Source organism: Cannabis sativa, chromosome 9, assembly GCF_029168945.1.
Source record: "Cannabis sativa cultivar Pink pepper isolate KNU-18-1 chromosome 9, ASM2916894v1, whole genome shotgun sequence".
Classification (NCBI taxonomy): Eukaryota; Viridiplantae; Streptophyta; class Magnoliopsida; order Rosales; family Cannabaceae; genus Cannabis; species Cannabis sativa.
In genome coordinates, this window is record NC_083609.1 from 43,209,082 (window position 1) to 43,281,170 (window position 72,089).

Sequence of the window (72,089 nt, forward strand, 5' to 3'; positions counted from 1 at the left end):
TTATTTCATTGTTTTAGAATTCATATTAGGATGTTAATGAAACATACTTGGTAGTAAATCTAGATCCTGGTAAAATATTTCCAACAACTGGCACCAGAGCCATGGTAATGATTTACTTTCATGTAATATGAATTAAAATAATGTTTTGTATGTTTTGTGTTGATTTGGATGGTTTCATGTTGGTTTATGTGCTTATGTGATGAAAGTTTGTGTTGTACGAATTTTTTCCATGAAACATATTTTTTGATTTTTGAAAATAATTTATTTGGATTCCTTGTGAAAAATTAAGCAATTTTGTTTTTTACGGAACTTGATTCCGATAAAAATTGAGAAAGTTATGAATTTTGGAAAATTGGGATTCTTGGCCGTCGAAGCTAGGTGCACGCATGCACCAGGTGCTTTGGACACCCCGCCCCCCCATCCGCGCGCGTGACACACCCAGGGCACCCTGCATCCGCCAAGCTGGGACCATGCAGGCGCCGAGTTTTCTCGGAGCCTCTTCTCTGTCCGCGCGCGTAAGGCCCTGCATGCAGCCTATTTTGGGCTGCTCGTGCAGCTTTGCTGCCAGCAGTCCCAAAATTGCGATTTTTTTGGGTTTTTTCCCCCAAAATCCAATTTTTCATGGGATTATTTCCCAAAATTCAATTTTTTTCCAATTTGAAATATTTCCAAATTTGAAATATTTCCTTTCTTTAAATATTTCCAATTTTAAATATTTCCTATTATGGTCAGATTTAAAAATTTGTTAACTTCTTTAATATTTATATATTATTTAATTATAATATTAGAAATTTTGATATTTAACATATTTTAAATTAAAATATAACTTTGTCCTTTTATTTAAAATATTATATTAAAATTATCTTATATGACAAATTAAATAATTAATAAATTTAAAATTAACATAGATATTTTTATAAATACACTTACCATAGTATTTTCAAATTCAAAATTTGTTATTTTGTTAAATATTTAATTATTTATAAATTATAAGTTTAAAAATGATATTTTTCTACGTATTTCATTTTTTTCCTTATTGAAAATTTATAAATCATATCTTAAATATTTAAATAACTTAGATATTTTTGTAGAGATTTGAATATTGTTATTTTGACATATAATTATGGTAATTATTATTTATTTATTATTTTATTCCTAAAATAATAATTATCTAACCAAATCTATTTTAAAATTGGTTTATTTTATTAAATTATAAGATTTGAAAGTGATTTTGAAGATTCTTTCCTTTCAAATTATTGATCTTATTTGATATTTAATTTAATTCAAATAAACCTAGATATTTTAAAATTAGTTTCCTTTATTTTGAGATTTTGAGGTTTTTTTTAACAACCCTAAATTTTTAAAATTTATTTTGTTAGTTTAAGAATAATAATTTAATTATATTAATATGTTATTTCACATCTGTTACATGGACAATGTTTGTTTATTTATTTATATTGTTTATTCAATTTTTTTTTTAAACAAACCTATTATTTATTTGATCTAAATTGCTATGATTAACTTGTTGACAGATCCAATGATCTGATTTTAATCATAGTCCTATTGTCAATAGATCTTATAAATAATTTGTAACAGGTAAATTTTATGCTTCTTTCATCTGTGTAAACCTAGTAACATGATAGGGCCCATCCAAATCATTTGACCTGTGTGAGCCTATATGTTTGCTATTGGGCTTAGATGCATATAGGAAGCCCATTTAAGTTTTACTAAGTAAATGGACTAGGTTGCTAAAATAAAATTTGACATAAGTAATTTTATTTAGGCCTGGGCTTATTCAATGAATAACAATTGTTTATTTAAAGGTTAAATTGCTCTCTTTTGGGCCTTGTGTGAGAGTTGGGGGCCAATAGAAGTGGGTACGACATACTGAACCCAGCTCCCCCTCACATGAACTACCCCAATTGTGAAGGCCCATTTGCCTTATTTAAATAATTATATTAGGTTAATTATATTAGTCTAACCTAATTAAAATTGAATTAGCAACAAAATTAACTTTTAAAATATATGAAATTAAAATTAAAATTTATATCCATCTAAGTATAATTTATAAATATTAAATTAAAATACATTGAAGGTGTAATGGTAACTTAGTGCCTATTCAATGTAGATCATCTATTAGAGGGTCATTATTCAAATTAGGATTATAACAATGGATAACTAATGACGTGTCTATATCATGGAACATATAGAGCGTTCTATATGACTGAGAGTGCAATTCCAAGTTCTAAGTGTGGATTCAATAAGGAATTAATAAGTTAGGGAATTTACTTGGTAAATTCGGTTCGACTTATTGGAAGCTCGGTTATATAGACCCATGGTCCCCATACTAGTTGAGACCATACTGCTTGTAAGACTCAGTTAATTGATTTTGATTAATCAATTATAATTCTAAAGTTAAACTATGTCTACTTTATGAATTTTCACTAAGCAAGGGCGAAATTGTAAAGAAAAGAGATTCTAGGTTTATTTATTGATTAAGAGACTTTATATGTCTAAATTAATAAATATATTAAATGGCCATATTATTTAATAATTATTTTTAGCTATTAAATAATTAGATTTGGCATTTAAAAGGTTAAATTGGAAAATTGGCATCTTTGAGAAAATGGGAATGAGAAATAACAAAATAGGAAAGTTGCAAAGTGAGGCCCAATTTCCTTAAATGGCCGCCCACTATGCAAAGCCTTTTACCATTTTATTTTTCCATTATTTTAATGTCATACAATTCTAACCTAAACCTAGGCGGTATTTTATAAATAGAAAGTAATGGCTTCAAGAAACAACACACAATGGCATCTCATTCTTTTCAGAGAGAATTCCTGAGCCGCCACTTTCCTCTCTCTTTTCTTCTCTTCAAAATTTCGAAAATTCCTTGAGTGATAGAGTAGGGCCCACACACATCAAGTGGTACCTCAATCATAGTATGTAAGACTGTGGAAAATCAGCATCAAAGAAGGAGACAAAGAGATCCAGATTCAGATCTTGATAATGCTCTGCTACAGAAAGGAATCAAGGGCTAGATATCTGAATGGAAGGAGTCATTATATTCTGCTGCACCCAATGTAAGGTTTTCTTAAACTCTTATGTGTTTATTTCATTGTTTTAGAATTCATATTAGGATGTTAATGACACATACTTGGTAGTAAATCTAGATCCTGGTAAAATATTTCCAACAAAAAGGTGTAACCACCTATAAATCAATTTCTATATGGAGCTAATGTGGTCATTGGCCTTGAGATTACAGTTGCGAGCCGGGACCACTCCATGGGAGGTCTCCACCTGGAGATCATTTACTTTAATTAAGCTCCAGGTTCTTTCAGAATTGGGTATAACGGGGGATCCGCCAGGTCTCGAAGATGCTATTTGTGTTGCGAATGGCTCTTCTCATTAGATGTTCGTTCCCGGATTACCAAGATATCCTTGCGGGGAATTTTATAAGTTATCTCAATTAATCTTATCAACTAATACATCTCTTCCCCTAATCATGCCACGTATCTCTTGCTTGAAAATACGGATAACATGTTTTATTAATTAAAACTTGAATTGATTGGATACTTATTTGCTGTGTTAGCCCATATTGTTAGTGATCAATAGTCAATGGGCTTAGCATCCGTGTGTAAAGTCTAGTTGAAGTACTAAAAGTGTGGACTTTTCTTGTTAATTGAAGTATTTGATGAGCAGGCCTAGTCCAACTAGGGTTATTAGCTAAGCCCCTTCCCTAAAGCTATAAATACATGTTAATTCATCACAATTGTATACTTTTGATAATCAGATAAATAAAATTGTTTTTGATTTAGAGACCTTGGGAGGAAGACTTAGTTGATAGTATAACACTATCAAATTGAGGTAATTACGATGGATCAATAACGTACGTATATCTAATTATTATTGTGTTCTAGATTATATACAAATTTTGTATCTTGGGTTATTTTAATTTTCTAACATTTGTTTCTTCCATATAATTTTCTTTTAAGATTTAGAAACATATCAATTAAATATCATGGCATATCCATATTAGTTTTGTTAAATATTTTTTTATTTGAAAGTTATGTCAATTTTTTTTTTTAATTTTTTAAGAGTTATTTTGGGTGTTAGTATATATATTTTGTTGTATAATATATATATATATATATATATATTTTCTATCGTAAGATATATTATTATTCTTACATGACATTTATTTTTTATTTTATTATGTATAATGGTGGTATATATTTTGTTAGTATAATGTATATATTTTAATGTAGGTATATCATTTTATTGGCGTACTATGTATATTTTATTGTTATTTTTATATATTTTAATCATATGAGATATCATTTACTTTATATAATATTTAGTTTCTATTTTATTATATACATTTGTAATATTAATTTTGTTATTATGGTATATATATTTTAATTGTAATATATAATTTGGTTAATATGATGTGTGTGTATATATATTTAGTAATATATTTTTTATTATTATTGTTGATATATTTTTTTTGGTGAATGGTATATGCAATTTTTATTTGATGGTATATTAAGGTTTTAAGATAATATTTAGTTTTTACATTACAATATATTTTTGTTGGTGTGACATAATAATGTTATTAGCATGTTATATATATTTTAATTGTTGTTGTTATATATATATATATTTCCATTGTATGATGTATATTTTTTGTTGTACAGTATATAAAGTTTATTGTATATAATATATAATTTTTTTTAATAATATTGTTATATTTTTAATTATTTTAGGTATATATTTTTTTTATTGTATAGTATATATTTTTAATTATATACAGTATATCATTTATTTAAGATGATATTTAATTTTAACTTTAATATATCTAATGACTATAATTTTTTTTGGCATGGTATACATGTTATGGTGGTATATATAATTTAGCGAGTAAATTAATATTTAAGTTTAAATCTCGGTTACAAATATTTACTTAAGTTTAATTTTTGGTAGTAATAATACCTACATCATATATCCCTGATTGGTCTTGATCATTAATTTTTTTTTTTGAGTAATTTGCGGCATAAATACCTAAGTTTTATGCCGAGTAGCAGATAAATACTTAAGTCGTATTTTTGGCGGTAAAAATACCTTCCGTCACTAGTGTGGAACTTCCGTAAGTACCTGGCCGTTATGTGCCAGGTTAGTGTCCACGTGTCACTTTGTGATTAGTCCAGATCATTTAATTTTTAATTTTTTTTTGTAAATTAATTTAAAAATTAAAAATAAAACAAAAATAATTTAAAATTAAAATAAAATCATAAATATTTAATTTTTATATTTTAATTAAATTAAAATAAAATAAAATAAATAAATCATTAATTAAAACCCCAAAACTAAAACTGACAAAAGAAAATTGGAATTCATCCTCTTCATCGTCCTCTTCTTCTTCCTGCCATTTTCTTCTTCTTGCTGAAACTTTAATTCCAGTCTAATCTTGTCTACATCTCTATCCCATTTCTCTATCAAAAACCCTAATTTATTTTTCCCATTTTTCACAAAAATCAAACCAAGAAAAGAAATTTACTTCAATCATGGGTCAGTTTAACTCTTCGCCTGGACATCCTTCGTCGGAGGTTGATGGTTCTCCCTGCTCAGAGCCGGACGGAGCAACTCCGGCCGTCTATGGCTCCAACGGACTTCACCACCTTGAAAACCCTTAGATCTGTATCTCTCACGCTCTTTTCTCTCTCCCTGCGGTATCCTTCTCTCAGTTTCTCTCTATGGATGTTCTACGCGGTTGGGTACTCAAGCAATAAATTCTCTTCCAGAGACCTCTCGTAATAGAAGTGGCGAAGATGGGAGTTGGGACATGGAGGCTAGTGAAGTTAAACCTAAAAGTTTCTCCCATGAGAACAAGGTGGAGAAACTTTCAAAGCAGAAAACATATATATGGGCTTTTTAGTAATTTATGGACTGCCTATGGAGGTAAGGTTGCTAGCAATCACACCAAGAGATTAAAAGATGGAGAAGAATAAATGGAATATCCATCATCCACTGAAGCTTTAAATGAGGCGCAGGTACGATTCTACAGTGCATATAATTGTTATGTATAACATTTTGGGTGATGGCAAATTGATCCTCACAAATAAAACAAATATCATATAGAGAACATGATAGGGTGTAATGGAAATTCCCCCAATTCATTAGGATTTTTTAGGAATGTTTGTATTATTTTTTCTGGGTTTTTTTTTTATTATTATTATTCAAGTTTTTCTGGGTTTTCTTGGTGATATGATTTTTGTTGTCAATTTGATTTTACAGATAGATGTTGGTGAGTGATGAGGTTTTCGACCGCATGTGATGTTGCTACAGGTTGAAGTCGGATCTGAGTAAAAAAAAATAAGGGAAGATCAATAGATGAGTTTGAATTGGGATTAGAAATTTTCTGGGTTCGGAGCAATGCATGAATTTAAATGAATATATTAAATGTGTTTAATTTTATTTTAAGTATGTCATTTAATTTTTTTAATAAATTATGTTTAATTGTAATATAATTTTTACATTTTTTAATGATTTTTTTTAATTTTAAAATGTTTTTTAAATGTTTAAATTAATTTTTTAAATAAAATATATAAATTAAATGACGTGGACTAATCAAACAATAACACGTGGACACTAACCTGGCACATAACGCCCAGGTACCTACGGAAGTTCCACACTAGTGACGGAAGGTATTTTTACCGCCAAAAATAGGACTTAGGTATTTATCTGCTACTCGGCATAAAATATAGGTATTTATGCCGCAAATTACTCTTTTTTTTTTAAAAACATTAATTTAAATGTACCAATAAGAAAATGACACTTAGATAATAACTTGACATTTAATAACCAGGTACCTACGAAGGTTCCAAAAATATAACTTATATATTATTACCGTCAAATATTAAACTTAGGTATTTATTTGCAACTGAAAGTTAAACTTAAGTATTTATGCCGCAAATTACTCTTTTGTTAGCATATACTTTCTAAGCATTAATATACTAATTTTATTTTTGTTGGTATTTTTTTGTAGTATATAATTTATTACTACAATATATTTATTTTATATGCTATGATATATCAATTATTGTTATATATATATATGTTTAATACTATAATATATCTATTTGGTTGTAATTATAATAAATTAATAAGAAATAGTAACAAATTTATATAGCATAATTTATTATTACATATATTTTTTTTAAAAAAAAAATTAACTTGAAATAAAGTAATTTTATATTTACTTCACTTATGTAACATTGATGGTGTTAGAAATAATAGAGAGATTACAATGGAAGAATAAAATAAGATGAATAAAAGACTAAGACAATTACAACTCTAAACAAAAATATTACAAGGACTATATATTAAATAAAGAGTTACAATCTTAAAGCACAAAATACAAATAAAAGAAAAGAGTTACAACTCAAAACTCAAAGATACAAGTGAATGTAAACTATATAAAAGCATATATTTATAATAGTGTATATATATAATAGAGTATATATATATGATATAAAAAATATATATAATAGATGATATATAGTAGAGGAATAAAGAGTGTATATATAGTATGTATATATAATATATATAGTACTGTACAGTCAATATATAAATATATGATAGTATATATATATATATATATAGGAGTGTTTAGATGAGAAAAGAAAATAATATAAAACTTGAGAATAGAACAAAATAAGAAAGAAGAACAAACACTCAAAGTGGAGATGGGGATCACCAAAAGCTTGAACAAAGTTTCTACACCTTTGTCCAAGAAGATTATTTCCCCCTCTATGAAACACTTAGGGCTTTGTGGAAATACTTCTAGGAATTATCAAGTCTTAGAACTCTCTAGCTTTGTGTTTGAGAGATAGAAGTGAAGAGTGTGTCTCAAAGGGTGAACCAAGACCTCTATTTATAGTGTTTAGGATCACAAACTTTGAAATTCAAACATCACACACCCAATGGTTGTTACCATTTCTTAATGGGGTGTAAATGGGATTAAATGGGTGTTTTGGAGGTTATGGGAGTTGTTCAAAGCCATCCCAATAGCGAAAAACGTTATACTATTAATGCTGAAAAAAATAGTAACTAGTTACTAGTTACTAAAATTTTCAGCTTTTACAAATAACACTCCAACCTATTCCAAACCATTCCCACTTTATTTTATATCACTTATACACATTATAAATGATAAAATTCAATCCCCAACAACTATATTTGAATTATAGTTTTTGAATTTCAAAAATTAAGTTGTGTAACCACTCTTTATACACTTAATTAGTTATCATGTGGAAGTTACAAAATATTAACTCCACCTCTTATATGTTACAACTATATGTAACTCCCAATCACATAATATTGTGATTATTACATGCATATAATTTCCAATTATATTATATGTAATAATATATATAACATATCACAATTTTAATCGTAAACATTATATTATATAATAAATAATATAACATTCCCCCACTAGATTAAAATTTGTGATACCTCATTGTAACATTTTATTTAATCAATCAAATATCTCATATATCCCCCACTTTGATTGAATAAATCAACACTCTCTATAGAGTCCTTGCTTAAGTGCATAAAGTTAAGTGTTTTTCAACTTGAACCTAACCATAGTGTAATCATCACAAATTTTATTGAAAATTTGGTTGACAAAGCATTGAACCAACTTTTCTTTATAATAAAACGGTAATGACACACACACCTTTGCTAGGTTCACCCAAGACCTCATGTCTCGCTTTGCACTGTTAATGGCCTTGTGCACATTCCATTCATTGACCTTGTTGAGAAAATATACTCCCTATTTCTCATTTAGGGCGGCACCACCCTCAGATCAATATAGGTAGAATTCTTACAGTATTTGTTACCAAAATACTTGTTTTCCAAACTGAATTCTATTAAAGACTTTTAAAAGTCTAACCCTCAAAATGGTAACCCACTAAGTACTTCACAACTTTATAGGATGGCACATATAGTACTTATCACATTTGTTCACACATTGATTTGTTCTTACCTATTGAACCTAACACTAGTAAAGTTACTAGTATTAAGATAGGTTACCCTCAATTGTGAACCGCTTTAGGGAGTTTTAGTCCCATCCCTTTAGAAGTCTTTTCCACTAAATCTCTAGTTAGTGGCTTCGTAAACGGATCCGCCAAGTTTTCACTTGATCTCACATAGGATATTGAGATGACTCCTCTTTGAATCAACTCACTTACATCTCCATGTCTTAGACTAATATGTCTAGACTTCCCAATATATACTCCACTATATGCTCTAGCCAATGTTTCTTGGCTATCACAATGTATCGATATTGTGGATACATCCTCTTTAATAATTGGAATCTCAATTAAGAGATCTCTTAACCATTCGACCTCTTTCCCAGTGGCAGCTAGAGCTATAAACTCCGCTTCCATTGTGGAATGAGAAATGCAAGTTTGTTTCTTGGACCCCCAAGAAACCGCCCCTCCACCTAGGGTAAATACCCAACCAGTTGTGGACAAATTATCCCCAAGGTTGGCTATCCAACTTGCATCAGTATATCCTTCTAAAATTGAAGGAAATTTGGAGTAGTGAAGGCATAGGTTTTGGGTTTTCTTTAGATAACCAAAAACTCTCCCTATTGCCTTCCAATGATCCACACTTGGATTACTAGTAAACCTACTAAGTTTACTCACTGTAAATGATATATCGGGCCTTGTACATTGGGCAGCGTACATAAAGCTCCCTATAACACTTGCATACTCCAACTGAGCCACTGCCCTACCACTATTTTTAACTAGTGGTTTACTATGATCGAATGGTGTGTTGGCCTCTTTAGCCTTTAGATGGCTAAACTTATTCAACACTTTCTCAATATAGTGTGCTTGCCCTAAAGCAAAACCCCCACTATGCCTTGTAACTTTGATACCCAAAATAGTATCCACTTCTCCAAGGTCTTTCATTTTAAAGGTTGAAGAAAGAAACCTCTTAGTTTCTTCTATTCCTTTCATGTTATCACTAAGGATTAACATGTCATCCACATATAAGCAAACAATTATCACATAATTTTTACAAGTTTTTGAATACAAACACTTGTCTCCACTGTTATGCCTAAATCCATTTGAAAGAATAGCATCGTCAAACTTGACATGCCATTGTTTCGGAGCTTGCTTTAATCCATATAAGGATTTCTTCAACTTACACACTTTATGTTCATTGTTTGGTAGGACAAACCCCTCGGGTTGTTCCATATAGACCTCCTCATCAAGGTCACCATTTAGGAATGTCGTTTTTACATCCATTTGGTGAACATACAAGTAGTGTAATGAAGCCAATGCATACAACACCCTTATGGTAGTTGTTCTAGCAACAGGAGCATAAGTATCAAAATAATCAATACCCTCCTTTTGCCTAAAACCTTTAGCTAATAACCTAGCTTTAAAGGTTTGTATAGAGTCATCAGTGTGATATTTCTTTCTAAATATCCACATACACCCAATTTCTTTGCATCCTTGCGGAAGATCCACAACATCATAGGTGTCATTGGAGAGAATTGAGTCAATCTCATCATCAACTGCTTCTCTCCAAAATGCACTATCTCTAGATTGCATGGCTTCTAGAAAAGTCTTAGGATCATCCTCAATAAGAAGTATTAAAGGAATTTTCCTTATTACTTCTTCTCTAGTCCCTTCTAACACATAGAAAGAAATTAGTTGAGAATCTATTTCATCCTTATTTAGAATTTTCTCTTTTCTCACCCTTTGACCTCTCCTAGGTTCAATGGGTTGTTCTACAACTTTAGTAGTGTTCTCCTCTTGAGATCCTCTTTTAGAAGTAGAAGCTTGAGAATTATTTTCATATAAAATATTCTCACCTAGAGGTGTGGAACTTTGAGAGTTGTCCTCATACAACTTATTCTCAAAAAATTCTACTTCTCTAGATTCAATTACAACATTGGATTCCACATCCAATAGCCTATATGTCTTACTATTGTTGGCATAACCAACAAATGCACATTTTATGGCCCTTGAACCCAGCTTGGTTCTATTTGGTTCGGTCTTCTTACAATAAGCAAGACACCCCCACACTTGAAGTAACCAATATTTGGTTTTCTTCCTCTCCATAACTCATATGGAGACATGTCATTTTTCTTCATAGGTATTCTATTAATAATATGACATGCAGTTAAAAGTGCCTCCCCCATAAGTTTTTGTTCAACTTAGAGTACACTATCATAGAATTGACCATTTCAAGAAATGTTCTATTCTTCCTTTCGGCTACACCATTTTTTTGTGGTGTATGTGGTGCCGAACTCTCATGAATTATACCATTTCCTCACAAAAATGAGTAAATTCATTAGAGAAGTATTCACCTCCTCTATCACTTCTCAACACTTTTATTTTCATGTTAAGTTGATTTTCAACCTCCGCTTTGAAAATCTTAAAAGCACCAAAGGCCTCATCCTTTTGCTTTAACAAATATACATAAGTATATCTACTATAATCATCAATAAAAGTAATAAAACACCTTTTACCACCTCTAGTTAGAATACCATTTAATTCACATAAATCACTATGAATTAAATCTAACAATTTTGAATTTCTCACAACATTTGGAAAAGGTTTTTTAATCATCTTTGCTTTTACACAAGTTTCACATTTACCATAATTCCTTATATCACAATCAATCATGCCACATTTTTTAACTCTTTTCATAGTAGAAAAACCAATATGAGCTAATCTAAGATGCCACAAAAATAAAGAATCATGCTCAATCATATAAGTGGAACTAGAAGCTTTATTATTGCTAACATTAAAAGTTACATCATTGGTGCACAATTTCACCATTCCCTCACAAGAGTACCCCTTGCCCAAAAATACATTAGACTTGGTAAGTATGAGCTTACCGGATTCATAAACGGCCTTAATGCCGGGCTTTCCAAGTAAGTCACCACTAATCAAGTTTCTATTCATGTCGGGCATATAAAGCACATTCACCAATGTGACTTTCTTACCGGAGGTGAAAAACACATCAATGGTACCTTTGCCTAGTACCTTTGATTTGACCTCATTGCCCATTTGGATCTCATGGTTACCCTTTAACTCTTCAAAGGTCTTGAACAATGATTTGTCATATGTGACATGAACGGTGGCACATGTATCATACCACCATCCCTTCACTTTCCCTTGCACGGAATTCACCTCACTAAGAGTAGCAATGATATCCTCCTCGATAGCATTACTTTGGGTCCCTTAAAGTCTTTCCTATGCTTACAATCTTTAGCATAGTGTCCAAGTGTGCCACACACAAAACATGGACCTTTTCCACGTTTGAATTGGTTTGGTTTAGACTTTGGAACCAAGTTATTACCCTTTTTGGTCTTTCCCTTGTTCTTATTAGGAACTTTGGAAGTTGCATTTGCTTTGGAAGTCTTTTCATTAGACCCCTCCACAAGCTTATCCCTACATATCGATTCCTCCTCGATTCGAATATGTTTTTGGATTTCTTCCAAAGAGTAATCCTCATTTTTATGAAGGATTCTCTTCCTATAATTCTTCCAAGACGGTGGCAATTTTGCCACTATTGCACCAACTTGGAATGCCTCGGGAAGTTCAATTTTGAGCACTTTTAATTTATTAACAATAACTTGCAACTCATGAATTTGAGGTAAAAGAGGTTTACTATCAAGAAATTTTAAATCCAAATATTGAGAAATTAAAAATTTCTTGGTACCTTCCTCCTCGGCCTTGAATTTCTTTTCAAGGTTATCCCAAATTTCTTTGGCATCCTTAGTGTTGGTGTATAGGTCATAAAGCCTATCCGAGAGTGAGTTGAGGATGTGTCCTCTACATAGAAGATTGCCATCTTTTCTCTTCTTCCTTTGTGCCTTGACCTCATCGGTATCCTTGTCGGTAGGTGCGGGTAAGGGCTCCAAGGTGGACTCAAGAATATAGGCAATCTTGAGTGTGGTTAGGAGGAACCTCACCTTGTCTTGTCACCTAGTGAAATTGGTGCCATCAAAGCGGTCCAATCTCACCAAGTCTTGGTTCATCATCTTAATAGTTTCTCCTTCCATTGAAAACAAAAAATAATCTTCTTGATTGTTAGAAATAATAGAGAGATTACAATGGAAGAATAAAATATGATGAATAAAAGACTAAGACAATTACAACTCTAAACAAAATATTACAAGGACAATATATTAAATAAAGAGTTACAATCTTAAAGCACAAAATACAAATAAAAGAAAAGAGTTACAACTCAAAACTCAAAGATACAAGTAAATGTAAACTATATAAAAGCATATATATAATAGTGTATATATATATATGATATAGAATATATATATAATAGAGTATATGTATGATATAGAATATATATATAATAGAGTATATATACATATGATATAGAAAATATATATAATAGATGATATATAGTAGAGAAATACAGAGTGTATATTGTTGGAAATTATTTTACTAAGATCTTATATCTACTCACAAGTATGTTGATTAACATCCTAAATAGGAACTTTCTAAAACGATGAAATAAACACATATAAAGTTTAGGAAACCTTACATTGGGTGCAGCGGAATGAAATGACTCCTTCTGTTCAGATATCTAGCCCTTGATTCCTTTCTGTAGCAGAGCATTATCAATATCTGAACCTGGATCTCTTTCTCTGATTCTTTAGTGCTGAAACTCCTTGTTGAAAGTCTTTCTTCACGATCTTCCTCACTATGATTGAGGTATCACTTGCTGTGTTTGGGCACTAATCTAACACTAAGGATTTCAAAATTAAAGAGGGAAGAGAGAGAAGAAGTGGCGGCTAAAGATAGGGAGAGAGAAAGGCTCATGTTTTTCTCTGAAGGAAAAAGTAGAAAATTTTAGTGTAATTTTCCTGAAGCCTTCACTATCTATTTATAGCATTCCACCAGGGTTAGGTTTGAATTATTTGGCATTAAAATAATGAAAATATCAGTTTAAATTCCCTACAAAAGTGGCCGGCCATGCATAGTGGATTTGGGCCTCACTTTTTGCAATTTTGTAGTTTTATGTTTTCTGCATCTGATTTTCTCAAAAACGCCAATTTTCTAATTCAACCATTTAAATGCCAATTTTAACTATTTAATAACTATAAATAATTATTAAATAATATTGTCATTTATCATATTTATTAATTGAACCATACAAAGTATCATAATTAACAAATATGCCCCTAAAACTCTTTCTTTACAATTTCGCCCTTACTTAGTCAAAAATTCACAAATAGACATAGTCTAATTTGAGAATTATAATTGATTAATCAAAACCAATTACATGAGTCTTACAAGCAATATTATCTCAACTAGTGCGGGGACCATGTGTCTATATAACCGAGCTTCCAATAAGTAGATCAAGAATTTATAACCTAAATTCACTAACTTATTAATTCTTCGTTGAATCCACGCATAGAACATAGAATTACACTCTCAGTATATAGAATGCTCTATATGTTCCACCATATAGACACATCATTAGTTATCCATTATTATAATCCTAATTTGATCAATGATCCTCTATATGAATGATCTACACTGTAAAGGGATTAGATTACCGTTACACCCTACAATGTATTTAATCCTTAAAACACATAACTCCGTATAAATAATATTTTAGCTTATGTGAAATGAGATCTCCACCATTTATTTTTGTTTGGTCAAGCTCGAAGGAGATCATCCTTTACTTACTATTCGTCAGATAGAAGCTATAGATTCCATGTTTATGTTAGTGCTCCCACTCAATTGCACTACCGTGTTCCCAAAATGTACGTATCACCCTGACCCAAAAGTAGGCTTAACTAACAAATCAAAGAACACGAATAGCCTCTCGAGATTGGGCCTAATCATAACAGGATTAAGATTACGGTAAGTTTAATAAATCTAGGTCAAAGTTCAATATCGGTCCCTTCCGATGCGTACTCCATGCATCCAACCTGAGCTTTACTTTAACCAATGCTCTGGAAAGAACATAGCATTTCTCCAAATGCAAGTAAACTCTGTTGTAGATTATTATATTAGTAAAATCATGTGTCTGATAAATCTAGCAAACTTTATTCACATAGTCATGTTTATTTTCCAATGTGTTGACAGCACAATAAACAGGATCAAGTATGTAAAAAGGGTTTCAGATGAATTTATACATTATGTACATATAATCATGAAATAAATCATGTGCACCATGCAACATTAAATCTTATTTCTGATCTATATTAATAAGTAAATCTGATTATATTGAAATGAGTTTTATTTAGGGCATAAAACCCAACAAACTCCCACTTGCACTAATATAAAATAAAATGTGCATTTCAAATAATCTCAACACCTTGATATACTAATCAAGTGTAGTAGTAGTAAACTCCTCGTAATAGGATCTGAAAGGTTGAATTAAACACAACCTTTTCTCCACCATTACTCTTCCTTAATCACAAAATCATTGATAATGTGAAATTCCTCTCTATATGTCTACTCTCTTGGGATACTGGATTCTATACCTTTGGCAACTACTTCTTGGTTAATCAGGAAATAACACTAGTAGTTAAGGCAATTTTGAATGGTGCCAAAGATGTATAGAACTTTCCTTAGACTGAATAAGTACCTTTCTTGCAACTTTAACATTCAGTCCCTTTCTGGTAGACATAGAGACTTCAGATAGGTTTTTATACTTCTCCAAAATCACTATTCCACCCCCAGAGTAATCACCATCTTATCAGAAAGATTTTCTAGCACAAAGGCAAATTTCGAAATCTGATGTGGTGTAGTCTAAGAGTTTTAAACACACCCTTATAGACTAACATATAGTTTGTAACGTCCCCGCACTCACACGCATCCTGGGAAAACTTCCCAGGAGGTCACCCATCCTTGAAATTGCTCCAAGCCAAGCACGCTTAACTGTGGAGTTCTTTCGAGATGGGCTACCGAAAAACAAGATGCACCTTGTTGACATAGGTAGTACCAATCAATCCATTTAAGCTCTATTCAACTGTGTAGTCCCATACCTACACAGTCTCAGAATCATCCCGCTTGACCTTCCCCAGGCGGTGTGGGATTGTACAGCTTACCCGGTGTTTCCCCTTACGGATCACGGGACTACTGACTGTCACAATCACCCCCCCTTACGGGGTCCGACGTCCTCGTCGACCACACTTCCGGCTGGGTCAAGGCTCTGATACCATTTGTAACGTCCCCGCTTCAAGCCTCCATTGGGTCCTTTCACCCACGGAATAATGGCTCTTATACACGAGTACGCCACTCTGGTTGCTTCCTGGATTGATGACTGACCCTACAGACCAACACGAGTGTTTCCAGCGTGCTTTGTCCTCACTCACACGCATCCTGGGAAAACTTCCCAGGAGGTCACCCATCCTTGAAATTGCTCCAAGCCAAGCATGCTTAATTGTGGAGTTCTTTCGAGATGGGCTACCGAAAAACAAGATGCACCTTGTTGACATAGGTAGTACCAATCAATCCATTTAAGCTCTCTTCAACTGTTTAGTCCCATACCTACACAGTCTCAGAATCATCGCGCTTGACCTTCCCCAGGCGGTGTGGGATTGTACAGCTTACCCGGTGTTTCCCCTTACGGATCACGGGACTACTGACTGTCACATAGTTCCTCTTCTTAATCTTAAGATTTACTTGATTGTCTTTCAATGTTCTTCTCCTGGATTAATCTGATACCTACTCATTACTCCCACTCAACAGCAGGTGTCTGGTCTATGGCATACAAAAGCATATCTAAGACCTCTCTCTGTTGATTTAAGAAATTCTTTCATGGCTTTGTCTTTTCTGGAATAGTTGAGACTTTTCCTTAGATAAATAAAATCTATGCCTAAGAAGTTGTGAAGCTTCTATAGATTGCCATTAGAAAGAAAATGCTTCAGCATCTTACTAAAGTAAGTTGCTTGCATTAGAGTAAGTAATTACCAGGTATACCATAAGCCATAGGTTTAGATAAACTCAAACCTATAATACTAGGAACATGAAGTTTTGTTAAGTCCATTGAATAGACTTATTAACAAAATTTCCTTTTATGTCCTTGTAATAGAAAAATTTAGGTTACTCCATGTGAATGGATTAAACCATAGTTCTATTGGCTTTTCTTCTTAGTTTCTCATCTTGACAATCCATTACTTGTTTAAACTCACAATGGATTTTAAATCACTAGTGTCTCCCAAGTCATAAGAAGGTGAGTTCCTAGAAACTCTCCCACTACGACAAGGTACCGTGAATTATGTCTAAGAAAACTAAATGGTATTAACCTCTTTGGTTATGACAAGACAACAGAGGCAATGGGATCATCATATGTCATATAAGATGATAGAACACTTTTGGAATCAAGAAATAAATATCTCCTTTATTTGCTACTTTATTTTCAGACTTAGTCATTATCTTAGAAAAGTAGTATTTGTTTGAACAAACACTTTTTTATCTATTGACTATGGGATGGTCCACCCCTAATCACTTAGAATAGCTAAGAAACCATGGTTAACAGTCCTAGATTTTCTTAAGATTTTGATTAGGTCATCCATGAATCTAGTAATGATTTACATTAAGTACTTAACCATTACATCATTCTGAAATTGTATTACCATAGAAGGATTTAGGCAACGACTAGTAACTAATCATCAATATGCAACTCGAAATTTCTGGGGAGGTAAGTTTGGATATAATTCAAAAATCAATTTAATGATCTTTGAACTGCATATCAACTAACTATTTCTCCACCCCCTATCAGTTCGCAAGATCTTTAACCACTTACCTTAATGGTTTTAACCATTGCTAGAAATTTAAGAAACATTTCAAATTTCTTTGCATAAGGTATAATCTAGAGTGATCGTTTTAAGCATACAACGAAAAACTCATATCCACCCCTGAATGTACATCCATCTGCGAATGAGATGAACAATTTTCAGTGGATATAGGCATATTAACTCTTTGCAGAGATTGAACTTGTCAAAACCACTATGAACAAGATACAAATGCCATAGATTAATAAAAATGCGTGGTTGTGTCTTTTGATGACTTAGGTTTAGTTACATCAAAGAGTTCTTAGAATAGTGCAAGTGGATTCTGGTCACAGAATACCAAACTCATATTCCATACAGTTTGAATCCATTAATAGAAGATGGATATTAAACACTTGTAAAAGTGTAACTGTATTGTATCCTGGAATTTGAAATATAAGAAAATTTCTGTTTGGAATCTAAAATTAAAGTCAAAGACTTAAATTTATACCAAATATAATGAGTAATTCTATCTTGGACCACCACTACTAATTTAACTCTATGTCTGATTTGCCCATACAATAGGAGATTTCTAAGATTGAGGATTTATATCAATTGGGAATAGAATTTCAGGATTATAATCATATGCGTTATTTAATTTCTTAAGAGAAAATATAGAATGACATGAAATGATTTATAGACCATTCATCCAATGATATGTTATTGAGCTAATTCGAAATGAATAAGCTAAGAGGAATTAGGATAATTTCGTTTATAAATAAGAATCCAACGATGCTTCGATTAGCGAGAGTCAAAGTAATCTTATTTATACAATCTTTGTTTCATATCGTAAAAATACTAGACTAAGGTGTCATCAATTGATGAACAGCTAGATGTCGCATATACAATATTTATCTTTCGAGATCTAACACTATTATGCATGTCTAATGGTGAAAATCCTCTAGGGATTTATCTCATTAGATAAACAAACCAAGTTAGACCAACAATGAAGATTCGAAATTAAACTACAACTTAATAACAGAAAATAACATGGTTCAATATAAATTCATACACAATTCAGAAATTATTAAACATATAGCAAGTAGGAATGACAAGTGAAAATACTAAAACATACAATCCTAAATAATTTCCAAGGTTTTCAACAAACTGATATCAGTGTCCCGTTTAGGCGAGAGTCAAAGCTACCATCCATTGAATAGAGTTGTCAGCTCATCTAAAATGTTAAACATTCTAGCAACCTCTTATTCGATCAAGATTGGAATTCAGCGTTGTCCCGTTTAGGCGAGAGTCAAGGCAATTCTATCTTATGAGCTTCCATTATTGTTTCATAATTTGCAAGTCAAATATGGTCGCCACCATTAGGGTGATCCATACCATATAAAACACTTACAAACTACTTATCTTTCGAGATTAAACGGTGCAAAATTGCTAATGAACGTTCCTCCATTAGGGAGGATTACTAACTAAAACAAACGCGATGTAAAACCAACAATGGAGATCGAATATCTTAATAATAAAGATCATTATTTAAAGAGAGTTGTATTTTCTTTGATTCTCTTTATTTAATCTATTTATTTAATTAAAATTTCTAATTTAGAATGAAAAATTCTAAATATAAATTTTAATTTAATATTTATAAATTTTACTTAGATGGATATGAAAATAACATGAATTTCTTCCATCTTAGTAATAATTTCCAATAAATATTTAGAAAAATATTCAATTTAAGTTGTTACAAAATCAATTTAAATTAATTTACAACTTAAATTTAATTTTCTATAAATATATATTGCATTTCAAAAAATTAAAGTATTTAAGAATACAATTTTTGAAAATGCATGTTAAAATAAAAAATAAATCCTGGAAAAATTATTCTAATTTAATGTTGGCCCAAAATTAATTAATAAAATTAATTTACAACAAAAAATATAATTTTCCTATTTAATTAAATATATATATAAGAAAAATTTCAAATATTTAAGTATGATGATGAAAATCAACTTAAATATTAATTTTCTATTTAATTAAATACACTGGAAAAATACTTCAAGCAAAAATATCACCTATCTAGATTTTCCTTTGACTAATTAATTAAATTTCTAATAAAATATATTTTACTTCATTTATTTTAATTAATCATTAAATGAAAAAATCATTGATTTAAGTTGGTCCAAAATTAAAATAAATAATTTACAACTTTAATCTATTTTTCAAATAAAATTCGAAATTCCAGCATTTAAGAAATGCAATTTCGAAATTTAATTAATAAAATAAAGAAAAAATATATTTTGAAAATTATTTAAATTTAGTTGAAAAAATAAATTTCAACTAAAAATAATTTTTTATTTAATTAAGTGTCAGGAAAAAGAAATATTTAAGTATCATGATGAAAATCAACTTAGATATTTAATTTTCAAAATAATTAAATGTATTAAATTCAAGAAATAAATAATTAAGTGTAGAGAAGGCTTAATTATTAATCTCTAGTTTAATACTAGGAAAAATATACTTAAAATAAATTGTAGCAAAATTAATTATTTAAATAATTAATTTCACAATGTATAATATTTTCCTATTAATATTAGAAATAATAAGTAGTCTAGAAATAACTATCTAGAAAATATCTTATTTGACTAAGTATCTTTTCCACAAAATTTGAAAAAATATCTAATTTAAGTTGTATTAGAAAAATCTAGAACTTAAATATTTTCAAATTTAAATTTAATTAAATATCAAAAATTAAGTTGTAACCACTTAATTTGAAAATATTCCATTTTAAGTTAATATTGGAAAAGATATCAACTTAAAAAATATCTAAAGAATCTTAATAACCAATTCCTGAAATTTCTCAACTTAATTTTGAAATTTTAAATCCAAAAGATATTCAGATTTAAGTTGATTAGTTAGAGATAACTAAATATCAACTTAAATAGGAATATTTAATGAAAAATTTAAATTAAGCTTCAGAAAGAATCTAGATGGTTATAATTCTATATTTAATTAAATACAAGAAAATACATATAGTTTAGCTTAGAATAAAATTCTTTAAACTATGATTTTCTTAAATTAATTTCAAAATAAATGAAATTAATTATGTTGCTAATCAATTTTATTAGGTTAAACTAGTTTAATTAACCTAGTACAGTTATTCAAATCAGGCAAATGGGCCTTCACAATTGGAGTAGTTCATGTGAGGGGGTGTTGGGTTCAGTATGTCGTACCTACTACTATGGCTCCCAACTCTCACACAAGGCCCAAAAGAGAGGAATTTAACCTTAAAATGAACAACTGTTATTAATTGAATAGGCCCAAAAACTAAATGGGCCTAAATAAAATCTATCAAGAACTATGATATTTTATTTAGCAACAACAACCTATATGCATCTATAATAAAATTAAACACATAAGCTCACACAGGCACACAATTTGGATGGATCCTATCATGTTGCTAGGTCATACACAGATGAAAGAAGATTGTAAATATACCTGTTACAAATTATTTACTTGACCAAGGGAGCCATGAGTTAAAATCATATCATTGGATCTGTTAACAAGTTAACCATGGCTATTTGCAATCAAGCAATAATAGGTTTCAAAAACTTACAAACAAGCTAAAACACATACTCCTGCAACAAGGTTAGCTGGATAGTTGGATGTAGGATTTATTTAATTTTAAATAAATAATTTCGAAAAATAATTAATTAAATAAATAAAAAATTTATTTTCGAAAAATTAAAAAATAAAATTTGAAAATTTTCGAAATTAAAATATATAAAATATTTAAAATTAAACCTACAATTTTGAAAAATTAGGTTTCAATCAACCTAAATATCATTCCAAAATTTGCTAACTACTTTTAAAAAATTAAATGTTATTTTATAAATAAAAAATTAAAAAAGATAAAAAAAATATCTTTTTCAGATTTTAAATGTAATTTAAATAAATAAAATAACAAAATTTAAAAGTTAGCAAAATATCTTACATCTATTTAAAATTACATGATTATAGTTATCTTATTTTAAATTTAAATAAGGTCAAATTATTTAAAAAAAAATTAATTTAAAAAAAAATTTAATATCTGACCTTAAATTTAAAAATAAGATAAGATATAATCAAATTTAAAAATAAGATAGATAATTAAGCAAAAAAAATAGATATTGTCTATTTTTCAAATTCAAATTACACTAATATCATGAATTAAATTTAAAACATATTAATTAATTTAATTATGATAATTAGAAATGAATTAGGAATAGTAAATGTATAAATACAGAACTACACAAAGAATCGGAAGTTAAATCCATGAAAAAGCATGAAAAATCGAAGAAAAACTAAAAAATGCGAGTTGTACGGACGGTATGCTGTGCATACTCGTCCGCGCGCGCATGAGGGGTGTTTGGGCGTGAAATCTCGGCGCAGGTGAAATCTGCATGATTTCCGCGCGCGGAATTCTGTTGCTCAATCCCGAAATTTTTCCGAAACTTCAAAAAATCATAACTAATTCAAATTAAATCGAAATTGAGTTCTGTAAAAAGGTAACTTGCTTAATTTTTTCCATACTATACAATAAAAATAATTCCAGAAACAGATATTCAATTATTTTTCACGAAAATTCACAAACATCAATCAATCATCATATAACACTCAATACAACATGATACCATCCAAAACATCGAACAATCATTTTAAAGTCCAAATTTCTTGCAAGAAAATCAATTACCATGGCTCTGAGGCCAGTTGTTGGAAATTATTTTACCAGGATCTTAGATCTACTCACAAGTATGTTGATTAACATCCTAAATATGAACTTTATAAAACGATGAAATAAACACATATAAAGTTTAGGAAACCTTACATTGGGTGCAGCGGAATTAAACGACTCCTTCCGTTTAGATATCTAGCCCTTGATTCCTTTCTGTAGCAGAGCATTATCAATATCTGAAATTGGATCTCTTTCTCTGATTCTTTAGTGCTGAAACTCCTTGTTGAAAGTCTTTCTTCACGATCTTCCTCACTATGATTGAGGTATCACTTGCTGTGTGTGGGCACTACTCTAACACTAAGGATTTCAAAATTCAAGAGGGAAGAGAGAGAAGAAGTGGCGGCTAAAGATAGGGAGAGAGAAAGGCTCAGGTTTTTCTCTAAAGGAAAAAGTAGAAAATTTTAGTGTAATTTTCCTGAATCCTTCACTATCTATTTTTAGCATTCCACTAGGGTTAGGCTTGAATTATTTGGCATTCAAATAATGAAAATATCAGATGATATTTCCTATAAAAGTGGTCGGCCAAGGCTTTATGGATTTGGGCCTCACTTTTGCAAATTTTGCAGTTTTATCAATTCTGCATCTTACTTTCTCAAAAATACCAATTTTCAAATTCAACCATTTAAATCCCAATTCTAACTATTTAATAGCTATAAATAATTATTCAATAATATTGTCATTTATCATATTTATTAATTGAACCATACAAAGTATCTTAATTAACAAATATGCCCTAAAAACTCTTTCTTTACAATTTCGCCCTTACTTAGTGAAAAATTCACAAATAGACATAGTCTAATTTGAGAATTATAATTGATTAATCAAAATCAATTAAATGAGTCTTACAAGTAATATTGTCTCAACTAGTGGGGGGACCATGGGTCTATATAACCGAGCTTCCAATAAGCAGATCAAGAATTTATAACCTAAATTCACTGACTTATTAATTCTTCGTTGAATCCACGCATAGAACTTAGAATTGCACTCTCAGTATATAGAATGCTCTATATGTTCCACTATATAGACACATCTAGAGTTATCCATTGTTATAATCCTAATTTGATCAATGATCCTCTATATGAATGATCTACACTGTAAAGGGATTAGATTACCGTTACACCCTACAATGTATTTAATCCTTAAAACGCTTAACCCCGTATAAATGATATTTCAGCTTATGTGAAATGAGATCTCCACCATTTATTTTCATTTGGTCAAGCTCGAAGGAGATCATCCTTTACTTACTATTCGCCAAATAGAAGATATAGATTCCCTGTTTATGTTAGCGCTCCCACTCAATTGCACTACCGTGTTCCCAAAATGTACGTATCACCCTGACCCAAAAGTAGGCTTAACTAACAAATCAAAGAACACGAATAGCCTCTCGAGATTGAGCCTAATCATAACAAGATTAAGATCATTTGATCTAGGATCAACTAGGCGATATTTACTTGAATAGATATTACGGTAAGTTTAATAAATCTAAGTCAAAGTTCAATATCGGTCCCTTCCGATGCGTACTCCATGCATCCAACCTGAGCTTTACTTTAACCAATGCTCTGGAAAGAACATAGCATTTCTCCAAATGCAAGTAAACTCTGTTGTAGATTATTATATTAGTAAAATCCTGTGTCTGATAAATCTAGCAAACTTTATTCACATAGTCATGTTTATTTTCCAATGTGTTGACAGCACAATAAACAGGATCAAGTATGTGAAAAGGGTTTCAGATGAATTTATACATTATGTACAGGGGCGGACCCACATTGTAGCGAGGGGGGGCAGTCGCCCCCCCTGAAAAAAAAAATCGAGAAAAAAATGTATATGTATTTTAATTAGTTACAGCATATATTTGTATTAAAAGATGATACTTATAGACATAATAGTAACCTTGTTGTAATGGTTCAGGTAGTTGGTAAATAGGTTAGAGGGTAAAGGTTCAAATCCCACTAACTACACTTTATATTTTCTTTTTAAATTTATTTACGCCCCCTCTCACTTTAAATTCTGGGTCCGCGAAATAAATCATGTGAACCATGCAACATTTAATGTTATTTCTGATCTATATTAATAAGTAAATCTGATTATATTGAAATGAGTTTTATTTAAGGTATAAAACCCAACATATATATACTATGTATATATAATATATATATATATAGTACTATATAGTCAATATATAAATATGGCACCAATTTGGTCACGCCCCGTACGGAAGCGGAAGTTGTACTGCCCACAAATCTGAGTCATCCATTATATACATCCATAATCTTGTGGTTAAGAAAATGTATGGAAATAATAAAGCACCTATTCCCAACAAATAATAAGATAAGGGCAGCTAACAATAACTTTTTTGTTTTTAAATAATGTAACATAATTTTATTTTTAAATAATGAAACATCAACTTCTTAAAATATTGGTTTCTACAATTTATTTTAATCTATATTTTATTTCAAATGTTCAACTCCTTATATAGCTAATCAATTATAAATGCATTTTTTCAAAAAACAAAAAACAAAAAAAACTCATTACTGTACATGGCTAGATGAGATAAACCATTCCAATAAATGTCAAAAATATCTTATTAATGCACAAATATTACTGAAACCCAAATTTAACATTATAATTAATTTCCTGTATATATAAAATACAATCTTTTAGTCAATATGTGACCAAAAATACATGTTAAAATATTTTTTTTTTCAATTTTTTAATATCGGTATATTATATTTACAATATTATTTTTGTAAATTTTTAAAATTTGTCAAATAATTTACCGTATTGAAAATAAGTTTGATATTTTTTTTGAACACACGTAATATGAAAATTTTATTTTCAATACTATAAATTATATATAAAATTGATTGAGAATTATAGTGAATACTTCTATATAAAGAAATTTTAAAAAAAATATTTAAAAATGTGATTTTAGAAGTAAAAATTAACTAAGAGGTCGTAATTTTTGAAATGAAATCATTAACATTAATTTTTGAAATAATAAAATTCACTCACAAAATTTAATTTTATATTCTTAAAGAAAAACTAATATAATAGTCATAAAATTTACTCATCATGTTTACGACATACTTCATGCAATGCAAGACATATCATTTTAAATGGATCTATATTTATTTTTATTGAGCAATTATCATTTTTTTATTTAGAAAAATATTTTAAAAAAATAAAACCTGTATAAACCTTCTAATTTTATACGTAAGTATGGTAATCTCACTCATTTTATAATATTCTTGATTATTGTCAATATTTATATTATTTTACAATAATTTTAACAAAATATAAATATATAATTAATAAAGAATTTTACGGTTACACATATGAGACTGAGAAATGTAATTTCACAACACCGCACAAGTGTTTAGAATAGGAGATTGAAATCTAAAAAGAGAGAGTTTGAACTCCTCACTCTCAGCGACATCGTAAGCACAATTAATAATTATTAGTGCCTACCAATTTAAATATAGAAATAAATATTAATGTTAATGTAATTGTTTCTTTCTTTTAAGTATTTACATTCACTAAAAAAAATATATATATTTTAACTACACAACAAAGACATCAAATTTTTTTAAGAAAAAAAAAGGGCATTAAATTTTTATAAAAACCAATAAAATAATGTGAATCTTTTAGGAAGTATTGTGTGTTTTAAGGTAATTATTGTGCTTTCAAAAAAAAAAAAAAAGTAATTATTGTGTATTGCATGACACCATAGTATAACAAATGGACAAAACTACACTACACAATTAAAAAACAACATTTATAGTGTAAAATTAATATATTGTCCAATAATAACCTTAATAGTAAATGACAAAAAATACAAAAAAAAAATAATAAAAAAAATAAACCGACTAGAATCGATATAAGTTCTGACCCAAAATCTATAAAAATAAAAAAAATATTATTTTTTCATCATGTGTGGCTGACATTTTTAATTGGACTATATTATATTATATTAATATTATTTTGTACGTGACTTCTTCCACAGTCAGTACAAGACGATAGAGAATCCTTTGCCATATAAATATATGATAGTATATATATAGGAGTGTTTAGAGGAGAACAAAAAAATAATATAAAACTTGAGAATAGAACAAAATAAGAAAGAAGAACAAACACTCAAAGTGGAGATGGGGATCACCAAAAGCTTGAACAAAGTTTCTACACCTTTGTCCAAGAAGATTATTTCCCCCTCTATGAAACACTTAGGGCTTTGTGGAAATACTTCTAGGAATTATCAAGCCTTAGAACTCTCTAGCTTTGTGTTTGAAAGATAGAAGAGAAGAGTATGTCTCAAAGGGTGAACCAAGACCTCTATTTATAGTGTTTAGGATCACAAACTTTGAAATTCAAACATCACACACCCAATGGCTGTTACCATTTCTTAATGGGGTGTAAATGGAATTAAATGGGTGATTCGGAGGTTATGGGAGTTATTCAAAGCCATCCCAATAGCAAAAAACGTTCTACTATTAATGCTTAAAAAAAATAGTAACTAGTTACTAGTTACTAAAATTTTCAGCTTTTGCAAATAACACTCGAACTTATTCCAAACCATTCCCACTTTATTTTATATCACTTATACACATTATAAATGATAAAATTCAATCCCCAACAACTATATTTGAATTATAGTTTTTGAATTTTAAAAATTAAGTTGTGTAACCAGTCTTTACACACTTAATTAGTGATCATGTGGAAGTTACAAAATATTAACTCCACCTCTTATATGTTACAACTATATGTAACTCCTAATCACATAATATTGTGATTATTACATGCATATAATTCCTAATTATATTATATGTAATAATATATATAACATATCACAATTTTAATCTTAAACATTATATTATATAATAAATAATATAATTGATGGACCTTAATATTTTGGGCTCTAGAATAACAGCCATTCCTTTGACTCCCATTGCACCTACTTTCATCCATTGAACATGATACTATAATTAATGAGCATGATCGTTATAAGGCTGCATTCATTAGTCCTAAATTTTCTTATTATAAATATATATATTTATAATTGAGTATGCATGACACCTCAGTTCTAACTAACTTCGACCTTTGTATATGGGAGTTGAATTATAGCTAGCTAGTTTTCTACAGAATTAAAAAAGTTTCCCTTTTGTATAGATAATGTTGTTTTATTATCTGTACGTATGAATTGTAACACGTACAATAATTAATTGAAACAAAACAAAAAGAAGATGAGTTATTCACTTATTTTTACTAATTACTTAATCCAAAAAAAAAACATCTATTACATATTTGATATATAATATGCGAAACAAAAATGGTAGACAGAAAGAATGAATATGGAATATGAATGGGTGCAGGAGTGCACTTTATGATGATGATGATGATGATATTGATGATCACTTAATTAGAATATCTTGGCGACATCGTTGATCAAGCCAGCGTTAGCATGAGCAAAATCGGAGAACTCCTTGAAAGAGATGGAGCCGTTGCTATCGGTGTCGATCTCAGACATAATCCGTCGGACATCCTCCTCTGTAACTGAGCCAAGCTTTTGGAGTGCCTCACCCAACTCCTTTATCGAGATTTGACCGTCCTTATCTATGTCCAACTCCTTGAAAATGCGCTCTACATCTCCCATCTCGATACTATTATATATATCTCTTGATTTTAATTATATTTATATATATCTCTCTCTCTCTCTCTCTTTCTCTCGATACTATTGCTATGCCAACCTACATGAGCCCTTTATAAAGAAATTAATAAGCTTAATAATCTTAGGATTGATCCACCTCTAAATTTGGAGTTTTCTCCTTTAGTCTCGGACTTCCTCAAGAATTAATCCACTCTTCATGTTCTACCGGAACTACCTAACTAAGTTACTAAAGTATTTGTGGATGTACGACTTTTTCTTTCTTTCTTTCTCTCCCTTTCCATCCAAATGTCAGATATTTTAAATTTGCTTACAAATTTAGTATATTACTTAAGAGCTGGGTAGAATTATTTTGTGTGGGTAATATTAAATATTAAACCCACACTTTAGGGTGCTTTAAGAGGATGGAGATGGAAGTGGCAACTGGCTAGGATGATAATAATGATACTCGCAAGAATCATGTGTGATAATATTATTCAATATCTCTCCTCAAAATGTTGATAAGCTGTTCATAAATTTTTATTAATCACCCAAGTGGAATAGTTAGGGATGAGCTAAAATATTATTTTAGATGGCACAAATATTTACTACAAATAAATTGACAAATAAGATAAATTTGTATTTCATTGTGTTGACCGAGGTTTTCGGCAACTAATAAAATATTATAAAGTTAGTGAGCTGTAAGAAATTGAGAGAAGGATTTTTACGTGGTTGGGGCATTAATGAGCCTTAGTCCACGAGTCTTTGTTATTTCACTACTAGAGAAAGGGCCTTTATCTTCGGTTTTTAGGCCAGTTTATCTTCGGATTTTATTAAAAATCGCAACCGAAGTCGTTTGAGGCGATGACATATGTTTTAAAATACCGAAGTCGAAGGTGAGGCTACGTCTTCGGTTATTATATAAAAACCGAAGATAAAAGTAACCTTTGTCTTCGGTTATTATATAAAAACCGAAGAGAAAGGTATCTATGTCTTCGGTTTTTATATAATAACCGAAGACAAAGGTTACTTTTATCTTCGGTTTTTAATTAATAACCGAAGACATATGTTTCGAATATCAGAAGAGAAAATAGACATTTATCTTCGGTTATTGTTAAATATATTTTCGATTAATATTTAAATATTTTAAATATATATTAATTTTTATTAAATAATTAATTATATATTAATTTTTTTTGAAATAATTATAAACTAATTATAAAAATAAATATTATTTCAATTATATAACAAAATTAAGTACAAAAGACATTGTAATTATATTATAACAAAGTTAAAGTATACATTACAAAATATGTTAAGTCCTTACTAATAAAAAAAATACACAAAATAAGTATTGCCTAAAATTAAAAGTCTAAAGTTAACTAGTACAAGTATCGTGTCAATTTCGATAACCATTGATGTTGCAGTGGTAGCAACATCGTCTCCACATCGTATGTGTCCATCTTTCCAAACTGTAAAATTAAAGTGTAAATTAGTTATATGTATCACTTATTTATAAGCATAGTATCCTATTTACGGGTATACATAAATGAACTAATTATAGCTTAATTACCTTTTCTCTTATCACAACGAATGAATTTAGAGCTTTCACAATGTCATTAATGTACCTAAGTACATAAAAACCACATTCAATTCCCAATGTTTGTTTTGGACACGCTGCAACGGTTACTCCTGGAAATGTTCCAAGTAACTCGTTGGAACCTCCGAGCAGTTCATATGCCCTAATTAAATTCAATGATTTTTATTGATTTAATTAGCAATAGTTGGTATAAATTTATAGAAAATTAAAATTATAATTTTAAAATGAAAATTGAAAAGTACCTTTGGAGTGTGAGATCAATAGTCATCTTAGGGCGTTTATGTCTAAGCCAAGGGTCCAAGTGAATGATCTTCCCAGCACAAACAATCTCAAGCATCCAATGACGTCTAATAAGAAATTAATAAGAAAATATTAAGTGTTAATTTAAAAAGAAGAATTAAATTATACTTAACTAGTCCTTAAATAGTACTTGTACATACTCGTAGTTCCACGGTATGAAGAACATCTGAGATTTGTTATTCATTGTATTCAACCATTCAGCCAATTTGATAACAACTTCTTGGTGGACAATTCCATCTTTGTCCGTGGCATTGAGTAGCTCTGGGTCAAAGAACTTGAAATACTCCCGCATATTCGTTAAATCCTCCCAAATGCATCTACGTAAATTTATCATGGTTAAGTGTTACATTTTAATAAATGGGAAAAATATTATGTAAGACATACTTAATTCCAAAAATAATTACGTGAAACATACCTAATTCCAAAGATCATGCCTTGACATCCAATAAAATTTAAGGTTCCAACCTGCTCTACATCCTCTGATGACAAGATAATATGTGTGCGAGGTGGCATGAAGTCTGGATCAGTTGGAACTTCAACAACGCTCCACTTCCCTTTCCTCCTTATAAATTCTTCAACTAAAAAGTGGAGACATACAGGTATTTGAGCCCAGACCTCCGGCTTGAATGTTGCATTCTTGTCCACTTGATCTATCCTGACATTTGATTGTGATCCAGCCGAAGACATAGCAGGAAGAGTTGATATCTGTTTCCCTTTATTCGGTGATCTGTGAGGGGTTGCTATCTGCTTCCCCTTTGACGATGATTTATGGGTGGATGCGACATCCGGGAATATGGGAACCTGTAAAATATGAATTATAGCATCAATATACAATAAATATGCATTAATCATATATGGCAATAAAAAAATAATTTTTACCTTATCCAAATTTAAAATTAAATGTTTTGGCCAAGGAAGAAATATGTCCTTTGTCTCATAGACATATCGGATATTTTCGATAGGATGAGCAATTTCAGCCTCCTCTTGAAGTTGTTCTGTAATTAAAACTCGTGCAATCCCTTCTTTATACTGCACGGTATGAATTGTTACTGGACTACCGTATCTTAAGCACACCTTTGGCCACTATATTATGGATGTTGTCTGAACACAAAAGTACTTCGTTGTTATTAGTGGATGAGAAGTTGTACATGACAGGAGGTGTCTGATTATCATCTTCGTACCCTCCAAACTCCTGATGATCATCTAAGTGATCATCATTTTCTTCTGAGGAGTTGTCATTACCATCATCTTGTTCTTGTGCAGCATACAGTTTTTTCTTCAATTCTTCAATTTCTTTTTTGAGCTGAAGAATTTCTTGTTTTTGGGAGGATGATTCACTACATTTAGCCCTTTTCTTTCGACCAAATATCTTACTAGCCTTTGCAGTGAACCTACAAATAACAGTTGGAACACTCATTTAATAAAAAATTAAGTAAAATAAATAAAAAATAATCTAACATTAAATCAAGAAAGTGGCATACCCAGCAGCTCTGACCCGGCCAGGGTGCTCAGGTGTCCCTAATGCTTGAGTCAATATGTCATTCCGACCACTGGCCAAAACTTCCCCTGAGTTTACTTTTTCCTCGAGTTCAGCCTATGCATTATGATTGATAATAGTTAATACTTTATAATAACAAGTCATATATTCATGTTATTGAATTGTGTTAGATATCACTTACTATTCTTGCGGCAATCTCCCTATCCAAGTCCGTAACTAGGACATTATTTTTCTTGCGGGATTTTAACCAAACATGATGGCGGGCTGGATCTTGAATTTTGATTTCTTTTTTCTGCAACAAACATGTAATTAATAAGGGAATATAATTGTTAAAAAAATAATAAATTGATTGAAAATGATCCTAATTCCAACTAGGAATCATGCCCACTTAAGTCTCATGGCCTTATTAAGTCTCATGGCCTTAAGTCAAAGCTCTATTTAACAAAACAAAATGTTATCAACTAATTACATTGTGTTTAATTAGTCAAAAGGCAAACAGGTGGTTCTATATATATATATTGAATGGACATTTTGGTTCAGGTTTTAGCTGTTGATTGTAAAGTTTAGTTAGGAAAATGGTGAAGCGTATTAGAATATCGAAAAACATGTAATTCATTACCACATCCTCTCGGAGAGTCACCATGCCTCTACGAGCTGAGTGGTGCCTTGATGTATTCTGGCAAGCTCGGTCAGATTGTGCCTTTCTCAAAGCCTACAACAAAAATGTGTAAGTTACATACTAGTAAGGCTCATATATCAAAGCTAATTATATAAATGTTGTGAATATACATATATGTACCATATGTTCAGGTGTTAGACGACTCGCAACAAATTTTACCCAATCTTCTTGATCAATTTCAGGATGGTTTTTGGGGGGAATTGCGAGCTCCTTCACCTTATTCTCTTTGGCCAAAGGCATTATGACATCGCATGTCATTTTTGTCTTAAAATCCTTCATAATTCGTCCTGCAATTTTAAGACAATCTTTTTTCCAATCTGCACGAACATTGAAACCACGCTATATGTAGAAAGCAAACAGTTAGTAAATAGTTTAGAAAACATCATAATAAGTATATTTTGTATAATTAACTTACTTGCACGTCTTTCCAAATTTTGTCCTTCAACGATTGATCCACATATCTCCAGTCTTTATAATTGATACCGATTGTTTGTCGACATCTAACTCCAAGCCATGATATCATCTCTCCATACATATCTCCAAAGTATTCCCCTTTGTCATTAACTTCAAGGTCTATTTTTTCACCTTTATCCATTCTTTGGCATATCCGCTTCATCCGTGTAGGACCTCGATGGTTAGGAGGTTGCAAACAATAACCTAAGTTCTCATCTCCTGAGTTCTCATCTCCTGAGTTCTCATCTCCCGAGCAATCATGTGTCGGCACATTATCTGCCATATCTGCATAATAAACATATTTACTAAATATTAAGATACAATTACACATACAATGGTAGTTACATATGTCAATAAATCACATAAAATATTAAGAAACAATTCAACATACAATGGCAGTTACATATTTCAATCACATAAAATATTAAGAAATAATTACCTACTAAACACATTTTCTTTTCTTTTTTCGTTTCTTTTGGATCGAATCACAGTCAACCCAAATTCCTTCCTCAATATCATTTCGTATGAATTCACTATCGTCCAAGACATCATCATGTTCAACATCATCGACTTGTTCATGGACTCGTTGTCCAACAATGAAGCATTCGTGCATTAAATCATCATTTTCATCATCATCTTCATTCTCTGCGAACTTTCTTTCTGGTGTCGACAACACAACAGACCATTTACCATTAGCAGGATCTGGTATATAAAATACCTGTACTGCTTGGGTGGCCATGATGAAAGGATCATCCTTGCTTCCTTTCTTATTCAAATCAACCAAAGTAAATCCAAGCTCGTCGGTCCTAATTCCAACATTAACATCTACCCATTCACATTTAAAGAGGGCAATTCGGAACAATGTATAATCCAGCTCCCATATTTCATTCACCACTCCATAATATGTCATGGTACCTGAAACTGGATTATTATCCTTTGAAGTAGCAAAATGTAAGGACTCCGCAACTATGCATACACCACTATTCTGAACCATTCGAGCATCATCTCTAGATTTTGTATGAAACCGTTTACCATTGACAATGTAAGCTTGATGCTTCCATACGTCAAAAGTTGGTCCAAGAGCTATGCGATTCAACACATCTGATACTCCATGATTTGGTTGTCGTAACTTCGCTAGAATGGTATTCTTTAACCACCTAATAAATGTTTTACGATGCTCATCTATAACCCACTTCTGTTTGTTTTTGTGACCTCTCGGAATCATTGACTGTAATAACTCCATATGCTCACTACCCTTCACCAAAATAAATTGAAAATCAAAAATAATATATGTAAAAAAAAATTAGTTAATTGAATGGATTATGAATTCAATTGATCAACCAAATGCATAACTTACGTTATATATGGTTGAACCTCTGCATTATTGTGCATTAAAACTAATTGAGCTTGATCTAACTCTGCCCTAGATACAGTAACCATTTCTCCTTTCCCCCGCAATCCTTTATCAAACTCATCTGAATTATTTCTTGGTTTGGTGATTCCGATTGTGTCAACTCCAGCTATGTACTCTGAACAAAATTCAACAGCTTCTTCTGATATATAACACTCAACCATACTAGCTTCCGGTCGATGATGGTTACGCACATAGCTTTTGAGCACTTTCATATTCCTTTCAAATGGATACATCCATCTTGCCCAAACTGGCCCACACAACTTTGCTTCTCTCACTAAATGAACCATCAAATGTACCATGATGTCAAAGAATGATGGTGGAAAATACCTTTCAAGGTTGCACAAAGTCTTGACTATATCCTCATGTAATGCATCCAACTTGCTCATTTCTAATTCCTTCCCACATAGTTGATTGAAGAAAATACAAACACGAGTCAAACACTCTCTAACCTTTTTGGGTAAGACCGATCTGATGGCGATTGGAAGCAAATGTTGCATTAACGCATGACAATCGTGTGATTTCATACCCATTAGCTTCAATTCATCCGTATTTACCAAGTTTTTAATGTTAGAAGAGTATCCATCAGGGACTTTCATATTCGATAATGATTTGCAAACAATTTCTTTCTCTTTCTTTGACAAAGTGTAACATGCAGGAGGCAAATATAAGCGTTTACCTTTCTGTTCAGGTGCCAAAGATTGTCTAATTCCCATTTCAACAAGATCCAAACGACTTGATAAACCATCTTTAGTTTTGCCGGGAATATCAAGTAAGGTACCGATGATACTGTCACACACATTTTTTTCTATATGCATAACATCTAAACAATGTCGAACCATTAGATCTTTCCAATATGGAAGACGAAAAAAAATTGACTTTCGTTGAAAACAACTATTTGTTTTCTTTCTTTTTTGTGTCTTTCCATACTTGAAATCTACATGTTCTACTTGTTCAAGAATTTGTTCCCCTGACATTGGCAAAGGAGCACTATCTCGTTCTTCAGTACCATCATATGCTTTCTTTTTCCTTCTATCAGGATGATCTCGAGGCAAGTACCGTCTATGGCCCATATAACACATTTTGTGTCCATTCGTCAAGCGACGTGCTCGTGTGTTAGTGCAGCAAATTGGACAACCTTGGTAACCTTTTGTGCTCAGACCCGATAAATTGCTATAAGCAGGGAAGTCACTAACAGTCCACAATAACACGGCCTTCAATTTGAACATTTCTTTTTTAAAACCATCATATGTCTCAACACCATTCTCATACAACTCTTTTAGATCATCAATTAATGGTGCCAAGTATACGTCTATATTATGGCCCGGTTGGTTTGGTCCTGAGATCATGAGCGAAAGCATATTAAATTTTCTTTTCATCACCAACCAAGGAGGAAGATTGTACATAACAAGGAAGACAGGCCACGAACTATGCCTACTACTCAGTGATCTATGTGGGTTTACTCCATCTGCAGATAGACCAAGACGAAGATGTCTTGGTTCTAACTTGAATTCTGGATTTAAGTAATCTACTTTTTTCCATGCTTGCGAATCTGCAGGATGCCTAAGTTTACCGTCTCTCACTCTCTTAGTATCATGCCATATCAAGTTTTCAGAGTGCTCCGAGCTACGATATAATCGTTTGAGACGAGGAATCAAAGGCAAGTACCACATCACTTTTTGAGGAATAAGTTTCCTTTTCTCCTCACTCTTATTCGTTTTGTGGCGAGGTAAACCACAAGTTGGGCAACTATCCATGTCTGCATATTCCTTTCGATACAAAATACAATCGTTCGGACATGCATGGATCTTTTCATACTTCAATCCTATCGCATTTAAAGTTTTTTTCACTTCATATGTCGACACCGGAAAACAATTATCAACAGGCAAAATTTCTTTAAAAGCAGCTAAGAACTGACTAAAACCCTTATCGCTCACCCCATTTTCAGCTTTAATGTTGTAAAATTTTACCAATGTTGGTAATCTTAATTTTTTACAACCATCAAACAAGGGTTTTTCTGCATCACTAACCAAATTGTCTAATTTTTCAGGATCATCAAGAAACTCCTCTTGTGCTTCATCAAGCAATTCCATAGGAAAGTCATCAACATCATTAAACTCGAAATCATCTACCCCCCGCTTCCCTAACGGATATGGGTCACTAGTTGATCGCTCTCCGTGCCAATACCATGTAGTGTAGCTTCTATTGAAACCCCGACAAATTACGTGATCCTTTATCATCGTAATATTCCCTTTTGTTCCGTTACAACAATCTACACACGGACAGGGAATTCGTTCGTGATTACTAGAATTTTTTAGGGCAAACTCTAGAAATTTGTTGAACCCATCTAGAAATTGCGGTGTTTCTCTCCTCTCAAGCATCCACGATTTATCCATACCGCAAATTTAAAATAAATTCCTAACAAGTAAATTTGTAATAACTTAAATCAAAATATTAATCTAAATTCTACCGAAATTTCGGCAGCATAACAACTATAAATCGGACGTTCCCGAAAAAAATTAACCACAAAATCAAAACATATAACAATCCACAACAAAAAAAATTAAATTCCACCCATCCGACCGCAGTACATGTATTCGCAGAACCTACTTCACTACGGATGAATATTTAAGATATTCAAACTCCTCTAACATGTTTATTAATAATTAATTAGAAGATAGAAAAATTATATATACCTCTAGCTCAAAACTTGGAAAAAATCGTGTTCTCTTTCTAATTTAGATTCTTGATGCTTAACCACTCTCCTTCCAATTTAGATTCTTGATGCTTAACCACAAAACCTACAAATAAATACAATTAAAAAGAATGTTAATAATAACATTGGCCATGAATAGATAACATGATTGTATATTAACTACAAGGCAATTAACTTCCATGAAAACTAGAGCCAATTCCAGTCATTATCCTTTTTAGTTGGCATACACAACTAATCATAAACTCAAAAATTAAGGTCATTTCACTTTACTATACTCATCTTTTCTTATCAATTGAAGGTCAAATTTATGAAGAAAACAAGAAAGAAAAATAGTCTGCACCATAAGACCACTCATATATATTAAGGCTAGCTCAAAAAACCATAACTATTTCTCTATCATGATTATGTTGTCTATAATCTCAATCAATAACAAATTAAATATATAATTAATGAATCAAATACAATATATAGCTAAAGAAATATAGTACTTTCTATTGATGATTAGCCATGTGACCATAACAATTTGATAAAGGTAAAGAGGGGACCATTGACCATAAGATATTTATTGGATTGGGTTCGTATAATTCAATGAGTGCTGAAGGACACATATGAATATCAATGAGTTTATTATTATATCCATATTGCAAGTAAGTGGCCGACCACAACACTTAAGAACACAACAAAAAGACTAGTTATTTTATTCTTTATTATTTTAAGGTGTCTAAACGTGTATGCTTGCCATGTGGGGATAACGACAAAAGCTGCTATATTTCATCCAATTCTAACAGTTTTTTTTTAATAAAAAAAATACAGTTATTAGTTATACTTGCTAGAATTATATAAATATATATATATAATTATTGAAAATGCAATTTTATATATTTTCAGCATATAGAATTATAAATATACACGGAAGAATCGTAAACATTATCCCTACACGAAGATATACAAAAGCTAATAGGGCTGAAGGTGATATGCACATGGCTCCCCATAATAAATTAATGATGTAATAAACAACATCATCCAAACCTTATTTGAAACTTGATTCAATTTAAAATACTCTCCTTGTTGTCGCATACCACTTGATGAGGAAATATATATATATATATATATATAAATAGACCTATTATTATTAATATAATATATATATATAAAGAGACCTATTATTGTTGAATATATATTTATAGATACTTTCGGCCAATTTATGGATCTGATAATGATATTGGATATATTTAGTCTTATGGATCTCTCTCTCACACACATTTTCTCACGTTACCTATGTCGATAATGTTTGGATCTCTGATAAAGTTCTTTGCATAGAAAACGTTAAGCAAACGCCAACAGTCTGCATAGATAGATGCTTGCAAAAATTGAGTTATTATATATATGATTTCCTTAGTACAATTCTTTTTAACAAAGAAAACTAAGTCATTACCAAATTTAAATAAAATAATTATTTCAGAGTTCAGAGTTGAGAGTACTTGAGATTCGTTTTGGACAATTACGAACAATTGCTTATAAAAGGCACAAAAGAAAGACTCCTTTTAAATTCTTAACTTTCATTGAAGCTGCCATGTGCCTTTTCAAGTTCGTACATGCTAGTCTTTTAAAATCTTCAAATTTCAAAATAGGAGAGAGTCTTCTAAACCTAAAACAGAACAAAACAGAGATCATCATTCCATTTTTTTTTTTTTTTTTGGCTTCCATTGCCAATTATTTGTAACCAATTATTTTATCCTGTTTACACGTGTGTGTGTATACAGATTTGTTCTTTCATCCACCTTGGACACTCTAGGCTCTAGCCACAAAAATGAATTTGGGCAAGGTGGGATATATCTATATAGGCCACTATTACTACTCACTTCACTAAAGCCAATTGTAGTATGGTAATAGTTGGGACAAATAACAATGTTTTTTTTTTTTTAAATCAATAATAACAATGTTAAGAGTAGTATATATATATATAGCTTCCTAGCTAATACAAGCAGCGTAGATATATATGACAAATGAACCTTCAAGAGAGTCTTGTCGTGTGGGTACTAACTCCACAGAACTTGCTCTACCAAAGACCCACTCATCACATGCGTTGGTCTCTCTAAATTTTATTAATTCACAATATACACACATTCACAATTACACATTCCATTGAAAAACAAAACAATATGTGTTGGTACTCAGAGCAAGAATCATGCTGTAGAATCATGCATACACAACATACACACACATATATTTATAATCAGGAGCTTCACCCAAGATTATTTCTAATCATCAATGAAAAATATTGTTAATTTATGAATTGAGAGAGCCAGCCAGCCAGTCCTCTTTTTCTTTCTACTATTTTCTCTTTTTACTCTTAACCTTAACACCAGTCAGAATTATTCGTTGCTTCAAAATGAGAAATCGACAATGAAAGCTTAAAGCTTACCTCTAATAGAAAGATTTGAGGAGGAGGAAGAGGCGTCCTTGTCGTCGTTGTCTTTCCTCCTTGTCTCCGTCGTCGTCGTCCTCGTCGAGAGCTGTAACCGATCGAAGAGTGCTGGGTGGGTTTGAGGGTTTCAGGTGTGGGTTTGAGGAGGGTTAAGGGTTTGGACAAAAATTGGGGAAAATGAAGAGTCGTGGGTTTGAGGAGGGAAATTAAGGGTTTGGATTAAAAGTGGAAAATAACACTTTTGTCTTCATTATTTATGTAATGACCGAAAATAAATGTCTCCACCTTTGTCTTCGGAAATTATATTAGTAAATAGCGAAGACAAAAGTGTATCCCGCATAAATATAAACACTTTTAATTTCGGTTATTTATAAAAACCGAAAATAAAACTAAAATTTCACAAAAAAATTGATGAAGCAAGTATTAAAATAGTTTTATCTTCGGAATTTTAATTTATTAAAGAAAAAAAACGAAAATAAAAGATATATTTGTAGTAGTGTTTATGGATGTCTTTAATACAGAGAATGTATTTGGGGAGTGTTTCACTCTTATAAATACAGAGAATGTTCTTGGTGAGTATTTTCTCTACTTGCTCATATGCAGCCCCAGATTTTCGATCCCCTTTAATGAGCTTTGAGGGGGGTATTTATAGTGTTTTTGGTGGGGTGATCCCCAGAATTATCCTTACAAGTGTATCTGTAAGTATCCATAAAGTTGGGCATTCCCAATGAATATACCATGGGTAATGCATGGTCAAATCCCTAGGTGTTGTATGGTTTTTATGTGGAATGTCCTTATTGCCTTTTGACTGATGTGACTCTTCACAGTGTAGCCGTCGCTAGACTTAAACAATCATTATTGTGCAGCTATCTGTTGGAGGTTGTGCCGTCAGACTTTATTGCGTGTAGCAGTCCCAACACGCTTCCTCCCATGCGGCATTAATGCGACTTGATTGCTCAGGAGAAACCTGACACCTCGCGGAGATGCCTTAGCGTTACTCGAGCTTCCGGGAGCATATGGAGTTCCATATGCCTTCTCCGGGAGCTACGTCCTGGACGCTACCTTATAGCATAAAGACTTAGCAAATATTGTAAATTGCTTGATCCACGTGTCCTTATCTGGTTGGTCCACGTATATTGGGCAAAATCAGGGGCAACATTTACCCCCCAAGCCTTGTTTATTTGAAAAATAAAACAAGGCTTGTTCAAGTACTTCCGGTTGACTCCTCGGTTTCCTGGCACGAGCTTTGAGCGCGTGAGGGTGTATTTAATGATGGCTTTTAATGCAGCGATTCACTTTCTGCAGGGGTCGATTCGTTTCGCGCCCATTGATTGATACGGCGCATTAATGGTGTCAGACGGATACTCAAACGTTTCCACCGCCTTTATTGCAAATCAATCTGGTCCGTTGATCTTTGAGCATTCGAATCGTGCGCTTCCCCCACCGTTTGATTGGTAGGTGATGACGCCTGTTCCTCATGCAGCTTTGCCTATAAAAGCCACCACCTTTTCTTCATTTCGGTTACTTCCCATTTCTTGCCAACTTTGCTCAAATTTCCCAGAGAGAAAATTCTCAGACCCAAAACCACGCCTTTAAACACTTTGCAATTTTCTCCAGTTCCTCTTCGTTTGTTACTATCAGTCCTTCTTGTCTCTTTTCGATTCACAGCAGGACCCCCAGTTTCAACACTTCATCGTAAGTTCTTTGCACCTTTTGCTTTATTATTGAATGGCATGCTGTTACTTATCTGTTTGTTCTTTTCTGGGTTTGCATTCGAAGTTTCTAGGCATGCAAGTGTTTAAATCCTTCATATAATCGGTTTGAGTTTACTGCTCTAGTGATAGGATTACTGTTGTCACGCATCTGTTGTTGTTTTCTGTAGAAGACCATACGTTCTTCGTATAATGGTTGCTTAGGGCACAGGACAGACTCTTTTTTTTTTTGTTTTCTACCTTTTCTTTTTCTTTAGCGTGTAAGGCCGTCTTCTGTGAATTTATTGCACCCGACTCTTGTCCAGGGAATCCTCCTAGGGTTTCCTGTATGACAGGTGTCCGGAGGGGGCCTCTTTCCAGCGGTTAGGGGACCCCCATTCCCTTTTTCTTGATTTGGGGTTTGGTATGGGGCCTAACTGCTGGAATCTTACTCTTTTTACAGAATCGAAAAATGTCTGCTTCTGGCTCAAAATCATCGAAGAAGAGCGGCAAGCGCCTGGCTACCGTCGAGGAGGTCTCCCTGGGTCCCGTTGCCCAGGAGGGGTACAAGTCTCGGGCGACTGGATGGGAGGCGGCCGAGCTTCACTCCACTCTGACCTGTCCCCATCAGTTGGAGAACATCGTGGAGGTAGCTGGAATCAAGCCTTCCACATCAGGGACCTACCATCGGCCACCTCGCGACGCGGAGACGCCCAATCACAATTACGGCGGCTTCGAGGCCTGGAGCCAGATGCATCTGATGGCTGGGGCCATGCTTCCTCTTCAAGATTATTTTGTTAATTTTTTAGTTTTTGTCGGCCTTGCGCCATACCAACTTATTCCCCAAGCATACCGCCTGCTTTCAGGCTTATTTATTTTTTATTCCGCCCGGGGATGGGGATCTCCCCGCCCGGCGGAAATATTGTATTTTTACGAACTTGTTTCCGTCCCCAAGAAGGGGGACAAACTTAAGGATGGTTTTTACGGGTTCCGGGCCCACCCTGCTAATGAAGGGGTGGTCCCGTATAATAGGCAAACTCACGTTAAGGAGTATCGCCATTGTTTTTTCTTCTCCTCCGGGTTTCGGGCAGTGGACCATCCGGAGCTCCTTACTGAGTGGGTCAGGATTCCTCCCTATGAACGGACTGCACCTACTCAGGTCTTTCTTCGGAGAGACAAGGCCTTTGCCTCTTACGACCGGGCTGATCTTGACGTCAGGGGCCTGGTCACTACGGAGAACTGCAGGAAGGCAAAACTCATCCTTCCACACCAATCCGTGGAGGACTCTAACCTTTCCCGGGTTATCTGTCCCAACGTGAGGGCGCCGGTCGCGGAGAAGACCTTCCGGGACGAGATCATTGCCACTACAGAGAAGAAGTACCAGGAGTATCTCTACCGGAAGGCTCAGGAGAAGGCGTACTCTAAGGCCCAGGCGGCTTCCGGGAGGTCACTTCGCGTGGGGAGCCCGGTTGAGAGAAGAAGCCAGGCGATCGCCGGGAAGCCCCTTCATATTGGGGACTCGGCGGAGAGAAGGGCTCCCAGGCTGCAGCCTTCGGCTCAGGAGCCGAACACTGGGGCTCCTGGTGCCAGCACTTTCGGAACCGGCAGTAAGTCTCCTTTAGTAGTTCATTATGTCCCTTCTGTTGGCGAGTATGCCAGTCTTAGGCCCGTAGGGTTCGACGAGCGTCTTTATAGGTTTAGGATGCCCTCGACCCGGTGGGGAGACCATTTGAAGGAATTTTATTTTTCAAACTTAGGAGATTTCCTAGGTCGGTCCCGGATGGGTTCTGGTCCTCCGGAGCCCGTTCCCTTAGGCCCTTCAGCTTACATTACATCCAGCTGGTTCCGGCCTTCGGACAGCTATCTCGGAGATGATGCTGCCAGCATCAAAATTCGGGACTTTGCTAGGGCCGAATTAGAGAGTCAGGGTAAGACTAGCTTGCTTGTCATATCTTGTGTTGGTGGTTTCCCATGGATGTTCTAACACTTGCTTTCTTTTGTTGTAGCAGGTGCTTTTATGGACGCTATTATGGCCGAACTTGCCGGGGTTCACACTCCTGAGGCTCCTCCTCCCTTTACTTCTTCCCCGATGGCCCCCACTTTAAAGATTTCTTCCAGTGCTCCTCCAGACACTATTGATTTAGTGGATGACGAGGAGGTGCTGCCGGGAGAAGGTCAAGAAAAGCAATGGGGCTTTTCTGAGGAAGTTGAAGAAGGTGCAGGAGGGCTCCGGGCTCTTCCTGAGGAAGCTGAAGAAGGTGAAGAAGAGCAAGAAATTGCTCTGCTTCGCAAACGTAAAGGCAAAATGATTGCCCAGGAGGAGCCCAAGCGGCCTCGGAGGGCTGAGACTCCGGCCCACGGTCTTGATGGTGGGGTCTCTCCCCTGGAAGAACATACTGCCCCTCCCAACATTGTGCTGACTCCGGTTCCTGGAGATGAGGCGAGACAGGAGCTCCGGATAGCTAAACACAACTACGCCATGGATGAATACTCTCGGGGGTATGCTGAGGTGGAAGCCCTTAGGAGGGTTTTGCGGGTTGAGATGCAAAACACCATCAACAACCCGGAATACCAGAATCCGTGGGACCTAAATTTGGACCCCCTGTCGGACTGGTTCGGTCGCTTCCTTGGGCCCACCTTAGCTCCCTTTGCTACGGAGATGACTGGCGAGTTTGCGTCTCAGCTTACCCGGTGCACACCTAAGCGGTTCGCTGCTTGTGAATCCTTGAACTCCATCTTCCAAGTCCAGGATCTCAGCCACTACCTCACTGTGGTAAGTGTTTTGTAATTTGCTTTTCCCCTTATTGTTTTCTTTTTTTTTTTTGGAGATTCTTTCTTATACTTGTATTGCTTTTTAGCTTGCTGCTGAAGCCAGCCGTCTCTCCAAGAACATAATCAACCATGGCTTCGTCCTGTCTGATTTTGGGGACATGGACGAAGTCAGGAAGATTCTTCAGGATCTTACTGTTGAGAGGCGGCTTTACCAAGAGGTTGTTGAGCGCCGGGAGGCCGCTGCCAAAGCTAATGAGGAAGAGGCTAAGCGGAGGGAAGCCCAGGCGGAGGCGATGATCCGGGAGGAGGCCTTGCGGAGAGACAGGCTGGAGGCCAGGCACCAAGAGGAGCGGAGGGCGGAAGGCGAGGCCACTGCAAAGGCCAGGCGGGAGCTTCGGGAGGCCAGGGAAGCCTTGGACGAGATGGCTGCCAGGGTGAGATCCTTAGAGGAAACTCACCAGGCAAACTTAGAATCCAGGGCCACTCTGGCCGCGGAGCTGAAGGAGCTCAGGGACTTCAAGTAACAAGCCTCAAAGAAGGCAAAAAGGGTTGAGCTTCTTTCTCCCGTTTCCTGCAGCCGGTGCACTAAGCGCTTTGACGATGGCGTCTTCATGGCTTGGTCTACCAATGACCAGAATATCAAGCTTACCTTCTACCCCAAACCTGAGGAGATGATCGCCAAATTTCGGGAGAAGAAGAAAAAGCTTGATGCCATGGTGGAGGCACGCATCGGACCTCGTCTCCCTCCGCGCATTGATTAGGCCGCTCGAGATTAACCCAGTACTTCTCTTCTTTTTTTTCTTTATATATATTTGTTTATATACAGCTATTTTTGAGACAATATTTATATAGCTGTTTTTATTTAGAGGGGAGACAATTTCTAAGACCTGTCCCCGGGCCATTTGTATATATTTTGACCTGCCCTTTAGGGCTAGGATATTTATACGTGATCTTTTTTGATGCACATATTTCTCTTTTTCACCTGCCCTTTGGGTCAGGATATTTTACTTAGTTTGTTTTCTGTCTGTCTGTGCGGTATACCCTAGTACCCCCCTGAGTGGCATAGAAACTTTGTTTTTAAGGCACTCAGTTTTATTCAACATGTGGAAGATATATACATTTAGACGGTAAAACTCTTTAAACAAAGTCTAAGTTACATTTTTGGCTATTGGTAATATTTTCTGAGGTGATCGGCATTCCAGGCTCTTGGCACAATGGTTCCATCCATTCTTTTTAGCTTGTAAGTGCCTGAGCCGATTTCGTCCTCGATTTCATATGGTCCTTCCAAATTTGGCCCAAGTACCCCCACTCCGGGTTCCTGGGTGGCTGGGAAGACTCTTCTTAAGACCATATCCCCAATAGCAAATTATCTGTTTTTAACTTTAGAGTTAAAATACTTGGTCACCTTCTTTTGATAAGCTGCCATCCGTATTGAGACTCGTCCCGGAGTTCTTCAACTTGATCCAAGGCTTCTTGAAGCAAAGCCTGATTCGTGGCTGGATCGTAAGTCGTTCTCCTGTGGGACGGGAATAACGTTTCTACCGGGACCATCGCTTCACAACCGTACGCCATTGAAAAAGGCGAGTGACCGGTCGTGGTTCTGGGGGTCGTCCAGTAGGCCCATAACACTCTAGGCAATTCTTCAGGCCAGTTGTTTTTGTAGACCAGCAGCTTTTTCTTCAAAGTGACCTTTAGGATTTTGTTTACTGCTTCCGCTTGACCGTTTATTTGAGGTCTGGCCACCGCGGAGAAGCTTTTCACTACTCTGTGTTGGTTGCAGAAGTCAGTAAATTCTTCGCAATCGAATTGCTTTCCATTGTCAGAGACTATTTTGTGAGGCAAGCCATATCGACACACTATGTTTTTGATAACAAAGTCTAGTGCTTTTTTAGCAGTTATGGTCTTCATGGGCTCAGCCTCCGTCCATTTGGTGAAGTAGTCTACTGCTACTATTGCATACTTTACTCCTCCTTTTCCTGTTGGCAGGGACCCAATAAGATCTATTCCCCATATCGCGAAGGGCCAGGGACTAGTCATCAGGGTGATTTCATTTGGAGGAGCTCTCGGTATGTTCGCGAACCTTTGACACGAATCACACTTTTGGACGTAGTCTATGCAATATTTTTTCATTGTTGGCCAGAAGTACCCCTGTCTCAATATTTTCTTTGAGAGACTGGGTCCTCCCGTATGATCTCCACAGAACCCTTCGTGGACCTCTAGCATGATTTTTCTAGCTTCAAGGTCCGATACACACCTTAAATAAGGCATGCTGAGTCCTCTTCGGTAGAGAATTTGATCCATCATTACATAACGATGAGCCTGATACTGGATCTTCTGAGACAGTGCCCTTTCTTGGGGCAACTCACCTTTTGTTATGTATTTTATGATGGGGACCATCCAGTTGGGTTCTTGCCCAACCGTTATTGTGGTCTCTTTTATTTTGATGCTTGGCTCTGCCAAGCGTTCCACTGGTACTACCCCCAACTCTTCGATTTCGCTATCTGAGGCTAACTTAGCCAGACAGTTCGCGTGAGCGTTCTTTTCCCGGGGGATTCTTTCTATTTTGTAGTCCGTGAACTCGTGGAGTAGCTCCCGGACTATTGTTACGTACGCGGCCATTCGCTCGCCCCGTATTTGGTATTCTCCCGATATCTGGTTTACGACCAGTTGGGAATCACTGTAGACTTCCACTGTTTTGGCTCCTACAGATTTTGCTAATTTCAGCCCTGCTATTAGGGCTTCATATTCGGCCTCATTGTTTGAAGCTGCGAAGTTGAACTGTAGGGCCGCTTGGAGCCGCAGTCCGGTTGGTGATATCATCGCCACTCCGGCCCCAGAACCATTTTCATTGGAGGCTTCGTCCACAAATACTCTCCATGTGGGGATTGGCGGTACCGGCATATTTGCGGTCCCCTCGGCTTCGTTGCATTCAGTAATGAAGTCCGCCAAGGCTTGGCCTTTTATAGAAATTCGGGGTATGTAGTGCAAGTCAAATTGACTTAGCTCCATCGCCCACTTGAGGAGCCTTCTGGATGCTTCAGGTTTTTGGAGGACTTGCCGGAGTGGGTGGTTAGTCAGTATCTTGATCGGATGTGCTTGGAAATATGGCCTCAATTTCCTTGATGCCATCAGGAGGCAAAAAACCAGCTTTTCAATGATTGGGTACCTTGCTTCGGCTCCTATCATGCGCTTACTGACATAGTACACAGGATGCTGAGTTTTCTCTTCTTCCCGGACTAGGGCAGCACTGACTCCGTGTTCGGAGACAGCCAAATATAGAAATAGGTCTTCTCCGAGAACGGGTTTTGATAGGATAGGAGGCTTGGCCATGTGCTCTTTTAGTTTTTTGAATGCCTCCTCGCACTCGTCCGACCATTCAAACTTTTGACACTTCTTCAATATGTTGAAGAAGGGTATGCACTTGTTCGTGGACCGTGAGATGAAGTGGCTTAAGGCAGCTACCTTTCCAGTCAGGCTTTGCACATCTTTATGCTTTTTGGGGGATGGCATGCTCAGGAGGGCCTGGATTTTTTCTGGATTTGCCTCAATCCCCCTTTGACTGACGATGAAGCCCAGAAACTTTCCTGACTTGACCCCAAAGGTGCATTTTTTTGGGTTGAGCTTCATGCCGTATCTCCGGACCACTTCGAAGCATTCCTCTAAGTCGCTTGCATGGTTGTTGCATGCTTTGGACTTGACGAGCATGTCATCTACATAAACCTCCATATTTCGCCCCAGGAGGCCTTTGAACATCCGGTTGACCATTCTCTGGTAGGTTGCTCCGGCGTTTTTCAGTCCGAAGGGCATGACTAAGTAACAGTATACCCCCTTATCGGTCCTGAAGCTAGTGCACTCCTGGTCTGCCGTATGCATCTTTATTTGATTGTACCCAGCATAGGCGTCCATGAAGGATAGAAGTTTGAACCCAGAAGTGGCGTCTACCATCTGGTCAATCCTGGGCAGCGGGAAGCAGTCCTTCGGACAAGCTTTGTTTAGATCAGTGAAATCTATACAAACTCGCCAAGTTTCGTTTGGCTTGGGCACCAGGACCGAATTGGCTAGCCACTCCGGATAGTATACGTCGCGGATCATGCTGTTAGTCAAAAGTTTGTCCACCTCTTTCTCCAGAGCCTCGGCTTTCACCGAGTCGAGCGGGCGTCGCTTTTGCTGGACGGGGGGCATGTCCGGATTGACGTTGAGTACGTGGGTGATGACATGAGGGCTTATGCCAGTCATGTCTTCTTGGCGCCATGCAAAGATGTCGATGGCGCCCTTCAGTGTTTTTATTATTTTTTCTTTCTCCTCCGGATCTAGGTTCTTCCCCAGCCGGAGTACTTTGGTGGAGTCGAGGTCGCACACTGATAATTCCTCGACATCCTCCATTGGTTCCACAATTCTTTCGGACCCCACACGGGGGTCTAACTCATCTTCTTTAGCCAATTCTGGCTCAACTGATTCCCGGACCATTAGTACGGGCAGGTGGGTTGCGACATTGTAACATTGTCTTGCTTCCCCCTGGTTTCCCCTCACCGTTCCGATCCCGGTTTCCCGGGTAGGGAACTTCAGGCACAGGTGCCGAATCGATGTGACTGCGCCAAAGTCTACCAAGGCCGGTCGGCCGAGGATCGCGTTGTAAGCAGTCGGACAGTCCACCACTACGAAAGTGCAGTATTTAAATGTGCTCTGGGGGGTGTCCGGGCACAAGGTGACTTGGAGCCTTACTTTTCCCATTGGGATAAGTGTCGTCCCGTTAAATCCTGTGAGCTGGGACCCACTAGGCGAGAGGTCCCGGTCCGTTAAGCCTATTGCGGTGAAGGCTTCCTTGAAGAGTAGGTTCACGGAACTTCCATTGTCAATTAAGACTCTGGCCACCACTTTATTCGCGATGGGGGTCTCTATGACCAATGGGTCATGATGAGGGAAGCGCACTGTCTTGGCGTCTTCTTCCGTGAACGTGATGGGTTGGTCCATCAGCCGGGGCCTTTGAGCTGGGAGTTGAGCTGGGCCTTTGAGCCGGGGCCTTTTGCTCGGATCTCTCCGGGAGCTATCCTTGTACAACGGTTGTGGCCTCCGGTAGTGTGTATTTTGCCTAGTAGCAAAGTACACACGCTCTTGGGAGTCCGACAGCTCCGTGTATTGAGTGTACTGGGGGGTGTACCCCCTTTTCTGGCACTTCTCCCCCGTCCGGGTGCTACCCTTGGAGGACCTTTTACTCCTCAAGCCCTGGGAAGGGCCTGCCAGGCTAGCAGCCGGAGCAGAGTGCGAAGGAGTTTGTCCATTTATTCCGGACGGGTTGCCGAAATGGGATGATGCTGGTGCCAAGGCCTGGCCCTGACTATATCTGGGGGTAGCAGAGAATTGTATGCCACTTGCTTGTGGAGTTGCGGTTGGGGTAATACCCGAGGGCGATACTCCGGGTGTATACCCTGCTATCCCGGTGGGATAGTATCCTCCGTAAGCCACGATTTGGGCTTCTTCGAGGTTGATATATTTTTGGACTCTCTTCTGGAAGTCCTGAAGGCTAGCGGCTCCTTCTTACTGTAGTTCATTCCAGAAAGGAGTCCCAGTGCGGATGCCTGCTTGGAGTAGCGCAAGCTGTTGTCCTTCGTCAACTTTCTTGGTTTTCGAGGCTTCCTCTCGGAACCTCTTTATATAATTCTTCAAGGTCTCGGTGGGCAGTTGCTTGATATTAGTCAAGGCACTGACCTCTAGGTTGACCTTTCTTGCGGCGACAAACTGTCTCCGGAAGTTGGTCTGTAGCTTGTTCCAACAGCCCACGGATCCCGGTTCCAATTTTTTGAACCATTCCTCCGCGGACCCACTTAGAGTAAGCGGGAAGCACAGACATTTGGCATCATTGCTGACCCTCATGACCGTCATGACACGGTTGAACCGTGACAAGTGGTCGCTAGGATCGGAGTTCACGGTATAAGCTGCCATTTCAGGCATCTTGAAGTTCTTAGGGAGTTCCGCCTCTAAGATGTGCTTAGCACATGGCTCCCGATCCTCGGTGTCTGAGTTGGAGTCGTCTCCTTTCTGTCTCTGGGAGACTCGGGCAATGTCTTTTCGAAGTATGGCGAGTTCCGCCATAATTCCTTCATTTAACGTACCCGTGGAGACCGCGGGTCCGTATCTTTTTTGGTCAAGGTGATATCGAAGATCACCTTGGTTCCCATTGATTTGATTTCTCAGATCAACGGGAGGACACCTCTGTCCTCTTCTCCCTCTACCCCCGGGCTCTTGGTGCACGGAAACGCTTTTTCGGTCCTCTCGATCCTGAGGGCCAAAGCTCCCTTTTTGGGGCTTGCCCCTCTGCGGACTTTTCCCTTTAGGGAAATCTGAGCGGACCTTTCGCGGATCCTGCGCCTTTTTCTTTCGCCCTGGGGTAGAGGTAGGGTTTTTTGTTTGGTTCCCTTCAGCAGGGTACCTTATAGGGCTAGGCTCCCTAGATTTTTGCTGTTGGGAACTAGGCGAGGACGTCGCTGGTTCCTTGCCAAGTCCAGCGGTCATTGCCTTGGGGTGCACGTGAATGCCAGCCGCCTCCATGGCTTTTTGCATGGCCAGCATCACTTCTTACATTTTTTGGTTTTGCGCTTTCTGAGCTTCGATCTCGGCTTCGTGATTGATAGCTTTTTGTCTGAGAAGCACCAACTCCGAGTAACTACCTTCGTCGTAGGCATACTCATCGAGGTTTCCCTCGTAGTCATCATCTGGAATTCCTTCTTCTTCCTCGGAACCCTCTGCTGCTCTTGAGGCTACATCTTCCTCATTCGGGTCTTGAGCATCTTTTAGAGGGCAAGGCTGACGAGTACTTCTAGTCTCCACCATGCTTGTGAAGTCAAGTGTTCGTTTACAGTAGCTTTCTTCAGCTCTCAATGACAGCACCAAAATGTTGACCGAGGTTTTCGGCAACTAATAAAATATTATAAAGTTAGTGAGCTGTAAGAAATTGAGAGAAGGATTTTTACGTGGTTGGGGCGTTAATGAGCCTTAGTCCACGAGTCTTTGTTATTTATGGATCTCTTTAATACAGAGAATGTATTTGGGGAGTGTTTCACTCTTATAAATACAGAGAATGTTCTTGGTGAGTATTTTCCCTACTTGCTCATATGCAGCCCCAGATTCTCGATCCCCTTTAATGAGCTTTGAGGGGGGTATTTATAGTGTTTTTGGTGGGGTGATCCCCAGAATTATCCTTACAAGTGTATCTGTAAGTATCCATAAAGTTGGGCATTCCCAATGAATATACCATGGGTAATGCATGGTCAAATCCCTAGGTGCTGTAGGATTTTTATGTAGAATGTCCTTATTGCCTTTTGACTGATGTGACTCTTCACAGTGTAGCCGTCGCTAGATTTAAACGATCATTACTGTGCAGCTGTTGGTTGGAGGTTGTGCCGTCAGACTTTATTGCGTGTAGCAGTCCCAACAGGCTTCCTCCCATGCGGCATTTAATGCGACTTGATTGCTCAGGAGAAACCTGACACCTCGCGAAGATGCCTTAACGTTACTCGAGCTTCCGGGAGCATATGGAGTTCCATATGCCTTCTCCGGGAGCTACGTCCTGGACGCTACCTTATAGCATAAAGACTTAGCAAATATTGTAAATTTCTTGATCCACGTGTCCTTATTTGGTTGGTCCACGTATATTGGGCAAAATCAGGGGCAACACATTGTATTCATTTTTTTTCCTCCAATATAATTTAAATTTCACAGCATATAAATAATTATGCTAACAAAAAATAATTCTTTTCGTTAGTATTTTCTTTTGAATAAAATTACTAAATTACTTTTACAAATATATTTACATTTTTGTGTACAATTGAATTAAAGTTTAACAATTTTTAGTAAAATAATTTATGCAAAAATGGGTTAAAAAAACAAAAAATATTTTTTATTATTGCTAAATAAATATGTTGAAATAATGACATTTGATATAGTATTGTTCTCTCAAAATCTAACATTACCAATCAATTAAATTTAAAATCAAGTGGAATATATGTATATAATTTTAAATTTTAGTTAAAATTTTAGTTTATATGATGTACGATTTATATTAATAGCTATTAATCTCTCAAAAATCAGCGAAGATACCTTCGAAATTAGTCAACATTAATTTAAGGGCCCGTTTGGTACGCAGGATTGGACTGGATTGGACTGAAAAGGATTGGACTGGACTGGACAAGATTGGATTATGCTGAAAGTAATCCTGTGTTTGGTTTAAGAATGGACTGGACTATTTTATTTATTTCCTTTTAGAAAAAAAAAACTTAAATTAAATAAAAATATATAATAATAAATTAAAATTAAAATATATAATAATAAATAAATAATTCGTAGCAAAAAAAAATAATATATCATATATAATTAAGAATATATCATAAATATATAATAAAATATTTTGTCATATTTTTTATTTAATAAATAATTAAAATAGTAAAATAAAAATACTTGAATAATATAAAATTGTTTATCTTAAACACTAATTTAATCACTAATTTAATATAAATATTAATTTTTTAAAATATTTATATAAATTTTTTAGTAATTTAAAAATAATATATAATTTTATTGTCATATTTTTTTTCTTAGAATCAATTTAAGTAACTATTATTTAATTAATAATATTCTAAATTTTAAAAACTTATGTATAATAATTCAAAATTATACATTTTCACTAATTTTAATGAATAAGTTTTTGATAAAAAAATGTATAAATAAATGTGTGATAATTATTTCCTTTAAATTCTTATTAAATTTAAAATATATTAATAAAATTAAATTAAAAAAACGATAAAAAAAAATCTCACCTGCATGGGATTATTTATCCCATCCATTGCATGGGATTATTTATCCCACCATGCTGGATGGAATAAATAATCCCAAACAGATGAGGTTAACTGGATTATTTATCCAGACTTCTAACATACCCAAACACTAGATTGGACAAATTAGCCTGTCTAATCCAATCCAGTCCTGCGTACCAAACAGGCCCTAAGAGATTAGTGGAACTAGCTTCCGGAGAATGACTCGCTTGACAAGCGAACCATCAGGTCATTCGGCATGCATGTTCAAGTAGCCACTCGATGTGCATGCCCGAACAGCCACTCGGCATACATGCTCAAGTAGCCACTCAACATGCATGCCCGAACAACCAGTCGACATGCTCAAGTAGCCACTCGACATGCATGCCCGAGAAGCCACTCAGCATGCATGCTCAAGTAGCCACTCGGCCCGCATGCCTTGCATGCGTCTCGACAGGTCCATGCTTAAGAATCCTGACCAGCATGCCTTGCATGCATCTCGGCAGTATGCGTCACATACATCTTGACTATATATCATGCCTTGCATGTGTCTCGACAACCCCATATGCTGAAACGTCTCAGCAATTCCATGTTGAAGCATCTCAGTTTAATGCACCGCATGCATCTCGGCTAGTATGTATCACATGCATCTCGGCTAGTATGCAACATGAGCATCATATCTAGCATGCAACTTTAGCATCTTGGCTAGCACGCAACTTCAACATCTCGGCTATCATGCAACATGAGTATCAAATAGAATGGAACATGAGCATCTCAACTAGGATACAACATGATTATCGGCTAGCATGCAACAATAGACATTTGGCCACAAGGGCTCTCGGCCACTCGACCACAACCAATTAATGTATATAATTTTAAATTTTAGTTAACAAAATAGTTTATATGATGTATGATTCATTGTATTAGCTATTTACCTCAAAAATTATTGAAGCTAACCTTCGAGATTAGTCAACGTTAATCCAAGAGATTAGTGGAACCAACTTTCAAAGTTAGTCATGAATGAACCGCTTGGCATGCGCACCCTTAAACTACTCGACATGCATGCTCGAGTAGCCACTCAACACGCATGCTTAAGTATCCACTCGGCCCGCATGCCATGCATGGTCTTGGTAGACCCATGCTCAACATCTCGGCCAGCATGCCTTGCATGCATCTCGGTAGCGTGCATCGCATGCATCTTGGCCATCATGCCTTGCATGCATCTCGGTAGCGTGCATCGCATGCATCTTGGCCATCATGCCTTGCATGCATCTCGGTAGCGTGCATCGCATGCATCTTGGCCATCATGCCTTGCATGCATCTCGGTTGCATGCATCGCATGCATCTTGGCCATCATGCCTTGATGCATCTTGGTAGCCCCATGCTCAAGCATCTCGGCAGCATGCATCACATGCATCTTGGCTAGCATGAAACATAAGCATCTTAACTAGCATGCAACTTGAGCATCTCGGCTAGCATGCAATATGAGCATCTTGATTAGGATGCAACATGAGCATTTCAGCTAACCTGCAACAAGAGCCACTCGGCCACATGGACTCTCGGCTACAACCACTCGACCATAAGGCCTCTCGGCCACTCAGCGTACATGCCCTACGCTTGATCATTGCAACATCTTGTAACGTCCCTCAATGAAATGACCAACACTTGGGGAGTTGTTAGACAAACAATCAAAAGGCCAAGGCAAGTACACGAACGAGTACACATGAAGGTATGGCCATGCTACTTGCAACACCTAAGATAGGGGATAGGACGAGTAATGGAGGCATCTTACTTGCAAGCTCTAGTGTCTCGACAAGAGGTACACTTCAGCCACTGCTCCTTCTTTTGGGACAACCTGACACCCGACAATAGCACAAGACGTAGGACCACCTCCTGCAACTGCAACTTGTAGCCTGCAATGTCCTTCTCCTAACACTTGGGGAGCACCAGGAAATCAACTTATATTTTGAAGCCATTAGAGCTCTCTATAAATACATCTCTCTTCCATTGAAGAGGAAATTGAAAAATAATTGTAATACTTCACCCCAAGAAATTAAAACATTTATATTTTTCCATTGTTGTCCTGAATATTTCTTTAAGTTCTCATATTTTCATATTTTCATCTTCTATTAAGTCTTGTGTTTAAATTTTGATTTTTTAGCCGTAATTTAGTTGATGAGATTCTAGCGTCAACATTAGCATATTAATCTTTTATATTATTTGTGATGTTCACTTATATATATATATGTATCACTACTAAAAAAAGGGTGTTCGCGACGGTCCTAAGAATATTTTTTTTGGAGACAATCTCTAATAAATTTAAATAATTATTTTAAACTATCGAGAAAAATTAGGTATTATTGACGATTTAGAACACTCATTACAGAAATAGGCAACAGTTTTGAGTTAAAACCCAATTTTTTAGTCAGGATTATACTCGACGATTTTAAACTGTTGGTATAACCCTGACTAAATTAAACCCTAGGGTATACATATCACGCTTCCTTTTCTTCCTCATTTCAGCTATCCTCTCTCTCTATCTCTCTCATTTCTCTTGCCTCCACCAACTCATGAAACCCTCTCGCCATTGCTATTTCTCTCTCTCTCTCTCTCTCTCTCTCTCTCTCTCTCTCTCTCTCTCTCTCTCTCTCTCTCTCTCTCTCTCTCTCTCTCTCTCTCTCTCTCCACCCACGAAACCCACCCACCATCGCCCTCTCTCGATCTCCCTCTCTCTTGTCTCGCTTCATTTCTCGCTCTCTCTTGCGTCTCCATCAATGACCACCTCCTCTTCCTCCACCGGTCACTATCGATGGCATTTCTCCCAAGTTATATACACATATATATTTATTAATATTAATTTATATATATTTATATTCATATTATACATATATATATACCGTACATACAATATTAATTTATATATATTATGTATATTGTATATATACGATTATACGATATATATATTTATACCTATTTATTTAATTAATAGATAGTTATATGAATTGTTTAATTATTTTAAGATTAGGTATTAAAAAAAATATTTGATTAAGATTAATTATTTAGTTTTTTATTTAGGCATTTTAAAAAAATATTTAGTTTAGATTATTGGTTGTTATGTAATAAAAATATTATATGGATTATTTGTTGTTAGGTAATAAAAAATATTTAGTTTAGATTATATTAATTGTTTAGATATTAAAAAATTATTTTTTATTAATTATTTATGTTAACCAGTTTTTTGACAACTAAATATTTTTAGAGGTTAAGAAAGTAATAATGGAGTAGATAACAAAATAATGAATAAGAGATTTTTACGTGGTTCAGACGTTAACTATCATTAGTCCACAAGTCCATTTTATTAGGCTCTTTGGCCCGTAACTGTTTATACAAATAGAGATACAATAGACTAGAACTCCTTTCCCCCGTGTTCCTCTTGGAGAAAAGGAAGCTTAGTACGAATATTCTGGAGTTGATAGTAGGGTTACAAAAATGTGTTTGCTTGGGATGATCAAGAATGGGTTCTTTTTTTCGAAGGAGAAGGTTTTCCTCTTTTGTGCTTTGTCTGGGGTATTTATAGGCCAGCTTCTTTGCATGGGATGCCTTGGATGGATCATCATTGGAGCAAGATCGGTAGGTGACATATTTATTAAGAATATTTTACCAGGATCTAAATTTACTAACAAGTATGTTGATTAACATCATAAATATGAATATTTTACCAAGATCTAAATTTAAGTTTGGTTGAAAAGTTAAGTTGACCAGTGGATGAGATGAGAGCATCATGTTCCTTTTATAGTGTTTTAACTAGGGCTTACGGTTGAATTATATGGATTAAAAAAGAATAAAATATTGGGCAAAAATACACTAATGGCCGGCCATAAAAGGGACCAATCTCTAGTTACAATTTTGCCACTTTTTTTCAACCACTTATTCTTCTTTCAATAATACTATATTTTCCTATTCAATCATATAACTGCCAAAACTATTTATTTAATAATTATAATTAATTATCAAGTAAAATTACCATTTATATTATTTATTAATTAGGCCATACAAAGTCTCTTAATTAATATATTGACCCCAAAATATCTTTTCTTCACAATTAATTCCCTGCTTAGTGAAAATTCATAAATAAGATATAGTCTAAATTTAGAATTATAATTGATTAATTAAAATTAATTAACTGAGTCTGCAAGCAGTATTATCTCAACTAGTGAGGGGACCATGGGCCTATATAACCGAGCTTCCAATAAGTAGATCTAGATTCCACCAAATAAATTCCCTAATTTATTAATTCTGCCTTACGCCACTATAGATTTGGAATTGAATAGCACTCTCAATTATATAGAATGCTCTATATGTACCACGACATAGATACGTTATGATTATCCATTGTTACAATCCTAATAGTCAAAGATCCTCTATAGATGATCTACATCGAAAATGACAAATTTATCGTTCTACCCTTCAATGTATTTTATCCTTTAAACACTTAGCTACCTATAAATGATATTTCAGTAAACTAATATAATTATTGAAATGAAATCTCAATCATTTATCTCTATTCAGCCAAGCTTGAAGGAAATTATCGTTTCACTTCTAAATACTTATAGAAGCTATAAATTCTATGTATATGATCAGCGCTCCCACTCAATTGAACCACCATGTTCCCAAGATGTAAATATCCGCCAGAACCATTTGTTGGCTTCCACGTACAACTTGAAGAACATAAATAATACAACTAAGCTGAACCTAAGCATATCAGGATTCAGATCCATAAACCTAAGATCAACCATTGATATTGACTTAGAAAGATATAATGGTAAGTTTATGATATTTTATCCAAGATCAATATCTGTCCCTTCCAATGTATACTCCATACATCCAATACTGGTAAACTTTACCAATACCCTGGAAAGGACGTAACACTTATCCAAGTTGTAAGTATACTTTATCGGCGATTATCATGTCAGTCTAAATCTAGTGAACTGACAAATCATGGGAATTAAACTTTTAAACATATAATCATGATTATATTCTACTGTGCTGACGACACTATAATTATGAACAAATATATATTTATATATGTTCTTGACTTAATAGAATTTATACAATAAATATAATCATGAAATAAATCACGTGAACCATGCAACATAGAATGATTTATGATCTTTTATAAATTACTAAATCTAATTATATTAAAATAGGTTTTATTTAGGGGTATCTCTAGGTGCAGAACGTGTTGGTGCTGGTAAAATTGTGGCAAAAGATGTAGGTTCAAGTGTATTTGTTGTAGTAAGTGATGGAGTTATCTAATGTATTAGGGGTGCTAGGGGTTGATAATAGGTTCATTTATTTGAACATGTGGGATTGGGGCCTGATTAGTGGTGACATGTGATGGTGGGGATGGAATAGGAAAGACAATTGGTTGTATCAATGGAGATGTTGGTGAGACAGGAACTGGTTTGGGAAACAGTGTGTCATAGGGGAAAGTAGCTTCGTTAAACTTAATTGTTCTTGCTATATAAATTTAGCCTGAAGGATGCATATATTTTTACCCCTTATGACTGGGGCTATATCTAAGAAATAGAAAATGAGCTATTCTAAAAGAAAGTTTATTTTGTTGATAAGGTCGTACTAAGGGATAACATGAACAACCAAATGTCCTAAGGAAAGAGTAGTCAGGTTGTTGATGAAAGAGTACCTCAAACAGATTTTTGAATTACAACACTGGTGTGGGAAGACGACTGATTGTGTAAGCAATAGTTGTAAAGGCATCCCACCAGTGTGATAGAGGCATGTTTGCCAGTGCAAGAAATGAGAGGCCCATGTCAACAACATGTCGATACTTCCTTTCTACTCGACCCTACTACTGATGAGTGTGGGGATAAGGGTGTCGAAAATTAATTCCCAAAGGTTCAAGTATGGACTATAATGGCCTGTATTCACCACCCCAATCTGGTTGTACTACTTTTATTTTTGTATTAAACTGTAATTCAACATAAGCTTTAAACTGTCAGAAAATGCCAACAACTTTAGACTTGACTTTCATAGGGTATAACCCTGTTAATTTCAAAAAAAATCATCAATAAAACTAACATAATATCTGAAACCTTCCATTAAACTGTAAAATGAGGGTCCCCATACATCTATATGAACTAAGTCAAAGCAAGAAGTAGTTTTAGGTACAGAACTACTAAAATGCATGTTGTGTAGCTTGTCATACTGACATGCTTGACAAAAAGGAAGTGAGTTACATTTAGTTTTAGAATTGACACTACAGAGAATATTTTTCAAGATCCTTGGGGAAGCATGGCCAACTCGATGGTGCCAAATTTGAGCTTCAGAGAAGGTTCCAGCATGGTTATTCTTGGTACAGTTGAAAGCAGCAGGTATGTGAGGTACTCCTTTATTGTAAGTGGTTGAATTTACTCTAGCATGTGAAAGATTCAAATGGTATAAGTCGTGTTTAAGATGGCCCCGAAGAAGTACTTGGCCTGTACTCTTGTCCTCAGAGATAGACTCACTCATATTTATAGCCCCCACTAAAAAAATATTGTCTTTTAAAAAATTAAATGTAATTTTTTTAATTCGATAATTATGGATCAAAATAGTAGAAAAGCCCTCATAAAATTAAATAAATCTAGTAATATTAATTATAATGTAGGTACAAATATTTTTTATGATAAATAAACCCCCACAAAGTAAAAATTCAGGGTCCGCCACTGTTGTCCTTGATCACACATGCATCATAGTTAAAAAGTAAGGTGATATTATTATCTATTGTTATTTTAGAGATGCTCAATAGATTCTTGGTAATAGTTGCAGCAAGTAACACATCATTTAGTAGTAATTTCTTATTTGGATTAGTTGTAAAAATACATATTGGCCCATATGAGAAATTGAAATTTGAGAGCCATGACCAAATATTATTTTGGCTTTGCCTTTGTAATCGTGTGGTGTTGAGATACTAAACATCAAAGGTCATCTGGTGGATTTCTCCACTGTCACATACTAGCCATTATTTTCAACAGGGGTATAAGAATTAGAAAAAAGACCTTCTGGATTGTGGCCTTGATTCTGAGAATTGGAGGAGCTACCTTGAGTGTCTGTATCATAACTATGATAACATTTGTAAGAAAAATGGCCAACTGATGTTGCCTTATTTGTTACATTGCGGTCGCGATAGTAAATGGGTTATGTCGTATCCACAGGGAGGTAAATTACCACTAAAGATTAGTATAAATGAATTAAAATTAAAATAATTGTGAGTGAATAGGGGTGATTAGATAAAAAGTTTGGTAAGGTAGAAATATAGTTATGCAAATCCTATTTTAATACTGATATTAATTTAAAATACAATTGTAATTCTACACCATTAATTACAACTGGAAGATATATATGTTATGAGCACAAATTAAATAATCTTGAATAAATTTAATCTCACTTCTAATTTCACAGCATATCATATTATATGTCATAACTCGATAAAATATCACTATTGCCAGAATGCAGTAAACAACATACAATATAATAAAGTACCAAAATAATTAATAACCTAACTTACATAAGAAAAGTATGATTGAACTTATATAAAAGATACTATTAAATTTGAAAGAAAAATTAGAAGATGAAGAGCAATTTAATAAATAAGATATGGAGATGAAGCACAAAAGAATTAATACAATATTGAGAATAAAAAGTATAATAGCTACACTCTAACCTCACCAATATTACTACTCTAGTTCACTCATTTTTGTCACAGAAAATTAGTGAAACTAAAATAGCAACAAATGAAAAATAACCAAGCAACAAAGTATATTTTTTCTACTACAAAATCCAATGCCCTTTACATTGGATTTGGCTCTTTTTATAAACCCAATGTAACCTTAAACTGGGGTACAATTACATATAGCACTTAGAGGGAAGCATGGCTAAAAGATATGGATAAGAGCATTTCCAATGGTAGCATCCTTTAAGGATGCTAACAATATCCACATCATCCAAAAATATAATATTTTATTTAATCTCTCTTCCACATCATTTTTAGCACTTTTACTTCTAAAAACACTCCAATGGTATAGCACTCTTCAAAAATGGTATAATTATTATGATCTCACATATTATTATTTAATATATTACTTTTTTTAATTATAAATACATTATCACACTAAATTTAAAAAAATTATACATTAATATAAATATGCCTAACATAAAATTTAAATTTTTTAACCAAAAGAAAAAAATTACACTAACTTTTAAAATAACAAAATTATAATTAATTAAAATGCAAACTTTTTCTAATACATTAATATTATATATATATTCAATTATTCAATTTTAATTAAAATATTATATATTTGTTTTTTTTTGAAACCATACAAAATATTTTTATAATACTTTACTATTAAATTCTTTTATTATTATTAAAAAATTGTATATGTTTCCTAATTTTAAGTTTTAATTTTTTATTAAATAATTATGATAGCATTGATGCTACTATATAGCATCCCCATAAATTTCTAGAATGACATTCTTTTCACTCCAATGATATAGCATCTCACCATTTTGCCACATCATTTATCCACCTAAGCAAGCATTCTCATTTTTTTTACCATTGGAGATGCTCTAATGAGTTATGCGTATTTGTTGAAGGGAGTAGAAGACCAGGGAGGACACATGGCAGCTGCAGAAAATCTTGCTTTAGGCGGAGTGGACTTTTTTCTTGTTTACTTCTCTTTTTTTTTTTTTGAAAGGAAATTCAACTTTATTTAACCTTCAAATTCAGCAACCACACATGGGAGCAAATCAGTTGGGACATTCCCCATACTGAAAATACGATCAGGATGTAATATAGATGCTCTAGCAAATTCATGAGCAACTACATTAGCTAACCAGCAACAGCATATGATTCTTCATCTTCAAGATGTACTCATCCAATTCTTAGAGGTGTTGGTCATGCATATGAAATTGCATTGGATACCTACTTTACTTTATTTGTTTTAATTTTTTTTATCTTCATTTTCATATTCTTTAAGATAAACCAATTTTTATAGATGATATCCCTATTATACCCCTTAAATTAATGTAAATCATGTGTTACACTTAAGTAGAGGGTAAGGATATATTAGACAACCCACTTTTATATTTTAATGAAATAAAATATGAAGGTATTTTTGATTTATAGATACAAAAAAAGAGGTATTCCTCAATTTATCCCCTTGAATAGTGGACATGGCCCAATAGTAATAGTTTCTCATTTAATGTTAATGACCAACACCTCTAAGAATGTACATAGCCAATTCTTGATTTGAAAGTTTGTGACCACCAACCCGGGCCAGCCCTAGGCATAGGCGGGTCAGGCCCGTGCCTAGGGCCCACACTTTTCGGGGGCCCAAAATAAAAAAAATAAAAAAAATTATTAGGCTTTTATTTAAGTAAAATTTAAGTGTATTATAAGCAACAAATATTCATAGCTTAGTTGGTTGAGGTAGATGACATAATGTCCAAGGTCATGGGTTCAAATCTCATAACACTCTTCTTTTGATATTTTTTTTTATATATTTTTAAGGGCCCAAAAATTTCATTCGTCTTGGGCCCATATATTTTTAGGGCCAGCCCTGCCAGCAACAGCAAGAGAATCAGCAAGATTCTTCATCTTCAAGATGTACTCATCCACACTCATGGATCCTTTCTTGGTGTTCTAAATGGCAAGTCAAAGTTGAAACTGTTGAACCTTCGATTGAGTGGCAAAGAGGCTTGCAAAGACGGTCCAAATATCAGCAGCGAATTCATAGTGAAGAACATGTCCAAGCATAGCCTTAAAGAGAGAATTTATAAGCCAACTCATTAGTAGAGCATCAAAATGAGTCCAATAATCAAAGGTAGGGTTAATCGTGTTCGTACCTGCAAGAAATGGATCTGGCCGTGGAGTGGTACTAAGAAGAATTCCTTCAAGTCCATGTGCACGAACGGATGGAAGAATTAACGAGCGTCAGTATGAGTAGTTGTGTGAATCAAGTTGAATATTTAGATGAAGAAGATTATTTTGAATTTGAAATTGTGGTGCGACGGTCTGAGGAGCAATCTAAGCTTCTGGTGGACGATGAGGACCGTTGTTGCAAGGATCATCAAGATCAACCATAGGTATGATACTATGTAAGAGCAGAGAATTTAGAAAGAGAAAAAGAAAAGATAATGAAATTGAAAAAAAGAAAGCTCAATCAAAGATGTGAGCTATTATGTCCTTATATAGAACTTGTAACAAATCGAGTTTTTACATCAAACAATAACAACTAGCTAATAGAAAAAGACAGCTAGGAAAATAACTAAACTCACTAAAAGCTTAACCACTAACTAACGCTAACAGTACTTAATGATTAATATTAAGAACGAAAAAAACATTTTTATATTCTAGCAATTTAATTATGAGAGTTTTATTTGCACCCCGCAAAATAATAAGTACCCTACAATATTTAAAAAAATGAAACTTTAAATAATTTATACATAACACTTTTAATATTTTTTAAAAAAAAAATTGTCACACTATTTTGTGTTAATTTCAATATTTGTTAATTTTATTTTCATATATTTTTTAAATCATGTATAATTTTTCTGTAATAAAATTTTAAATAATTTTATTTTTTTTTAAAAAAAAAAACTAAAACTGAACTAATATATATTATGTAAAATAAAAATTCTTAAAATAGAGTTGATGCATTGACCGTGAATATTTGATCAATTAAATAAAATAATATTTTCAAATAAATAAATAATCTAATAAAAACATCTTTAATAGGAGACCATATAATAGCTAAAAATAACACATTATTTCAAATATTATATATTTTTATTCTCTTTTATCCACATGTACATTTTTCTGAAAAAAATATTACAATTACATCTCCAAAAATTATCTACTATAGTCTCACATATTATATTTTAAATATTAAATTAATGAAGTCTCTAAGTAAAAATAATTTTTTTTCCTAAACAAAAATAATAAAAAAAAAAAAAAAAAGAATATATAATCATTGTCCATTTTTAACAATACTCAACATCTATATCATTAAAATTTGTCTAAATAGTTGAACCAATGGGAAGATTACTTGAATGGGCAACCCGCATTGAGGAGATATTTGGTAGTTTGTTTTGGTAACTATGAAGGGCACTCGGTAGTTAATTGGTTGGTTGTTTCCAAAAATGATTGCATTAATAATAAATAAGTGAAGTGAAGTGAAGTGCTTAGTGTTTCTGACACCTTAGCTTACTCTGCTAATTACATTCTTCCCTGGTCTCCTCTGCTCTACTCTTGTCTTCACCCCTCTCTTAACTCAATTCCAAACAAAATTGCATCTGGGCAAAGCGCTTTCCTTTCACAACATCACCTCTACTTCTCACTTTGTTTTCTCAAGATTCTGTCGGGGATTGTTCTGTCTTGTGATCCCTTCGCTGCGCATTAATGTCCCTTTATTCGGGCCCTTTCTGCTTCGGCAGCGTGGCTTTTCTGCCTCGCAACTCGGTAAGTTTTGGTCAATCCAAGACTGTGAGAACCTCAGGGTTTTCTTCTCCACCGCTCCCTTCTTTTGCCAGATTGAATGAAAAAGGTACTCAAACTCCTCAATTGTATCGTTTCGAGTGAAAATATTACATGGGTTTTCATTTTTATGTGAAAGTTTTCTGTTTGAGTCGAGAAAGTTATGGCTTTAGTGGAATGAGTTGTTGAATTTGGTGAGGAGAGCTACAATGTCTTTGATTTATCACTTAGTGGGCAACATCTTCAGTCTAAAAGAATGTGATATTTTCCTAAAACTGTTTTATTTTTCAAAATTAGAGATGTATATTTTCAATTGTTGTTGCAAGAACTACACTGGGAAACTAATGGGAAGATCACACAATCAGAGGATTTTGTTGGTTAATGGGAAAAGATGGGCTATTCTAACACTCTCAGTCTCTCATTGACCTGGTCACTAAAATTCACTATATGGACACAGAGATATACTTTAGCACTTCACTTCTTTTCAACATTAGAATCTCAATTATCCTGAGAAGTTATTTCGTAAATTATTAGTTTGATTACATTGTTTCTTGTTATGAATATTGGAAAGTTTTGAAACAGGGAACTGGAAACATTTAGTAAATAAGATGGTAACTTATATGGAAGAACTGAGCTAGTCTGGTCAGTGATCAGGGATGCTTGTGGATCACATACAATTGATATTCATCCAAATTGATGAATTTTTCGCTCCTCGTGGCAGCTACTGATTGAATTCAAGCATTAGGAAAGTTTCAAATTTGGTTAGTAAATAGCAATAGTTCAGATGTAAACTGTGGCTCAAAATTTTCAGGCAATGAAATATATTGCCTGAATTGATACGACGTATATAGATTTGAGAAAAGAGTTGTGCCTGCATTGCTTATTAGTTCCTTCAGCTTCTTGGAGTTACACTACAGTATGTTTGGAAAAGAACAATTGTCGAACCTCAATTCAGTACAAACAACATTTTAAGTGGACCAAGCTCCGTATGAGACTCCAATTTGTTAAAGCATTCATCTAGAACACGTTGTCTTGCTTATTCATACAAACATGCTCGAAGTATAATAATGTACTTCTTGGAACACACGTAGAACTTATTGGACATAGTAATGCTTAGTCATGGTAGATGGGAAATCTTATGTGTCTTTTAGTATCAATTGGACATGCACTATCCAATTTGTAATGTTCTTTATTTATGTTTCCAGTTATATCATGTTCAGACCCTAATTAAATGATGATAATTTTTTTTTTCTGTTCACGTTTTAAGTTATAGCAAAAGCATTACCGGGAGATGGATCATTCAAAACAGAGGATTCCTCACTTGTGGTTTGTTTTGGAGAATTATTGATTGATTTCGTCCCAACTGTTAATGGAGTGTCATTGGCTGAAGCACCTGCATTTAAGAAAGCTCCAGGAGGAGCACCTGCTAACGTTGCTGTTGGCATAGCTCGTCTTGGTGGTTCATCAGCATTTATTGGCAAGGTATCGGATATCTGATCTATATTTCATTTCATTTATTATCTTTTAATTTTATTCATTCACAAAAATAAGCAAGAGATTATATGTTGATTGTTTTCACATGAGAAAGTTAGCTGTTACAAAAAATTGCATTTAAATGCTTGAGAAAATGTGCCCTTGGTTGAGTAACCTGTAGAAAATACTGTTGATTTTTGATTCCAGTAATTCAACTTTTATCCGGATAAGCAGTCAATGAAATAATAGTGATGGTGGCAAGATGATAAGTCACCAATTCGATTCACTTATGCTAGAAGGAATCGTAAGTAATGAGAAGATTTGGGGGTGGGTTGTTTCTTGGGAACTAATTGTGATATTTTCCATTTATTTATTTTCTGTGTTGAGTTATTTTCTATTTCTATTTTGTTTATTTTGGGAAAGTTCAGAGGGATTAAAGGAGAGAAACAAGGGAAGGGAAAATCATGTCTGTTATTGTAATTGAGTTTAGGCTTGGGAGAGCTACCGGGACTCTCTCGAATGACCTGGGAGTGTTTGTGTTTATTCTGCTACTATTAATAAAACTTCGTCCTATTTCCTATTAGTTTCTTTGGCTGAAACAGATACACTACTGGTGTGTATCACAAGATGAAGAAAACAATAAAATTTCCCTACTTAAAAGTGAAGGCTTATTTGTAGCCAGTTAGTGGATAGTCCAACATTGCATAAATAGCAACTTTTACTTAATTTATTATGTAAAACTGTACTTGATTGGTGCATATCTCCTTTTCTGTACTTGCAACAGGTTGGTGAAGATGAATTTGGTTACATGCTTTCTGATATATTGAAGGAGAATAATGTGAATTGTGAAGGAATGCGTTTTGACCCTGGTGCACGGACTGCTTTAGCTTTTGTTACGCTGAAGAGTAATGGCGAACGCGAGTTCATGTTTTACCGTAACCCTAGTGCTGACATGTTGCTTGAAGAATCTGAAATTGATTTTGATTTGATTAGGAAGGTATGTAATAATTTCTACTCATATAGTGATTATTCTAACATGCAATTACAAGGCGGCAACTATAGAATCAGTTATTTCACACAGCAGTCCCGTTTTCACCTTCAGTTTTTCTCTACTTTCTTTCTGTAGCAGTTATGTTACATGAGCTCGTCGTTCTCATTTTCTTTGTCTTAATTGTCCATCATTCGTCATCTTAATTAACTTCTCAATGAACTTAGGTGGCGTTTGGTTGGAGGTAATGAAATGGAATGGAAAGGAAAGGAAACAATCTCCATTCTATTTCTTTGTTTGGTTGCATATTAAAGTGTTGGAATGTCATTCCAATGGAATGACCTTTCCACCATTTTAGTGGAATGACAATTTCATTTTGAAATGGAAGGAAAGACCATTCTAATACATGATGAGAAAATATTTAATAATTTTTTTATGCATTTTAAATTTTATTCCATTTCTATTCTTATGTTTTCATTCCCCTCAACCAAACGCCACCTAAGGTTCTTTCTTTATTCTGCGGCAGGCCAAAATATTTCATTATGGTTCTATAAGTCTTATTACGGAACCATGCAAGTCGGCACACATTGCTGCAATAAAAGCTGCAACGGATGCTGGTGTGGTAATCTCCTATGATCCCAATCTCAGACTTCCACTATGGCCTTCTGCTGACAGTGCTAGAGAAGGTATTTTAAGCATATGGGAGACTGCTGATATTATTAAGGTAAAAAAATTAATTAAGGGTGATCTGTACCGTATTGGAAACTTGGAAAGTTGATTTTCTTGACAAAGCCAAAAGTAAATTGAGCTACCAAGTTTGATTGTTCTACTTTATATTTTCAGGTAAGTGATGAAGAGGTCTCTTTCTTAACACAAGGAGAAGATCCATACAATGACTCTGTTGTTCGTAAATTGTTCCATCCAAATCACAAATTATTGCTGGTCACCGAGGGCCCTGGTGGCTGCAGATATTACACCAAGGTAAAAATTTTTACAAATTCAACTTTTCCTGCTCATCTCATTTTAAATGAATAGTTTTCTCTTTTCTGTATAATGCTCAATCAGTTTACCTCATTTAACTGTATTCCCCTTAAGAAGGTTTACAACATACAAAAGTCAATTTTAGTGTGCAGCAATTACTGGTCGTTTACTAGGAAACTAAAGCTCCATGATGAGATCATTCATAGTCAATCTTCCAAAGCTATCTTTCTGTTTATATCTTTAAAGAATTGGATCATTGTTGTTTGAGAAAACATGGGAATTCGTCTTCTCCTGTGATACAAAATCTTAAGGATGTATATCTTTGCAGGACTTCAGTGGGAGAGTTGATGGTTTAAAGGTAGAAGCTGTAGACACCACTGGTGCTGGGGATGCCTTTGTAGCTGGAACACTATCACAACTAGCTGATGACCTCTCCTTGCTTCAGGTACTGCACATTCAAAACACAGCATATTATTCAGACGTGTTTCCTTTCTTAAAAACTTTCAGTAGAGAAACTTCAATTCTTGAAAAAATATACTTGACTTGCACTGCCTTTTGGAAGTTTAGAATTTAGTATTAGTTTACACTATTAGATGGATAAAGATCCATTTATGGTCTTTTAACCAGACCACTATTTTTGTTTTCAATTTACATCTCAGCTCAAATAGTCAATTACTCAAGTCAGTTTAGCATCCTACATATACATCTTGTTTTAAACAAGTAGCAAACAAGTGCCATTAACTAAGCTATGTTCTTGAAAATTCTCAGTTGTTTGTGATATTGCAATAGTCTAACTTAAGATGTGTCTGAATTGATGTTGTAGAACGAGGAAAAACTGAGAGATGCTCTCAAGTTTTCAAATGTTTGCGGTGCATTGACAGTCACTGGTAGAGGTGCAATTCCTGCCTTGCCAACTAGAGAAGTTGTGTTGAATGCCATTCTCTCCAAATCTGTAGCATAAATTGGGAAATTACCTTGTATTTCTGTATCTAAAATTAGCTCCATACTACCATCTAGTGGGTTGGAAGTTGGAGCCGGCAAAAAAAAAAAACCCAAACCAGTAAAACAAAGAATTTTCGTTCAAATATTTTGAGTGTACTCAAGTCAGGAACCGTCTGCTGTTGTATGTATCCTGTAAGATTGTAATACAAACTTTGTATGTTTATTATAATTAGAAAATTATTTTGGACAGTTATATTTACACCCTCATAATTGTTGGGAAAACCTATTGTAATTAACCACAATATTTTCCCTCATTGTATGTCAAAAATGGGATACTTATCAAACATCACAACAAGCAATTATTTAATATCAACCAAAGCACCACAAGCAATATAAAATACACAAATCAAAAATAAAAGTGAGACACCAAGATTTTTACGTGGAAACCCAATGCGGGAAAAAATCACGAGACCGTAGTCCGCTCAAATCATCCACTATTACCAAAGTTCAATAATGAGATTACAAAGTTCTTCTTTAGAAAAACTAAAGGCTCACAACAACATCAAGGTTAAACAATCTTGGATCACCAATACAATCATCAACATCATCTCAAAAGATGGATACACAAAAGAAAAAGTTTGGGTCTCACCAAGTGGGTATTGTAGAAGAGCACCTTAGAGAGGACAATCGCCAAATCAGAACCGGTAGATTGGTAGAGCGCCTTGCAAGAATTCACCACCCAAAATTTGAGCTAAAATGGATGAGAATCAACCACTTGATCTTCAATGCAAAATGCTAAAACCCTCTCTCTAGCTTCCTTTCTCTTCTTTCCCTCTCTTTCTCTTTCTTTTCTTTTTGGCTTGCTGCTCACGAAGCACACTCCCTTGCTTGCTGCCATTTTTTTTTTCTTTTAATTGAATCAAACAAATGGGCCTTAAGCCCTTATTGGTCCAAGCCCAACAAAAGGGGCGGACCTAACAAGTCTCCCCCTCCGCCTCAGTTGGTGGGCTCTACTAAGCCCGCTCTTCGCCTACAAGCTTTAAGCTTCTCTTTAGGCAAAGTCTTTGTCAACATATCGGAACCATTCTCACTGGTATGCACCTTTTCTAAGTGCAATTCTTTCATCTCAAGTACATCACGGATCCAATGATATTTAACATCAATATGCTTGGATCTTGAATGGAAAGTTGAATTCTTGGAGAGGTGAATGGCACTCTGACTGTCACAGTAGACAATGTATCTTTCTTGTTGCAACCCCAACTCTTGTAGGAACTTTTTCATCCATAAAGCTTCTTTACAAGCTTCAGTTATAGCTATGTATTCAGCTTCTGTAGTAGACAAAGCAACACACTTCTGTAACCTCGATTGCCATGAAACAGCTCCCCCTGCAAATGTCATCAAGAATCATGAAGTGGATTTCCTGGAATCACAATCACCAGCCATGTCTGCATCTGTGTACCCATTAAGCATAGGTCACCACTACCAAAGCATAAGCACAACCTAGAAGTACCTCGTAGATATCTCAATATCCATTTCACTGCTTCCCAATGATCCTTACCAGGATTAGAGAGGAATGGGCTAACAACTCCAACTGCATGAGGAATATCTGGCCTCGTACAAACCATAGCATACATCAAACTGCCAACTACAGATGAGTAAGGTATTGAAGCCATTTCTTGTTTATCCTTCGCACTTGTAGGACATTGTTTGGAACTTAGCTTGAAATGGCCTGCAAGTGGAGAACTAACTGCTTTAGCTTTGCTCATGTTAAATCTTTCAAGAACTTTTTCAACATAAGCTTCTTTAGATAACCAAAGTTTCTCATTCTTCCTGTCACGGGAAATCCTCATTCCAAGTATCTGTTTCGCCGATCCTAAGTCTTTCATAGCAAAAGACTTGCTCAACTCTTCCTTTAGCTTCTCAATCTTTCTGACATCATGGCCAACAATCAACATATCATCAACATACAGCAGGAGAATAATGAAATCATCATCAGAAAACTTCTTTGTAAACACACAATGATCAAAAGTAGTTATGGTATATCCATGGCTCGACATGAAGGAATCAAACTTCTTGTACCACTGTCTAGGTGCCTGTTTGAGTCCATATAAGCTTTTTCTAAGCTTGCACACAAGATTTTCTTTTCCCTTGACTTTGAAACCCTCTGGCTGTTCAATGTAAATTTCTTCTTGCAAGTCACCATGAAGAAATGCAGTTTTCACATCAAGTTGTTCTACTTCTAAATTCAAGCGAGCATCTAAACCAAGAACAACTCTAATAGAGAACATTTTCACAAAAGGAAAAAATATTTCTTCAAAGTCAATACCTTTCTTCTGACTGAACCCTTTCACAACCAATCGTGCCTTGTAGCGTTGTGAGCCATTGTTTTCAGTCTTATGCCTGTAAATCCATTTGTTCTTGAGAGTTTTCTTCCCTTTAGGCAACTTCACCAAGTCATGTGTGTGATTCTCATGCAGGGATCCCATCTCTTCTTGCATGGCTCCATCCCACTCATTCTTATGCTCATGTAGAATGGCTTCTTGGTAAGTTTCTGGCTCTCCCCCATTAGTGAGCATTACATACTCATGAGGATTGTATCTTGAAGTTGGTTTACGCTCTCTTGTGGATCTCCTTACTGGAGTCTCAACTGGTGGTGGTGGAGGTGCTTCTTGATCCTATTCAGTTGGCTCACCATCCTCATGAACATCATAATCAATATTCTCACCACGATCTTCTTGTTCACCTGCTTCTTCATTAACATGTTCATCATGGTTTTCCTGTCCATCTCCCCCATGATCATCATGCACTATGGGTGAAGGAACTTAGCTAGTACTCACAGGAACATTAGCAGGGAACTTTTGCTTCTGAACTTTGTCACTGTCTTCAAACATTTGATCTTCAAGAAACACCACATCCCTGCTTCTGATAATCTTCTTGTTCACTGGATCCCATAATCTTTACCCAAACTCTTCATGACCGTACCCCAAGAAAATAAATGGTTTTGCCTTATCATCAAGCTTGAATCTCTCATCTTTAGGAATATGAACAAATGCTCTGCACCCAAAGACTCTCAAATGACCATGTGAGACATCTTTTGTTGGGTTTTATGCCCTAAATAAAACTCTGTTTCAATGTAATCCAGATTATTCTATATCAATAAAGTAACAGAAGTAATTTTTCATTCACTTGTGTATGTTTTGGTTCACTTAATCAATTGCTTGTCTATTTGATTTATAAATTCATCCAAATCCCTTTCACATACTTGAACATGTTTATTGTGTTGTCAACACAGTGGAAAATAAACATGACTATGTGAATAAAGAATTCCTAGATTTGTCAGAACACTGGGTTTCACTGACATGACAATCTACAACAGAGTTTACTTACATTTGGAGAAATGTTATGTTCTTTCCAGAACATAGGTTAAAGTAAAGCTCAGGTTGGATGCATGGAGTATGCATTGGAATGGACCGATATTGAACTTTGAATTAGATTTTGAAACTTACCGTAAACATCTATTCAATTCAATATCAGAAGTTGATCCTAGATCACATGATCTAAATCCTGATATGGTTAGGCTTAATTTCAAGAGTGTTATTCGTGTTCTTTGATTTGTT

At 34.7% G+C, this 72,089-nt stretch overlaps 4 protein-coding genes and 1 long non-coding RNA gene across 6 annotated transcripts; 2 read left to right on the forward strand and 3 right to left on the reverse strand.

The window, feature by feature from the left end:
• Positions 1–4,919: 4,919 nt before the first annotated feature.
• LOC133030907 (uncharacterized) lies at positions 4,920–6,554 on the forward strand. The gene is made up of 2 exons (XR_009684437.1): positions 4,920–6,050; positions 6,295–6,554. It is a non-coding gene; the product is annotated as an uncharacterized LOC133030907 (long non-coding RNA).
• Positions 6,555–29,453: 22,899 nt separating this feature from the next.
• On the reverse strand, positions 29,454–31,146 carry LOC115710807 (uncharacterized). The gene is made up of 6 exons (XM_061103933.1): positions 30,980–31,146; positions 30,516–30,901; positions 30,241–30,417; positions 30,043–30,147; positions 29,774–29,942; positions 29,454–29,672 (listed from the first exon to the last, which is right to left on the reverse strand). The coding sequence occupies exons 2-6, from the start codon at positions 30,785–30,787 to the stop codon at positions 29,583–29,585; spliced, it is 813 nt and encodes a 270-aa protein (XP_060959916.1). The 5' UTR covers positions 30,788–30,901; positions 30,980–31,146; the 3' UTR covers positions 29,454–29,582.
• An 8-nt stretch (positions 31,147–31,154) lies between these two features.
• LOC115720195 (uncharacterized) lies at positions 31,155–33,330 on the reverse strand. Its single transcript, XM_061104898.1, has 7 exons — positions 33,170–33,330; positions 32,693–33,015; positions 32,398–32,616; positions 32,218–32,310; positions 31,780–31,890; positions 31,582–31,694; positions 31,155–31,491 (listed from the first exon to the last, which is right to left on the reverse strand). Exons 1-7 carry the CDS (start codon positions 33,180–33,182, stop codon positions 31,155–31,157), a joined length of 1,209 nt encoding a protein of 402 aa, XP_060960881.1. The 5' UTR covers positions 33,183–33,330.
• Positions 33,331–33,847: 517 nt separating this feature from the next.
• LOC133030906 (uncharacterized) lies at positions 33,848–39,713 on the reverse strand. The gene is made up of 3 exons (XM_061103932.1): positions 39,283–39,713; positions 36,838–36,942; positions 33,848–36,559 (listed from the first exon to the last, which is right to left on the reverse strand). Exon 3 carries the CDS (start codon positions 36,535–36,537, stop codon positions 34,084–34,086), a length of 2,454 nt encoding a protein of 817 aa, XP_060959915.1. The 5' UTR covers positions 36,538–36,559; positions 36,838–36,942; positions 39,283–39,713; the 3' UTR covers positions 33,848–34,083.
• Positions 39,714–63,612: 23,899 nt separating this feature from the next.
• LOC115722911 (probable fructokinase-6, chloroplastic) lies at positions 63,613–68,725 on the forward strand. 2 transcript variants are annotated; one of them, XM_030652281.2, is made up of 7 exons: positions 63,613–64,158; positions 65,356–65,570; positions 66,346–66,558; positions 67,076–67,273; positions 67,393–67,530; positions 67,859–67,975; positions 68,354–68,725. In XM_030652281.2, the coding sequence occupies exons 1-7, from the start codon at positions 64,014–64,016 to the stop codon at positions 68,489–68,491; spliced, it is 1,164 nt and encodes a 387-aa protein (XP_030508141.1). In that variant the 5' UTR covers positions 63,613–64,013; the 3' UTR covers positions 68,492–68,725. The 2 variants fall into 2 exon arrangements, with proteins under 2 accessions (XP_030508141.1, XP_030508142.1); XM_030652282.2 differs by having other exon boundaries at positions 63,656–64,158; positions 65,362–65,570.
• Positions 68,726–72,089: the final 3,364 nt, after the last annotated feature.

Excerpts from the sequence above, each read along its gene's own strand:
- LOC115710807 (XM_061103933.1), bottom strand. The coding sequence starts at position 30,787 with ATGTCTTCGGCTGGATCACAATCAAATGTCAGGATAGATCAAGTGGAC. Across the intron at positions 30,148-30,240 it reads TTCATACCGTGGAACTACGA|ACGTCATTGGATGCTTGAGA; the intron begins GTATGTACAAGT and ends ATTTCTTATTAG. Across the intron at positions 29,943-30,042 it reads ATTGATCTCACACTCCAAAG|GGCATATGAACTGCTCGGAG; the intron begins GTACTTTTCAAT and ends GAATTTAATTAG.
- LOC115720195 (XM_061104898.1), bottom strand. Across the intron at positions 31,891-32,217 it reads TGACTCTCCGAGAGGATGTG|AAAAAAGAAATCAAAATTCA; the intron begins GTAATGAATTAC and ends TGTTTGTTGCAG. Across the intron at positions 31,492-31,581 it reads GGCCGGGTCAGAGCTGCTGG|GTTCACTGCAAAGGCTAGTA; the intron begins GTATGCCACTTT and ends TGTTATTTGTAG.
- LOC133030906 (XM_061103932.1), bottom strand. The coding sequence starts at position 36,537 with ATGGATAAATCGTGGATGCTTGAGAGGAGAGAAACACCGCAATTTCTA.
- LOC115722911 (XM_030652281.2), top strand. The coding sequence starts at position 64,014 with ATGTCCCTTTATTCGGGCCCTTTCTGCTTCGGCAGCGTGGCTTTTCTG. Across the intron at positions 66,559-67,075 it reads ATTTTGATTTGATTAGGAAG|GCCAAAATATTTCATTATGG; the intron begins GTATGTAATAAT and ends ATTCTGCGGCAG. Across the intron at positions 67,531-67,858 it reads GCTGCAGATATTACACCAAG|GACTTCAGTGGGAGAGTTGA; the intron begins GTAAAAATTTTT and ends ATATCTTTGCAG.